At 45.7% G+C, this 71,932-nt stretch overlaps 3 protein-coding genes and 1 long non-coding RNA gene across 5 annotated transcripts; 2 read left to right on the forward strand and 2 right to left on the reverse strand.

The window, feature by feature from the left end:
- Positions 1–1,109: 1,109 nt before the first annotated feature.
- Positions 1,110–2,651, reverse strand: LOC124664908 (ectonucleotide pyrophosphatase/phosphodiesterase family member 1-like). Its single transcript, XM_047202326.1, has one exon. It carries the CDS (start codon positions 2,649–2,651, stop codon positions 1,245–1,247), a length of 1,407 nt encoding a protein of 468 aa, XP_047058282.1. The 3' UTR covers positions 1,110–1,244.
- An 11,851-nt stretch (positions 2,652–14,502) lies between these two features.
- Positions 14,503–17,525, forward strand: LOC124665787 (PRA1 family protein F3-like). The gene is made up of 2 exons (XM_047203165.1): positions 14,503–15,204; positions 16,977–17,525. The coding sequence occupies exon 1, from the start codon at positions 14,616–14,618 to the stop codon at positions 15,201–15,203; it is 588 nt and encodes a 195-aa protein (XP_047059121.1). The 5' UTR covers positions 14,503–14,615; the 3' UTR covers position 15,204; positions 16,977–17,525.
- A 22,700-nt stretch (positions 17,526–40,225) lies between these two features.
- Positions 40,226–41,477, forward strand: LOC124659335. 2 transcript variants are annotated; one of them, XR_006989545.1, is made up of 3 exons: positions 40,226–40,249; positions 40,347–40,403; positions 41,154–41,477. It is a non-coding gene; the product is annotated as an uncharacterized LOC124659335 (long non-coding RNA). The 2 variants fall into 2 exon arrangements; XR_006989544.1 differs by lacking the exons at positions 40,226–40,249; positions 40,347–40,403 and adding an exon at positions 40,714–40,805.
- A 1,997-nt stretch (positions 41,478–43,474) lies between these two features.
- On the reverse strand, positions 43,475–45,424 carry LOC124664909 (putative transcription factor bHLH041). Its single transcript, XM_047202327.1, has 4 exons — positions 45,333–45,424; positions 45,132–45,213; positions 44,038–45,030; positions 43,475–43,756 (listed from the first exon to the last, which is right to left on the reverse strand). Exons 1-4 carry the CDS (start codon positions 45,422–45,424, stop codon positions 43,664–43,666), a joined length of 1,260 nt encoding a protein of 419 aa, XP_047058283.1. The 3' UTR covers positions 43,475–43,663.
- Between the last annotated feature and the right edge of the window lie 26,508 nt (positions 45,425–71,932).

Below are 71,932 nucleotides of genomic sequence, written 5' to 3' on the forward strand. Positions count from 1 at the left end.
GGAATACAGTTGATTTGATGTTCAGATTTCACAGATATATAAAATGTCACCAAAACCTATTTGAGATTTTTTTCAACTTACTACGTTGTTTCCATGGAGTTTTCACGAAGAGGGTGGTTTCCACCTGATAATTAACCACTAAAGGTGGCACAAATGAAAGAACAATATTGCTTAAATATTCACAGTAGGTAGTAAACAACAGAAACAGAGCTTACATTATGCACCCACACTCGCTCATGTCCACACAAAAACAGTAGGTACGTAAAAAAATGCTTTCCAGAACAAGAACAAGACAAATTATCAATGGTATTTCTTCGGTTTCTCAGCTATTAATAGAAAGCGGGAGCCAAAGTGAAGCAATCATGGTGTCAGAATGCATTTAAGACAGCTAGTAAAATCTAACTATATGTTCTAGTTTCTTACACAGTTTTATCAACTTGTAAAACCTATCTCAAGAACTTGGAACGACAGTATTTTTCTTCTTGTCATGGAACAGTACATTCATACACATGATAAGCAGGAGAAATAAGGAGGCACAAACAGTCTTAGAGACCCAAGAAGATAAATGTTATCCACTGCTCAGTTAAAAATTATGCAAAGTGCAAACTATATGATTTGCTATTGAATTTTGTATGTCAGCGCAAACAGATTACAAGAAAACAAACTCGATGCTTTGGTGCATGCGCAGATACAAGATATAAGTTTTCCTTCCAAAATATAGTTACATGAAACTAGGAGCAGTACATTTCTTTTCAATATGATGAACGAGCAGCTGATCCAAGTTTATACTCTCAGGGGTAATGTATAACTTAAGTTTCTGCAATGTAATTTCTTCAAAAACCTTTATGAGTTACATGGGTCTATAAATAGTTATACAAAGAACAAATACTCTTCTTCTGCAAAAAGAACATTTGGGTTCAAAAGACCACAAATGTTACACACACACCCCACCAACCACTAGAATGGATAACATCATCACAAGCAGAAAACATGGACCTTAAAAAGGAACTAGCATGATAGATTTGGCATAATAAACGATCAAAATGCTTGGCGTGATTCACATTACCAACTGACATCCTTTAAACATAAGGCTGAAAAGATATCCAGCATGGTAAATTGCTGCACATGGCAGAAGTCTTTATTAAGAGGTGTACAGAACTATAGATACAAATACAACAAAAGGATACTACCATAGACGTGGCTTTCCTCCTCCAAACAACAGCCCTCACATGCATCCATGATCACTAACTCGGCAACAGAACCGTTCCAGGGAAAGAGGCTGAGCCGTTGTTTGAAGCTGGGTTCAAACTGAGAATGGAAGCAATCACATTGTAAATCTCCACATTCTCAAAGGAAGGGACCGTTTTACCCCGCTCAAAACGAGGTCCGTGTGCGACAAACATGGTCCTCATTGAGAAGAAGGCATTGTCATACCCGTGCGCCCCTCCACACTCCTTTGCGTTGGATCGTTTCTTCTCCAACTTATAACCTTCATCTACGAGCCCAATGATTGGCGGTATCCTATAACTTTCCGAGTAGTGCAGGCGAGAAGGCAAGTCCTCCTTCAAGTAAACCTTGAGATATTCCCCATTCTCCACCTTCCCTGACGCTAGCCCTTCATTCATCTTGGCCACAACCTCAGCCGGCGACACGCCTTCTGGTGGCTTGATTGCCAGCAATGGCGTCGTGGATAGAACCCAATCGCTCTCCACCTGAACCCACGGAGCTAAATCCTCGAGAATCACCAGCTTCTGGTCGCAGGTCCCAACCATCCCGTGATCCCCAACCCATATAAGGTTCACATCCTCAAACACACCCCTGGCTTCCAAGCCAGCGATGAGTCTCCCCATCATCTCATCCATGTGCTCCACCGCATCGGTGAGGACTGGGTCGTCAGGGCCAACCTGGTGCCCCTGGTGATCTGGATCCTCAAAGTAGAGCGTGAGGAACTGCGGCATTTCATCAGCCGGGAGATCGAAGTAAGCAAGGACGGCGTCAACCCTGTCCTCGAACGGCACAGATTCGTTGTAGTGGCGGCAGTACTTGTCGGGGCAGTCCCAGGCGCCCTTGTGGACCTCGGAGCCCGGCCAGAAGAATGTGGAGGCGAGGACCCCCTGGTCGGCGGCGGTGACCCAGAGCGGCTCCCCGAGCCACCAGTGGGGCTCGTGGGAGCCCATGTTGAACTCGGCCCCCGAGACGGGGTCGGGGAAGAAGTTGTTGATGATGCCGTGGGAGGAGGGGTAGAGGCCGGTGACGATGGAGTAGTGGTTGGGGAAGGTGAGCGTGGGGAAGACGGGGATGAGGCCCTCGGCGGCGGAGGTGCCGTTGGCGATGAGGCGGCGGAGGTGCGGGTTGGGGGCCTTGTGCTGGTACCCGAAGCGGAAGCCGTCGGTGGATACCAGGAGGACCACCGGCTTCGGGAGCTTGGAGAGCGGCCGCGCGACGGAGAGGGGGGGATGGGGGGACGCGGTTGAGTGGGGCGGGCGGAGGAGGAGGAGGTAGGAGGTGGAGACGGCGAGGGCGGCTGTGAGGAAGATGAGAAGGCGGGAGGAGGCGGCGGCGGGCTGGGGCGCGGGGGCGGAGGGGGAGTGGGAGCGGGCGAGGAGGGCGGCGGTGGGGAGCGGCATGTCGCCGGAGGGCGGAGCTGCCATTGCAAGTTGCTTGGGCTGGCGGTGACTTTGGGGCTTGGTGGTTTTAGGGGATGGGGGGCTTTGGGGTAGGTGGCCGGTGGGGGGAAACCGTCGGGATCTGATTCTGCTGTCGCCACGACGTGCGTTCCCTAGATGCAGATCTGTTCATTTAATGCCCTATCTTGTCTATATGGGCTGTGGTTTTGGGCGGACAACAGCCCATTCAGGCCCGTTTTCTTCTTTGACAATCTTAGACTAGTCAGGAAATATCATACACTATTATCATCCACATACACTATTATCATCCACATGATACTACCCCACAATGCATAGTATCATAAGATAGTATCACAGTATCATCGTATTTAATATTTTGTAGAATCTCAATGCAAATGTGTGTACATGATGTGTTAACTATTAAGTTTTCTAGTTTTCTGTACTATGATACGGTATCATATTATGATACCACTCTCATCTCTCACCTCATTAATTGGTGCGCCACATCAGATTTTTGCCAACATGATATGCATGATACTACTTATGATACTCTCATTGTGACTAGTCTTACATCCACTGCACTGGTTCTAAAACGTCCTAAAAAATACTCTCTAAAAAAGAACATGAATTCTTCCGGACGGACGCGTGCCAAACCGAAGATTTGAGCGAGCGCACTACAAAACAACTTTTAAACCGTGGTCTGTTAAAAAATTGGTAGGCTAGCTGATAACACATGTAGTTTTAAAAAAAAACTGTAACTTTTAAACCATGCGACGAAATTACAATTCGTTTTCACTTCTAGAATCACCACGACGAGAGCTTCGAAACTAGACCACATTTTCATATGTTTTGATGGAATTTTTAACAAGCAACTTTGATGCGTGACATAGAAAATTTATTGTGCAGCAAAACAACTTTGGTGTGCAACGAAAACGCAGCAACAACTCCTAATGCAGCAGAAAAAATGATACGAGCAACAACTCCTAATGCGCCCATGATGTAGTTCACAAGGTTTGGCCCTGGTCGGTCGCAACAAAAATGTTGCCGATCAAGCCATCCCAGCCCTAGCCACTAACTAGCAAAGTTGTAAGTATCATCGCCCCACATTTGGTGGCTCTATCATAGCTAGCGTTGCTTTCCGAAACACCCCCACGTCGGTCGAGTCAGTTGTTCCCCCGGTCATGTCGGCCGAGTCATCCTAGCAACTTTGTTGCAGTTGTTCCTTTTCGTCGTTGCTAAGTTGTCTATAATACTTTTCGGTAGTGTAGGCAACTTTGCAGCAACGTGTAGGCAAGTTCGCTGCGTCAAAGGCAACTTCGTTGCAATGGCATGCAACTTCGCTGCGTCAGTAGGCAACTTCGCTGCAATGATAGGCAACTTTGCTGTAACGGTAGGCAACTTGCTAGAAAGATAGAGCAACTTAAGTACCCTGCAGAGCACCTTTTGTGTCCAACGACGCAATTTTCGAACCCTGCAGAGCAACTTTGGCGCCCGACCGAGCAAATTTGATTTGTGACGGTCCAATTTTAACGTCTAGCGAAGCAACTTTGGTGCCCACCGAATAAATTTTTATGCATAGCTGAGCAACTTTGGCATCCAGCGATGCAATTTTTGTTATGAATGTAGATTTACGTTTCGCCCCACACTAAAGTTGCATTGTTCCGTATTATAATTGCTTTGTCGTATGTAGAAGTTGTTTTAGAAAAAATCATCAAAATACATAGAAATGAGATCTAGTTTTGAAGTGCTCACCGTAAAAGTGAAAGCGGATCATAATTTCAACATCTAGTGCAAAAGTTATATGATTTTGAATATTTGAAAAGGAAAATTAATGTGCATAACATCATCGTTATGCATGTGCTACAATTACTAAATTTCTAACCATAAATGACAGGCGTTCACACTGATAAAACTAGCATGCTTCCTTTTTTAGTCGTTCGCTCAGAGCATCTCCACCGGCGGCCCCGATAGCGGCCCCGATAGCAATTTGGGGCGGAAGCGAAAATGGGCTTGCACCGGCGCCCCAAACGGCACCGGCCAATTTTGGAATCCAATAGAATCGTTGGCAACCCCATGCCGGCCCCTTGACCAAGGGCGCGAATCGGGCGCGCCGGCACCTCGCGGAACCACGGTTTTCGCGGGTGAGGGCGCCTTGTCAGGGACAGGATGCGGCGGTTTGCATCGGCCGCGACGCGGGAAGGTTGGTCGTCGGCGTTTAATGGTCTGTCGCGCGTAAACCGAAGTGGCCACGAGGGCAGCGACTGGCCATGTGGCGTCCAGTCGCGTACGTCGCCGTTAATGCGGGCAGTTGTGGCCGCTATATAGTACGGACGCCATCCACCACCGCGGTGCTATCCTCTCATCTCCACCACCGCCGCCGCGCCATTCTCTCCTCTCCACCTCAAAATGTCGCGCCGTCTGAACATGACGTACTCAATGCTGGGTCTCAACGGCCGTGCGCTGCCACCACCACCACCGCAGCCGGAGCCGGAGCAGGAGCTCGACGCGGACAACAGCACCGACGACGACGTAGACCCAAGGTTCGCGGTGTGGCGTGAGGCCTACTTCGCCGATGCGGAAGCTGAGGCGACGGAGGAGGTGGCACAGTGGGGTGAGCAGCCGCAGGCACCCCCCGACCCGGAGCAGGCGGCGATCCTGACGTCGTTGAACGCGCAGCGGTTCCGGATGTTGAATGAGGAGCAGCAGGAGTTCATCAACGACGCTAATATCGAGCGCGCCCTCGAGATCTCGCGCCAGCGAGCGGCCGCGGAGGAGGCGGGACACCTACTGATGGAGGCGGAGCGACAGAAGCTCGCCTCCCTCAACGCTCATCGCTACTACGACGCGTTCGCCCGCGAGCAAGCGAGGCGCGCCGACAACGAGCAAAGGCGGGAAACACGGGGACGGCACCGCTGGCAAACTCCTGCGCCGCCAGCCGCCATGCTCCACCGCCAGATGCGCAAAGCAAGGGCCGAGAGGCGGGCACGAATGCAGGCGGCAAAGGCGAAGAACGACGACGAGGCAGGCCCGTCGCTCGCCCCAACCGACGGCCAGTAGATTGATTAAGTTTAAGTTTTTAAATTCGGTTTTTAAATGTCGTTTGAATTTCGTTTTGTACCAATTCGACGTACTTTTGTATAAATTTCGTATGAATTTCGTTTAAATTCGATGTTTAAATGTCAATTTAAATTTAAATTTCTATTGGAGCTACACTACGGGGGCGCCGGTGTGGGAGCAGCCTCTCCAAATAGAGGATGTTGTGCCGGCGACCTCTATACGGCAGTGTCGACGCTCCTGCCGACGTCTATTTGGAAGCTGCCGATGGAGATGCTCTCAGATGCACCAACAGGCACGTGACCGCCTGGTAAACGTGTCCAAAAAAGAAACCCAACGGCGTCCACGTGGATCATCATCGCGCTCTTTACCTTGCTCGGGATTCGTGGCCTCGTGGGTGTGTGTGCATCATGGATATTTTTAGGTATCAACGATCTCTCGTGCAGTTTGGCTGACTTCTTTGCTCAAGTCACATGCATTTGCCTACCTGTCTGGCCGTAGTGGTACTATCTCTATTTTAAAGTGTAATCTTTTTTCGAAAACAAGCATTAATATTACTAGAATACTACTGTACCAGATGTTTATTACTAATTATTATGATAAGGTAATTGAGTACTAACATTTGCACAGATAAGGTAGACCTCCTGCCCACGTGTGATGGCTAGGCGGTGGCGGTCGGAGGAAGGAGGGGCGACGGTGGCCATTGATCTGTGCCGCGGCCTCCCCTGCCTCCCGTCGGTGGCACACCGGTGGTGGCTGGTGGGGGGACGGGTTGTGCCATCCCCTCTCTTTCTCGCCGGTGCGGGGTGGTGACCTTGGGATTCTCCCGCGGCACGAGGACACCCGGGGCAGCAGCCTCGGGTTCGACGGAGGAGGCGGCTTTCTTCTTCGTCGGAGGTGGTCGGTGATACGTCTCAAACGTATCTATAATTTCTTATGTTCCATGCTACTTTTATGATGATACTCACATGTTTTATACACACTTTATGTCATTATTATGCATTTTCCGGCACTAACCTGTTGACGAGATGCCGAAGAGCCGATTCTGTCGTTTTCTCGCTGTTTTTGGTTTCAAAAATCCTACAAAGGAAATATTGTCGGAATTGGACGAAATCAACGCCCAGGGTCTTATTTTTCCACGGAGCTTCCAGAAGACCGAAGGGGATACGAAGTGGGGCGACGAGGCGCCGCCACCATAGGGCCACGCGGCCAGAGGGGGGCCCGCGCCGCCCTATGGTGTGGGCCCCTCGTCAGCCCTCCGACTCTGCCCTTCCGCCTACTTATAGCCTTCGTCGCGAAAACCCCTGTACCGAGAGCCACGATACGGAAAACCTTCCAGAGACGCCGCCGCCGCCAATCCCATCTCGGGGGATTCAGGAGATCGCCTCCGGCACCTCGCCGGAGAGGGGAATCATCTCCCGGAGGACTCTTCATCACCATGATCGCCTCCGGATTGATGTGTGAGTAGTTCACCCCTGGACTATGGGTCCATAGCAGTAGCTAGATGGTTGTCTTCTCCTCATTGTGTTATCATGTTAGATCTTGTGAGCTGCCTATCATGATCAAGATCATCTATTTGTAATGCTACATGTTGTGTTTATTGGGATCCGATGAATATGGAATACTATGTCAAGTTGATTATCAATCTATCATATATGTGTTGTTTATGTTCTTGCATGCTCTCCGTTGCTAGTAGAGGCTCGGCCAAGTTGATACTTGACTCCAAGAGGGAGTATTTATGCTCGATAGTGGGTTCATGCCTTCATTGAATGCGGGACGAGTGACGTAAAGTTCTAAGGTTGTGGATGTGTTGTTGCCACTAGGGATAAAACATGAATGCTTTGTCTAAGGATATTTGTGTTGATTACATTACGCACCATACTTAATGCAATTGTCTGTTGTTTGCAACTTAATATCTGGAAGGGGTGCGGATGCTAACCCGAAGGTGGACTTTTTAGGCATAGATGCATGCTTTGGATAGCGGTCTATGTACTTTGTCGTAATGCCACTGATTAAATCTCATAGTAGTCATCGTGATATGTATGTGCATTGTTATGCCCTCTCTATTTGTCAATTGCCCAACTGTAATTTGTTCACCCAACATGCTATTTCTTATCGGAGAGACACCACTAGTGAACTGTGGACCCCGGTCCATTTTTTACATCTGAAATACAATCTACTGCAATACTTGTTCTTTACTGTTCTTCGCAAACAAACATCATCTTCCACACTATACATTTTATCCTTTGTTTACAGCAAGCTGGTGAGATTGACAACCTCACTGTTACGTTGGGGCAAAGTACTTTGATTGTGTTGTGCAGGTTCCACGTTGGCGCCGGAATCCCTGGTGTTGCGCTGCACTACACTCCGTCACCAACGACCTTCACGTGATCCTTGACTCCTACTGGTTCGATAAACCTATGTTTCTTACTGAGGGAAACTTGCTGCTGTACGCATCACACCTTCCACTTGGGGTTCCCAACAGGCGTGTGCTTTACGCGTATCAAGCTTAAATTTCTGGCGCCGTTGCCGGGGAGATCAAGACACGCTGCAAGGGAGTCTCCCACATCCAATCTCTTTACTTTGTTTTTGTCTTGCTTTACTTTACTTTATTTACTGCTTTGTTTGTTTTCTATATCAAAAATACAAAAAAATAGTTGCTAGATTTACTTTATTTACTGTCTTGTTTGCGTTCTCCATATTAAAAACACAAAAAATTAGTTACTTGCGTTTACTTTATTTACCTTTTGTTTATTTCATCATGTTTCCTCCTAAATACACTCTGAAAGACATACCGGTAGGACGAGGGTCTATCATTGGAAGAGATAATATAGAAGCATTTTTCACCCATGTTAGTATGGATGAAGATTTTGAAGATACACCCTTGGTAAAAGTTGCTCCTACTTACGAGAGTGCTACTGCCTGTTTAATACACATGTTGAAAACTAGATTTGTTAATCTCAATCCTATAATTCAACATATGTTTCTTACACTCTCTGATATGGAAATGGGAGAAAATAGAAATTTTGTTCTAGATGTCCTTCTTAGAGAATTTGGTGATATAGCTAAAGAAGCTAGAAAAGTTTTTATTAAGCATAAGAGGCTTGGTCTTTTCACCGATTTTGCAAGAACACTTGAAAAGATGGACATGGATAGAATAAAGTACACTAATAATGTTAATGATGGTGGGGAGATTAAAGTACCGATACCTAGTAAGCTCCTAGGAATGCATGAAGCTCTAGAAAATAACTATGGTTGGCTTGTTCCTGAAAATTTGTTTGATGAGAATAGCAAGCCTAAGAGTAATGGAAAAGGGGCCTCTGAAACTTACATAGATAAGATACAATGCATAGTTGAGAAAACTCCAAACCCCTCTGTTAATGCCTCATCTCTCGATAATACTTGATTCACACTTTCTGCGCCTAGCTGAAAGGCGTTAAAGAAAAGCTCTTATGGGAGACAACCCATTATTTTACTTCTGCACTTTGTTTTATATTTGAGTTTTGGAAGTTGTTACTACTGTAGCAACCTCTTCTTATCTTTATTTTATTGCAATGTTGTGCCAAGTAAAGTCTTTGATAGTAAAGATGATACTAGATTTGGATTACTGCGCAGAAACAGATTTCTTACTGTCACAAAATTGAGCAGCCCCGTCTGTAGGTAACCCAGAAACATCTGCCAATTTACGTGCGTGATCCTCGGATATGTACGCAACTTTCATTCAATTTGAGAATTTTCATCTGAGCAAGTTATGTGCCCCAGAAAAATTCGTCTTTACGGACTGTTCTGTTTTGACAGATTCTGCCTTTTATTTCGCATTGCCTGTTTTGCTATGTTTGATGGATTTCTTTGTTCCATTAACTTTCAGTAGCTTTGTGCAATGTCCAGAAGTGTTAAGAATGATTATGTCACCTCTGAATATGTGAATTTTTGATTATGCACTAACTCTCTAATGAGTTTGTTTTGAGTTTGGTGTGGAGGAAGTTTTCAAGGGTCAAGGGAGGAGGATGATACAATATGATCAAGAAGAATGAAAAGTATAAGCTTGGGGATGCCCCCGTGGTTCATCCCTGCATATTTTAAGAAGACTCGAGCATCTAAGCTTGGGGATGCCCAAGGCATCCCTTTTTCATCGACAACTTATCAGGTCACCTTTAGTGAAACTATATTTTTATTCCGTCACATCTTATGTGCTTTACTTGAGCGTCTGTATGTTTTTGTTTTTGTTTTTGTTTGAATAAAATCGGATCCTAGCATTCTTTGTCTGGGAGAGAGACACGCTCCGCTGTTTCATATGAACACTGGTGTTCTTAGCTTTACTTTTAATGTTCATGGCGAAGGTTGAAAGCTGTTTCATTCATCATTATTATGGTTGGAAACGAGAAAATGCTTCATGTGGTAATTGGTATAATGTCTTGAATAATTTGATACTTGGCAATTGTTGTGCTCATATAGATCATGTTTAAGCTCTTGCATCATGTACTTTGCACCTATTAATGAAGAACTACATAGAGCTTGTTAAAATTTGGTTTGTATGATTGGTCTCTCTAGAGTCTAGATATTTTCTGGTTAAGGTGTTTGAACAACAAGGAAGACAGTGTAGAGTCTTATAATGCTTGCAATATGTTCTTATGTAAGTTTTGTTGTACCGGTTTATACTTGAGTTTGCTTCAAACAACCTTGCTAACCAAAGCCTTGTATTGAGAGGGATTTATTCTCGTGCATCCAAATCCTTGAACCAAAAACTATGCCATTTGTGTCCACCATACCTACCTACTACATGGTATTTCTCTGCCATTCCAAAGTAAATTACTTGAGTACTACCTTTAAAATTCTATTCTTTGTCTTTGCAATATATAGCTCATGGGAAAATAGCCTTAAAAACTATTGTGGTATTGAATATGTAGTTTATGTATCTTATTTCTTATAAGTTGCTTGTTGAGCGGTAACCATGTTTCTGGGGACGCCATCAACTATTACACCTTTGTTGAATATCATGTGAGTTTCTATGCATGTTCGTCTTGTCTGAAGTAAGGGTGATTTATCATGATCAAACGGTTTGAGTATGCATATTGTTAGAGAAGAACATTGGACCGCTAACTAAAGCCAGGAATCATGGTGGAAGTTCAGTTTGGACATCAATCCTCAATCTCTTATGAGAATATTATCTGTTGTTGAATGCTTATGCATTAAAGAGGAGTCCATTATCTGTTATCTATGTTGTCCCGGTATGGATGTCCTAAGTTGAGATCTATCAAAAACGAGAAATCAAATGCGATCTATCTCCTTGGACCTTTGTACAGGCGACATAGAGGTACCCCTTTGTGACACTTGGTTAAAACATATGTTATGCAATGATAATCCATGTAAATCCAAGCTAATTAGGACAAGGTGCGAGCACTATTGGTAATCTATGCATAAGGCTTGCAACTTATAAGATATCTTATGCATAACACATATGATTTATTACTACCGTTGACAAAATTGTTTCTATGTTTTCAAAATGAAAAGCTTTAGCACAAAAATAGTAATCCATGCTTCCCTCTGCGAAGGGCCTATCTTTTACTTTATTGTTGAGTCAGTTTACCTACTTCTTTCTATCTTAGAAGCAAACACTTGTGTGAACTGTGTGCATTGATTCTTACATGTTTACCTATTGCACTTGTTATATTACTTTGTGTTGACAATTATCCATGAGATAAACACGTTGAAGTTGAAAGCAACTACTAAAACTTATATCTTCCTTTGTGTTGCTTCAAAGCTTTCTACTAAGAATCTATTGCTTTATGAGTTAACTCTTATGCAAGTCTTATTGATGCTTGTCTTGAAAGTGCTATTCATGAAAAGTCTTTGCTATATGATTCAGTTGTTTAATCATTGTCTTTACCATTGCTTCGAATCACTGCATTCATCTCATATGCTTTACAATAGTATTGATCAAGATTATGATAGCATGTCACTTCGAAATTATCCTTGTTATCGTTTACCTACTCGAGGGCGAGTAGGAACTAAGCTTGGGGATGCTTGATACGTCTCAAACGTATCTATAATTTCTTATGTTCCATGCTACTTTTATGATGATACTCACATGTTTTATACACACTTTATGTCATTATTATGCATTTTCCGGCACTAACCTATTGACGAGATGCCGAAGAGCCGATTGTTGTTTTCTCGCTGTTTTTGGTTTCAGAAATCCTACAAAGGAAATATTCTCGGAATTGGACGAAATCAACGCCCAGGGTCTTATTTTTCCACGGAGCTTCCAGAAGACCGAAGGGGATACGAAGTGGGGCGACGAGGCGCCGCCACCATAGGGTCGTGCGGCCAGAGGGGGGCTCGCGCCGCCCTATGGTGTGGGCCCCTCGTCAGCCCTCCGACTCTGCCCTTCCGCCTACTTATAGCCTTCGTCGCGAAAACCCCTGTACCGAGAGCCACGATACGGAAAACCTTCCCGGAGACGCCGCCGCCGCCAATCCCATCTCGGGGGATTCGGGAGATCGCCTCCGGCACCCTGCCGGAGAGGGGAATCATCTCCCCGGAGGACTCTTCATCACCATGATCGCCTCCGGATTGATGTGTGAGTAGTTCACCCCTGGACTATGGGTCCATAGCACTAGCTAGATGGTTGTCTTCTCCTCATTGTGCTATCATATTAGATCTTGTGAGCTGCCTATCATGATCAAGATCATCTATTTGTAATGCTACATGTTGTGTTTGTTGGGATCCGATGAATATGTAATACTATGTCAAGTTGATTATCAATCTATCATATATGTGTTATTTATGTTCTTGCATGCTCTTCGTTGCTAGTAAAGGCTCTGGCCAAGTTGATACTTGTGACTCCAAGAGGGAGTATTTATGCTCGATAGTGGGTTCATGCCTCCATTGAATCTGGAACAGTGACAGAAAGTTCTAAGGTTGTGGATGTGATGTTGCCACTAGGGATAAAACATCAATGCTTTGTCTAAGGATATTTGTGTTGATTACATTACGCACCATACTTAATGCAATTGTCTGTTGTTTGCAACTTAATACTAGAAGGGGTGCGGATGCTAACTCTGAAGGTGGACTTTTTAGGCATAGATGCATGTCTGGATAGCGGTCTATGTACTTTGTCGTAATGCCCTGATTAAATCTCATAGTAGTCATCGTGATATGTATGTGCATTGTTATGCCCTCTCTATTTGTCAATTGCCCAAGCTGTAATTTGTTCACCCAACATGCTATTTCTTATCGGAGAGACACCACTAGTGAGCTGTGGACCCCGGTCCATTCTTTACATCCGAAATACAATCTATCGCAATACTTGTTCGTTACTGTTCTTCGCAAACAAACATCATCTTCCACACTATACATTTAATCCTTTGTTTACAGCAAGCCGGTGAGATTGACAACCTCACTGTTACGTTGGGGCAAAGTACTTTGATTGTGTTGTGCATGTTCCACGTTGGCGCCGGAATCCCTGGTGTTGCGCCGCACTACACTCCGTCACCAACGACCTTCACGTGATCCTTGACTCCTACTGGTTCGATAAACCTTGGTTTCTTACTGAGAGAAACTTGCTGCTGTACGCATCACACCTTCCACTTGGGGTTCCCAACGGGCGTGTGCTTTACGCGTATCAGTCGGCCAGGCTGGTAGTCCTGTGTGGGGGATCATGGGATCTCACACAGGTTTCCGGCAATGGTGATCTAGTCCGGGGTGTCATGGCGGCCGGTGAAAACTGAGCCTCGACCTCGGTCTTGGCGGATGATGGCGGCATCGGTCGACGTCGTTACCTTGTCGAAGGCGTCATCTTTGACCGTCTTGGCACTACACTCGGCGAGTTGGGGATGTGCGGCCGAGCGGCCCAAATCGCCATCTGTGACGCGAAAACGCCCTATCGTCATAGAAAAATACAATCGCTGACGGATTTCCAAACCGTTAGTATCATACCGTCATTGAAGACCCATATGTTACTAGTGATTATTCCTCTCATCACACTTTGCTAGATCTTTAGGGTTTATGATCATTACCCAATTTGTAATCATCAAGGTGTTGGCCTCATAATGATTCCTTAGCACGGATGGTTTGGATCGATTACCCTTCGTGGAGCCAACCTTTCTTATTTCCCCTTCGCAGCCCTCCTTGAGAATCGAAGCTAGCCCGATGTCAATGCATTTGGCCGATTATTGGGTAGATCTTAGCATGGCTTACTATTGCGGCGAAGTCTTCCTCAATAGTCATATGTGGTGAAGTTAGAGTATCTTGCCTGGGGAGAAATGAAGGCAATGAGTGTGTAGTGTTTTTTTCTCGACAATGTGTGGCATCTCTATTTTGTGCCAAATTGTCTAGGTGCCCTATGAGTTGTCATGTTTCATGACAACCGACGTGGACATTGTGATGGTTTTTGTTTAACTTTTTGTAAATCAACCGGATAATCCTTACTCTCTTCTTAGTTTATGAAAACGACAATCGTTTTGGCCAAAAAAATAGACCAAGATCAATTTGCAATTTTGGTCCGGTCTTTTTACACCTTTTTTTTTTGCGGGGAACGGTTTTTTTTACACCTTGATTGCTTGGAACACAAAAAATCAATGCAAGAAAAGACACTTGCATCAAGAATTGAACATACGTGCCAGGTTTCTCTGAATTATGAAACTTTCGAACTGTTCTCTGCATTGCCACAACCATAAAATTCAATACATCGTTGGCAAAATTTGCGAAAAAAGGTGACGGCGGCTGCCATCCAGAATGCCCTCGAAGTTCACGTTGCCGTGTCGTGTACCGGGAAGCCTCCCTGTACGGGTACGGCAGCCGTTCCGTTCCCCACCCTCCCGATTTCGTTAATCCCATCGCCATCGCCATCGCCTGATCCCTCTCGAGTCTCCTCCCCTCCCCTCTCCGCTCCCGGATCCAACCACCGCAGCCCGCCCCTCGCCGCCGGCGACCATGTCAAAGTACGGCACCATCCCCACCTCCTCCTCCTCGGGGGCCGCCGCGGGGGCGCCCCACCTCGGGGGCGCCTCCCCGCTCGACTTCATCTCCCGCGCCAAGGCCCGCGGCGCGACGGCGCTGGCCACGCGCCGCCCGTGGCGCGAGCTCGCGAACCCGCACGCGCTCGGGCTGCCCCCGACCCTCGCCGACGCCTACCTCCGCGTGCGCGCCAACCTCGCGCACTTCGCCATGAACTACGCCATCGTCGTCCTCGTCGTCGTCTTCCTCTCCCTCATCTACCACCCCGTCTCCCTCATCGTCTTCCTCGTCTGCATGGTCGGATGGCTCGGCCTCTACTTCCTCCGCGACGACCCCATCGTCCTCTTCGGCCGCGTCGTCGGCGACGGCGCCGTCCTCGCCGTGCTCGCCGCCGTCACGCTCGGCCTCCTCCTGCTCACCGGCGCCACCACCAACATCCTCACCTCGCTGCTCATCGGATTCGTGCTCGTCGTTGTGCACGCCGCGCTGCACAGGCCGGAGGACAATGTCGACGAGGAAGTCGGACGCTGGTACGCCCCAATGCCGCAGCAGCCATCGCACTAGTGTAAGACTCTCAGACTCTTGGTTTGTTGTCCGCCCATAGTATTGTTCATTGCTGTCTACGCATTTCTGTTCTTCCTACCACATTACAAGATTGGTGTATAATTTGGTATTGTGTTTTTTCTTGTGCTATTCTTGCTTCCTAAATCCATGATGCTTTGTCTATTTTACCTGTATAGTTGATAACATAGAGCAGCTAATCGTGCAATTGGATCTCAGATTGTCACAGTCATGCTAATTGTTTTGTTTGTTAGAAGTTGCATGGCCAACTGATCCCTTTTCCTTCCACGGGTAATGGAAATATTGCCTTCCTAAAAGTGAGATTGAGACATCTTGTGTTTTCACAGGTTTCTTCAGCTGAACTTTATCTGATTTGTCTAACTTGTAAATATAGCGTGGCTGGTCTAGAAAGCGTCTCTGTGTCTGCAGAACTTTCTCAACAGCAAAATGTTCAGTAAATGAAAATTGATTGACATCACACGGGTTTCAGAAGTCCCTTAAACTGCAGCGTGTGAGGTTTGTCACTAACGTGTAACAAAGAGGAAAACAGACCTCTAAGCACGGTTGGTCTAAAAAACCTCTAAGCATATGAACTTAGAGAATTGCAGAAAATATTGGTAAAGAATTTTGATTGGCAACACATGGATTTTGTGGTACCTGAAAGCAGTTGTTGCTATCAGGTGTCCACAATGATATGACATGATGTGCATTCAGAATAGTTGTAACAATCATGTCATCTCTTTACAGCCTGTGACCATAGGGTACCTCCCTGTTAATAGTTGCCAATTGGGTATCTATGTGCTTGTTCTTACACGGAGAGCAGAATTATTGTAAGTGCCAGCCACAAGGAGATGGTTGTTATGCGACAAGTTAGGAAACAGTCTGAGAGACAGATGTGGTCCAATAGGCCCTTCGCTAAGAGTCAGCTTTGGAAGTTGTGGGAGGCAATACCTCCTCACTTCTGTTGGCATGAGAGAGGTACAGCTAAACCAACAATTGAATAAGCTTAGCAGTTACAGTGCAACTGTTTTAAGTTGTGCAACGTGCTTTAAATTTTAAGGCACAATCATCACACTTTCAGAAGCATGTGTATTTTCCAATTTCACTTTCCAGTTGATGGATGTTTCTCATGGACTCAGTAACCATTCCTTAGCATTTTTTAGAGGATCCATTCTTTGTACTTTGTAGTCACAGTTTTATGCTTTTCCTTATTTGTACATTCTTGTGTCAGGCTCCACGCTAGCGTTTCGTCTAGTACTACTCCTACGTTTGTTTCTCCAATTGATGATTGTTAATGGGATTTACATGAGAGTAATGCCTTCCTTCTGTTAGAGATAATGATCAACTTGTACAACAAGGATACCTAAACCGACTATACAGTACACATCGGTATATACACAACATACAATACAGAACCGACTATCTCTAACACCTTCGACATCAATCTCATTGCCTACGGGCTACCGGTCTGGCTGACCACTAGCATTTATTTCTTCACCTTTCTTGTCCTTCTATCGAACTTGAGGCCAAGAGTAGTAGTTTACCAAGAGTTTGAACTTCTATATATTTGCCATGTGTAATTCTTCTTTTGCTGAATGCTAAAAGTTCATGAATATTAGATCAACAATCTCATCTGACATGGTTATCTTGTGCTGAATAAATAAGAGTAATGTTGAATGTATACATTATGGCCTGCAAGTTCTGCTTAATCTGCTAATTTGCTTGGGTGCAGTCCATGTGAGAACTGACTTATAGATACCTACCTTCTGTTTGCAGGACATGAGTACATTGATTCTCCTGGCCTATCTTCTTTTCCAAGTCCAGGAGTGTAAGTTCAGCATTGTTGGCTCAGTCGTCATGAAGAACTTGTAGCTGGTGCTCGTTCGTAATCTTCATGATGCTGGGTTTCAGAAGTTCTGGATCCAGTGATGATGGAATGTGGTAAACTGTAAACATTGTGGGCACTTGAAAGCTTTTCCCTTGTTCACATGTACAAGTTTGGAGGAGAGGGGAAAAAACTGCTCTTCGGGGTTTGAGAATTCAGTTGGCTCAGAAACCTGTATCGGTCATGGCATTTCTGATCTCTCACCTGGTTTATCTTCTACACGCCTTCTTGTTTGTAAGAGATTGTCCCCGTTTCGTGCTATCCTTGTGATTACTATGTCTACAGACAAGTTGGACATATTGGAAACCATTTCAATGTAGGAACTGCACTCTGTTTTACGGCCTATAGTTTTGGAATCCTGTTCCGTAACATGAGAGATATTATGGCTTTTGTGGTCTTGTTCCGAAATGTGAGACTTGTACGTGCAACTGGTGCACTTATGTCTTGTTTGTTCTAGGTTATCATGACACATTGAATAAAAATATGGACTCGAAATATTTGCAAAAGAGATAAAGGATGTAGATTTTACCCGATTCTACGATTCGAATAAAATCTCGTGTACCCTTAATTTATGCTTTCAGGTATATAACGAGTTGAAGCCCACGGACCCGATGTTTGGAGTCCCATGAAGCTGAAAGACATGTGGTTCGAGGGAATAGAGTCAATATAGGAAAACTTGTAGTGATATATGGAAAGATCCAACGTGGTCTGATGTTTGCATACTTGTATATCACGAAAAGCCTCGGCTTCGCCTCCTATGTAAGGGCGAAGCTGAGGTATAAGAAATGATCGATCATTGTTAAACCCTAGCCACGGTTTGTTTCTAGTTGGGCGATTTTGTTCGTCTGACCAACTTCGAGTTCTACTTGCCTTTAATTCCACGAAACCCTAAGTCTACAATTTGTAGGTATTGATGAGTTGATACCTCGTCACATACTCTGAAAATCTGAAAACCTGATGGGCTAGGGCTTAAATAACAACCGAAGGAGGAAGAAAAACAAGCTCAGACAATGTCGGCAAGCAAAGACAAGACAATAGGGTTCAGAAAATGGGATTGATGCTTTGAAGGCACCATCGAGAAAAAGCAGCCTGCCAGGAAGGCCAACTAGTAGCAGGGATATGGGACAAGCAAGCGTATAAGGTTCTCTACGATTTGCCGAATACCAGGTCACAAGAGCACTACATGCCCTGATAGAGGTGACCTCCCAAAGAAGCCTCGGAGGGCAGGCAAGTGCACAATTTGCGGAGTCGTAGGGCACAGGAAAAACACTTGCTTAAAGCCTAGAGGGCTGGAGCGGTGTTGATGTTCAGTAACAACTACTGTAGTTCCCTGCTTGTTGCTGCAGAAATGATTGATGACTTCCATATACTCCCTCCATTCTGATTTAGTCTACATTCTAGAAAAAATGAGACAAACTAGTATTGCATTTATTAGTACTACTTAGATATGCGAACAACCAATCCAAGCTACATTGAAAATAACAACAACCAATAAAGAGAGCAAAATCATTTCGTTTTCAGTGTTGTTGTTGACTAAAAGCTAGAATGTAGAGTATTTCAGAACAAATTTTGAGGCTACAATGTAGACTATTTCAGAACGGAGGGAGTATATTAAAAAGGCAATAGAATGGAAAGGAAGCTCAATATATTTGAATTGCTTTTTGATTGGTATTTGCAAGAAGATAACAATTCCTTGGCAGGAATTAATCAATTAACATTAGGAAATAAAAACGTTTTACATGAATGGTAGCAGAATAGTAGTATTGTAGCAAAATATATCCAATATGCCACCAAAAAGTAATTATTATGGTTTCCGAAGATCCGAAAGTGTTTGGCAACAAAGATTGAATATGTCAAACAACTAAGAAAGATATTTCGTGACGCTGTAGTAAATTATATCCAATGTGTCATGATGAAGTGATATTTATGGATTCCTTCATTCATTAACAAAGACGTAATATATGAAGAACTGCAGAACTGGCAATGATTGCCGCCATAGTGACCTTTATTCATTTCAGGGATCAGCAATATGAGCAACTCCACTATCCATGCTGACAAAATATAAGCCACAAATATTTGTAGCTAGCACATAAGAAAATGGTCCATATGAAATAAATTCATGACGATCATTCAAAAATAAATCATCAGTCTCGAGAAACAATAACAACACATCTGATGTGACTAAGTGCTAGTACAATATAAGCAGTTGTGAGTTGAAATATTAGCAGCTAAAGTAAAGAGGGCATTTGACTGAATTAAAAGTGTGCACTCTACATACATCCATCCAAATAAATGGAAAAGTCAACCGATTATTTGAATTAATATTTAGATTGAAGAAACATATGAAAATGCAATAAATTTCCGCGAGGTAAGAGCATCTCCACCGGCATCCCCAAATAGGCGCGGGCAGATGCACTGCCACGAGTGTATGGGGGACACCGGCATGTTGTCCCGAACTATAGGGTCGATCGTCCCACACCAGCGTCTCCCAATTTTTTTTCCTATTTAGACCATCTATAAAATATTTTCAAATAATAGTTCAAACAGTTTTCAAACACATACATTTATTCATACAATAATTTAACATATTTTAACACAACTACAAATGGAATTATTCAAACAATAATTTAAATTTTAAATCATGCATTGGTGGCTCCTCTTGTTGCCCACAAATGCACATCCAAATCCCCATGAAGTTGAGCACATACATCTGTATCTTGGATTTCTTCATGCATGTGAAGGAAAGTCGCGAACTCTTGGGGAACATGCTCAACTTCAGCAAAAGGTCCTTGATAATCAAATGGTTGATCATCATCAATAGGTGTGTCACGCTCGCTCTCAATGATCATGTTAGAAGCGTTCGTCACCTCTCACATCTGAGACTCTGACCAAGTGAGAGCAGGTACCTCGCTCAACATCCTTGCGAGCTTATGTGAATCAATAAGGGTTTGTGCCTAAGTTGTTGTAACATCAGTAGAGATGTAGGGTTTTAGAATTTTCCGCAGCTGTTGTTTTCAGCTATCCTTTGTAATTTGCAGGAGCAATTAGAAGAGGTGTGGTCTTTAAATTTCTTCTTAACATGGTCCATTCCGTTCAAAGTTGTTGTACCGGTTACAGATGTCGGGGGATGTTGGCTTCAATGCGTGCGCAGACTTGGGCCACGCCACAACAGATGTTTCCATAAAAAATTGGTATATGACACATAATACATACATATACCACCAATCTCAGTGTGAAGGATTAATTGTATTCTCTCTTCCGGCACTTCTGCGGTTCTTCTCAATGGCGTTCCAAGGAAAACTTTCCATTGTAGACGAGGGCTAAGACAAGGCGACCCTCTATCTTTCCTTCTATATGTATCTACTGTTGATCTTCTTCAAACTGTCATCAACAAAGCTTGCCAAATTAACCTCCTTCAACACCCCATCCCATCGGTGAACGGAGAGTTCCCAATAATCCAGTACTCAGATGACACTTTACTAATTATGCAGGCCTGCCCTCGGCAACTTCTATGTCTTAAAAGCATCCTGGAAACCTTTGCCCAATCTACGGGTTTAAGGGTTAATTTCGCCAAATCTTACTTACTCCCGATTAATGTTTCTAATGACAAAGCGACCCTCTTGGCTGGCCTCTTTGGATGCAAGCTAGAAACTTTCTCCTTGACGTATCGCTGCCACCGGCTTGACCTAAGCAGACCTCGCATTCGCGACCTTGGGCCGCTGTATTCGAGGATTAATCATCGCCTTGCTGCCACTGCCTCCTTCCTTTCTTTTGATGGTAGAATAATGGTGACTAAGGCCATCCTCGGCTCTCTACCCACTTTCTACCTCTCCACTCTCAAACTTATAGATGGAGCCATTAAAATTTGGATAAAAGTAGAAGAATTGAAATGTGGGGGTAAAATGGATAACTCCAACAAACCCAAATCTTTGGCAGCATGGAACCTCGTATGTAGACCAAAATCGAAAGGTGGTCTGGGTATCAGTAACCTTGCATCCCACAAGGCTCTTCTTATCAAATTTTTACACAAATTTTTCAATAACGAGAACATTCCCTGGGCGAAAACTTGTTTTTATAGGCGCCGGTACCTACCGGAGTAACGTCAGCCATGTGCTGACCAATTTTTTCACAAAATTGTGAAACAAATTTGAAACATAACTGAAACACTAATATTTTGGTGAAACAAATCGTAGTGATGTCAGCAATGATGTCAACAGTTTCACTTTTTGTCAGATTTTTCACAAAAAAATTTCACTTGTGTTTCAATTATTAGTTTTATATTATACAAATGTCAAAAGCCTCACCAATCTCAAAGCAGAGAATGGACGGTAGATATGACACCTACACCTACCGGCGCCTTTAAAATCGCCGCTCTCTCCATATAATTTGGAAGAGCTATAATAATTCCACTCCACAAGCCACTAGCATTTCAAGCTCTTTTTGGTGGAGGGACATTATCAAGCTTTGTTCGAAGTTCAAGAGGATTGCCTCATGCGTGATTGCTACTGGTGACACTGCACTCTTTTGGAGCGACAATTGGGCTTCGGATGTCCTCATGGCAAGGTTCCCTAGGCTACACTCCTTCGCTATTAATAAGCTAGCTTCAATGAACAATATTCTTTAATTGGACGACCCTATTGATACTTTCCATCTCCCGTTGTCCGCCCAAGCCTTCGAGAAGTTTCATGAGTTCAATCACCTTATACACCAGACCAGATCCACTCGGAACGCTGATGGAAAAGACCTATGGTTTTATAGTTGGGGCACTCATTTCTCCGCCAACAAGGTATGTAAGCTAACCTTCGAACACATTCAGGCCCCAACCTTCTCTGCATGGATCTGGAAATCAAAGTGCACCCCAAGATTAAATCTTTCTTCTGGCTTCTCGCTAACGACCGCCTAAACACCAAGGATATGCTTATAAGGAATTTTTTCACTCAATGACAACAGAATATGCCGTCTCTGCGATGATGAGTTGTTAGAAACCAGGGACCATATCTTTTGGAGCTGTAACTTCAGTAAAAGCTGTTGGCAATCCTTTGGCATCACTCTTGAAGACAATCTGAAACTCTCTGAGATGATTGCTACTGCACGATGAATTTTTAGGAAGCCTTTCTTCTTTGAAGTGTTTGCCACTGCCACCTGGAATTTATGGAAGCAACAAAATGCTTTTAATTTTGACAATGTAACACCTTTTATTAGAGCTTGGTCCTTTTCTTTTAAGAGGGACCTCTTCCTTCTCTCTTACAAAATGAAGGATGACCAAAAAACCTCTCTCTTAGCTTGGCTAGACGTTTTGTAGCTCTCTTTGGGTTATGCCAAGGACTAGGCCCTTTTGTATATATTTTATCTCTTTTAATAAAGTTTTACTGTCGGGGCCTCCCCTACAGTTTTCACCTAAAAAAAATCTCAGTGCGAAGGGCCTCTATAAAACATGTGCATCTGTGTTCGGGTTAAGATAGGTATTTTCGAAATGGTAAAAACAATTTTTTTTTGAGAAAAGGTAAAAACAAATTAGAGGAAGAAGCTTGTTCCTCGCCTCATTCTTTAGGCCACGGCCCATCCTAAAGCACAGTACTGGACTAGGTTATTTCATGATCCATTTTGGTTTTGGCCCATCCTATGGACGGCCCTGGACAAATTGGTAGAATCCGTCCTTCCAATCCACGTAGCCCACAGCTCACGGCGCCACACGCGCGCCCGCTCTCGGATGCTCCCCCGGCGGCGACGGGGACGGCTGTGGAGGTTGTGGCGCTCGCCGGAGTTTTCCAGCGCGGCCGCACTCTGCGATGCGGCGATCCCGTCCTGCCTCCTCGTTTCAGCCGAAGGCCTCCGTCGCGCTTCGCCACCATCAGGCTGTGGCTGCGCTAAGGTACCTTCGCGACCTCGCTTTCGCTTGGGTTCTGCTTGCACGGGTGTGAATAGGGAAAACGTCTGACCTGTTTTAGGCCCCAAGCCGTCGGCGATTTTTGCGATGGTACGGCAATCAGGCGGTCAGAATACTGGAATATTGCATACATAGTCATATCGGCAGAAACCATCGCTATCTCTATCATTTCTATCCGGTTATTATTTTTTAAAAATATCTCGACATATACCTACTCCTTTAAATATACTTACTGAAATCAAGCCGGATCAATTCTGGTGACAACAAGGTCATGTTTGCCATGTGCTATTGTGCTGATAATTAAATCTTCATGCTGTTTCAAACCTCCCCCTGTCATCTTCCTTGCATAGTAAGTATGCAACGCACCATTGGTCAATGCAGAGGCTGTACAGATGTTATAATCTGTTCGACGTGTGCAATTCCTTATGAAATATTAACATCAGAGTCTATCTGTAGAACTGTTAAACACTTAGACTTGTAGCAGCCGACTCGCTTTGCATCTGCACATGGATGTTTTGCATTTAATAGTAGCAGGGCGCTTGAATTTCTTGGTCAAGCCAGCCGACATTGACAGATCAATATTGATATCCTGCATAAGTAGCATGGAAGTATTGTGATGGAATAGTCTTGGTCAAGCCTACCTGTACCCCCCCCCCCTGTCATCTTCTTTGCATAGTAAGTATGCAACGCACCATTGGTCAATGCAGAGGATGTACAGATATTATAATCTGTTCGACGTGTGCAATTCCTAATGAAATATTAACTTCAGAGTCTATCTGTAGAACTGTTAAACACTTAGACTTGTAGCAGCCGACTCGCTTGCATCTGCACATGGATGTTTTGCATTTAATAGTACCAGGGCGCTTGAATTTCTCCCCCAGTGGTGGTTGCGTCACCAACAGCGTAATCGAGCAAAATTTGTTCCATGTGGCAAATCTATGTGTGATACGCTTACAACATGTCTAACAGACCCCTTATTTTTCTACCCCTTAAAACACGAGTAGAGGACCCTGTATTCACTTTTCGCTGGCCGAAAACTCGTCCGAGCTAGCAGACCCCGTATCCCCACCCCGTAAAACAGAATCCTACGGAATATTCTGTTTTCAGCGGCGGCGGCGCGGTGGCTATGGCGGCGGCGCGGGGAAAACGGTTGGGAATTCTGAAATGTCCGCGCACCCTAGTGAAATGGGATGAGGGGTTGGCCCTGTATTCAGCCCCCCGCCCCGTACAAGTAAGGGGCGAAGAGCCGCCCTGTAGCCAAAACTGTAAAAAATTGACGCGGGGGCCTGTTTTACGGGTCTGCTAGACGGCCGGGTAGCGCCCAACCCCTTATTTTGGCGGTTATTATACGGGGTTTGACCCTTTTAAGGGGTCTGTTAGACATGCTCTTAGATCCTCAATGAGTGTGAAGAAGAAAATGTCCATACCTTTGTACTAGCCTTTGTAGTGGAACTGACAAAGTCTCACCTAAGTTGTCTAATCAGCAAGTGAAAAATGAAGCAAGACGAAGACATATAAGAGTCACTGGCTAAGACGGAATTGTTGAACTTGAAAGCTTCAATATACACCTTAAAAAAGAGCTTCGCTGCTTAGGAGGCATATGAGGTCTGGTGTTATTTTGAAAACAACGGGGAAATCTATTTGAGAAGCTACCCAGTACCCGGGTTTGCATCCAGAGACCGCTGATTACTATTTCTTGCAAACCATTGAGACTAGTTAGGAACCTGTTACCAATTTTCAACCCATACTGGAGGACATTTTCCCTTCATATTTTTGTCTCAGAGGCACATGATTACCAATATGTACCTAGAAATCAAAGTTGAAAAACAAGGAAGCAGTGAACTATTTTATGTCGGTATGTCATATAATGACTGGAATATACTTCTTAGGTTGTTCTTGGAGATTTATCAAGCCTATCAAGTTTATTTTTGGCTTTACTGTCGCCGTACTTAAATAGTGCAATGGAACTCATTTGATCAACTGAGTTCAAAAGCCTCACGTTTCCTTCTATTTCTTACGGTGGGAGAGGGGAAGGCATGTGCTTTCCTTTTCACTCTTAAAGCTCTGCTGCCATGGATGTTTTTTTTCTATCATTTCCACATCTTTTTGGTAACTGCTTCTTTTCGCTTGTCTACTCAATCCATTGACAATTAGTCTATGGAAAACTGCAAAGATATCTTGCGGTCACGAGATGGCTTTTCTAGCTTCCTCAACTCCCAGGAGCCAACATAGGTCATTTTAGAATGATGGTTCTAAAACTTAGTACTTATTTGTGAACCGGAGGGAGTAGGGCAGATGCTGCTTCTTTTTGTTGTAGACTTGATTATTTGTGGAAAGCTGTGCACTTCTGTACTCTTATTACAGAAATGCACACTTATGATGAACGAGTACAGCCGCTGATTTAGTATTACAATGTTAAAAATTTGATTCAGACAGGTCACATTGAGTTGTCTCAGAACCATATGCCTACCAATATTTACCTAGAAATCAAAGTCGAATAACAAGGATCTAATGAATCATGTTGTGTCGACTTTGACATGTCCTATCATGACTGGAATATACTTGACGACTGGAGAGTTATCAAGATCATCACACCTAGTCGGTTTATTCATTTCTTTTGTCCTATATTCTTTTCCTTGACTAAGGTAATATAACTCATTTGATCCACTGAATCTAGATGATTTTTCTCTTTGGATGGCTTTTAAGACACCAGTAGTTCAAAGAGGTAGTAGTTCGTTTGTATTCTGACTTTTATACGTGGTTTTGTCAATCTTAACAAAGGTTGCGTGTTCTTGAATTTTTTTTTACTGACTGCGAAGAGCTTCCACGTATCCTTCTCTTAACTTAGGGTGGGAGAGGGGAAGGCATGTGCACTCCTTTTCGCTTTTAAAGATGTATATTGTCCTAGATGAGTTTTTTCTTTTCCAAGTCTTTTGGATAGCTGCTTCTCTTCCCTTTGTCTGTTCAAATCTAATGGCAACTAGTCGTCTATAGAGAACTGTAAGTCTATATATGGTGGTCAAGAGATGACTTGTCTCCCTTCCTCCTCAACACTCAGGAGCCAACATACTTAAACCATTGCAGAATTAATGCTGCTTCTAAAGCTTTATACGTACTCATTTGTGAACCCGGGGAAGTTAGGTCAGACACGCCGCTGCTTCTTTATATTTATCCAAATATTTGGACTTGTGTAGTTCTATAATTCTAATGTTATTGAGCACACACTTACCGTGAACGAGTCACCCCCTGACTCAGTATTATGATGTTAAAAAAATGTTTCAGACAAGTGAGATTGAATTGTCCCACTACTTGCGGAGAGCAAATACGCCCGCTGATTCATTACTACGATGTTATTTTTTTTTGCTGCTGTATACAAGTCACATTGAATTTTCACCTTATGTCCATATATGTTGATCTACAATCGCATGTTGACTGACAAAAGGGGTAGCTGTGACGAAATCATAAGGCAGAGAATGAGTTGTAAACTGTGAGGACTCTGTCTGCCTAGCCTACTATTCTCGGTAAGCAGCAACCATGCATATATAAATTTCTTTGCCTATGTTGCCATGTTGGACTCCAGTTGCGTGGAAATGTGGGAGCCAACCGTGAATCTTCCCGGCTGCTGCCATGAGTCCATCAAAGTAAACTAGCTAGATGCAGTACTACGATGGAGTTGATATTTCTACATCCATTCTCTGCATTGTAATATTGTTAGTTCTCTAATAATAGCCCAAACTTGTTTGTAGCCATGTAACAAAACTGGCACTGATGCGTTGTTTTCTCTTAGCACAGCGCTCATTTTGTATTAGAAGGAGAACGCCAAAAAGGCTTGCAAGGTTAAGTAGCCAAACCCAAAGGAAACAGAGATCTAAGCATTGATGCGATGTTATTATTGTTACTTTCCTTTCATGAAAGGTGATTAGCTTCTACTACCTGCAGCTAATCATTCTCTAGTATCTAGGCAAGTCAAGCCAGCCGACAATGGCAGGTCAATGATCCTATCCTGCATACGTAGCATGGAAGTATTGTGATGGAATAGTCTTGGTCAAGCCTACCTGTACCTCTGCACTTCCTAGAGAAGGTTAATTTTAGTGAGTATTTTCCGCATAGATGAGGCGTGCACTTCCTTTCCTCTCAAAGAACAGACAAAATGAAGGTACATAGTCATGCACTTACTCTGATGGTTCCGCTGTCTTTGTCAAAGTTGGCGCTTGCGGTCAGTTGTTGCTAAGACACTCTCACTGGTCAGTGTGAGGGAGGGGGGATAGATCAGTTGCTGTGAAGACGCTGGACTAGGTTATTTTATGATCCATTTTGGTTTTGGCCCATCCTATGGAAGGCCCGGGAAAAATTGGTTGAGGCTGTCCAATCGACATCGCTCACAGCTACCAACGGCGCCACTAGGGCACCCGCTCTTGGATGCTACCCCGGTGGTGACGGGGACGGCTGTGGAAGTTGTGGTGTTCGCTATAGTTTTCCAAGATCTAGCGCAGCCGCACTTTGCAATGCGGTGATCCCATTCTCACTCCTCCTTTCAGCCGGTCTAGAGGCCTACGTCGCACTCCATGCCCCGGCGAGCTTCGCCGCCATCAGGCTGTGTGGCTGTGCTCAAGGTACCTTCGCGAATCGCGACCTCGCTTTCGCTATGGTTCTGCTTGCGCGGGTGTGGATAGGGGCAACGTCTGACCCGTTTCAGGCCCCAACCATCCTTACTAAAGAAAATTTCCAAGTGGTCGGTGATTTTTGCGGTGGTATGGAAATCAGGCATCAGAATGACAGAATCTAGATATGCATACATGCATATTGGCAGAACCATCACGATCTTTATCAATTCTATCCGTTTATTATCAGAAAAATGTTGACATCAACCTACTCTTTTAACTATACTTATTGAAATCAAACTGGATCAATTCTGGTGACAAGAAGGTCATGTTTGGCATGTGCTATTGTGCTGATAGTTAAATCTTCATGCTGTTTCAAACCTCCCCCTTGTCATGTTCCTTGCATAGTAGTAGCTACTCAACGCACCATTGGTCAATGTAGCGGCTATACGGATGTTATAATCTGTTCGACGTGTACAATTCTTAATGAAATATTAATTAGAAAGTCCATCTGTAGTACTGTTAAACACTTAGACTTGTAGCAGCCCACCTGCTTGCATGTGCAGATGGATGTGTTGCATTTAATAATACCAGGGCGCTTGAATTTCTCCCGTGATGGTGGTTGCATCACCAACAGCGTAATCGAGCAAATTTTGTTCCGCGTGGCAAAGCTATGTGTGATACGCTAAAATCCTCAATGAGTGGGAAGAAGAAAATGTCCCGACCTTTGTACTAGTCTTCATAGTGGAACTTAATAGTCTCACCTAATTTGTCTAATCGGTGAGTAAAAATGAAGCAAGATGAAGAGATTTAAGAGTCACTGGCTAAGACGAAATTGTTGAACTTCAAAGCTTCAATATACACCTTAAAAAAGAGCTTCAGTGCAAAGAAGTCATCGGAGGTCTGGTATTATTTTGAAAACTACGGGGAAATCTATTTGAGAAGCTACCCAGTGCCTGGGGTTTGCATCACGAGACCATTGATACTATTTTTGGCAAACCACTGAGACTAACCTGTTACTATTTTTCAACCCATATTGGAGGACATTTATTCATTTTTTTTTTGTCTAAGAGGCACATGATTACCAATATGTACCTAGAAATCATAGTTGAAAAACAAGGAAGCAGTGAACTATGTTATGTTGGTATGTCATATAATGACTGGAATATACTTCTTAGGTTGATCTGGGAAACTTATCACCTAGTTGGTTTATTCATTGCTTTACTTTTGCCTTACTTAACTAGTGCAATAGAACTCATTTGATCAACTGAGTTTCAAAAGCCTCATGTTTCCTTCTATTTCTTACGATGGGAGAGAGGAAGGCATGTGCTTTCCTTTTCACTCTTAAAACTGTGCTGCCCTGGATGTTTTTTTCTATTATTTCAACGTCTTTTTGGTAACTGCTTCTTTTCGCTTGTTTATTCAATCTATTGACAACTAGTCTATGGAAAACTCCAAAGATATCTTGCAGTCATGAGATGACTTTTCTAGCTTCCTCCTTAACTCCCAGGAGCCAACATAGGTCATATTGGAATGATGGTTCTAAAGCTTTGTACTTATTTGTGAACCGGAGGGAGTAGGCCTGCTGCTTCTTTTTATTGTAGACTTGATTATTTTTCGAAAGCTGTGCACTTGTGTACTCTTATTACATGAAAGCACACTTATGAAGGACGAGTTCAGCCAATGATTTAGTATTACGATGTTAAAAAATTGTTTCAAACAGGTCACATTGAGTTGTCTCAGACCCATATGCCTACCAATATTTACCTAGAAATCGAAGTCGAATAACAATGAACTAATGAATCATGTTGTGTCAACATAGATGTCGTATCATGACTGGAATATACTTAGGCTGACCTGGAGAGTTAGATCATCACACCTAGTCGGGTTATTCATTTCTTTTCTTCTATATTCTTCTTCCTTGACTAAGGCAATATAACTCGTTTGATCCACTGAATCTAGGTGATTTCGCTCTTTGGATGGCGGCTAAGACACCATTAGTTCAAAGAGAGTAGTACTTGGTTTGTATTCTGACTTGTATACGTCGTTTTCTCAATCTTAACGAAATGACAAGCAACCGTTGGTTTCTTGTTATTGAAAAAAAATCTAATGACTGTGTAGAGCTTCCATGTATCCTTCTCTTAACTTAGGGTCGGAGAGGGAAAGGCATGTGCACTCCTTTTCGCTTTTAAAGATGTATATTGTCCTAGATGAGTTGTTTCTTTTCCAAGTCTTTTTGTTGTCTATTCAAATCTAATGGCACCTAGTCGTCTATAGAGAACCGTAAGTCTGTATGGTGGTCAAGATATGACTTGTCTCCCTTCCTCCTTAACAGTCAGGAGGCAACATACTTAGACGATTGCAGAATTAATGTTGACGCTTGTCTCCGGATGAACGTCGACTCAGGGCCCACCTCAAACACACTTACCTGGGTCTGGCCTCCCTCGAGCGCACTATGGCCCGGCAACGGGCCAAGATTGCCTGGCTCAAGGAGGGGGACGCCAACACGGCCTTCTTCCACCAGCACGCGGCATACAGGCGTCAGAAGAATGTGATCCATAGCCTACAGGTTGAAGGCGCGGTCATCTCTGACCATGCGGCCATGGCTGGAGCGGCTTTCTCGCACTTTGAGAGCCTACTGGGCACATCGATCGATAGGCTGCACTCGCTGGACTTGGATTTCCTGGGCACTCACCCGGAGGATCTATCCGAGCTAGAGAGAGCATTCACTGAGGACGAGGTCTGGGAGGTGGTGCGGCGACTGCCAGCTGGCAAGGCGCCAGGACCGGACGGCTTCACGGCTGAGTTCCTGCAGAAATGCTGGAGCGTAGTCAAGGGGGATTTCATGGCTGCCTTCGATAAGTTGTACACGATGTGTGGGCGCGGGTTCCAAGGTCTTAACCAGGCCCTCCTAACCCTGCTGCCTAAGCGCCCTGATGCGGCAGCTTTGGGTGATTACCGGCCGATCAGCCTTATCCACATCTTCGCCAAGTTGGTGGCGAAAACGTTGGCTACCCGCCTTGCCCCCCGGATGGAATCTCTTGTGGATCGCAACCAGTGCGCGTTCATTCGCAGACGTTGCATTCATGGCAACTTTATGTTGGTGCAGCAGACCGCTAGATTCCTCCATCGGGAAAAGCAACCGAGAGTGATGCTCAAGCTGGATATAGCTCGCGCCTTCGACTCTGTCTCGTGGGGTTTCCTTCTGGAGATCCTGCGCAAACTCGGGTTCGGCCCTAGGTTTCGCGAAATCGTGTCCATCCTGCTCTCCACGGCGAGTACTAGGGTGTTGCTCAATGGCGAGCCAGGTCCCCCTATCTGGCATCGGAGGGGCCTGAGACAGGGAGATCCCCTGTCGCCATCGCTGTTTGTTCTGGTGATGAACTCGCTCAACAGGCTTTTGGCGAAGGCTATTGAGCTGGGGGTCCTGAGGCGTCTGGCAAGACGAGACTTGATGACTTCGGTCTCCTTCTACGCGGACGATGTGGTGATCTTCTGCCACCCAGATGAGACGGAGCTACGAGCTGTTCGTGGTATCCTAGAGCTCTTTGGGACGGCCTCTGGGTTGCATACCAACTTCGCCAAATGTTCGGTATCCCCGATCGGGTGCTCGGATGAGGAGGCTGCTGGCGCTGCTGAGCGCATGGGTTGCCAACTAGCGCCGTTTCCGGTGAAGTACCTCGGCATACCACTGTCTATCAGGAGGTTGACGGCTGCCTCTTTCCAACCTCTGGTAGACCGGCTTGCTGACAAACTCCCCACTTGGAGGGCGGCTATGATGCCGAGGGCGGGGCGCCTGACGCTTGTTCATGCGGTCCTCGCTGCGATCCCGCTGCACCAGCTCATGGTGCTGGGGGTCAACAAAACCGCCCTGAAGCAGGTCAACAAAACCTTGAGGGGCTTCCTCTGGGCCGGCAGAGCTGATGCCAATGGCGGGCATTGCCATGTCAATTGGGCACGGGTCTGTCGACCTCTGAGGCTTGGGGGCCTCGGGATTCCGGACCTGGCTCGCACTGCTACCAGCCTTAGGGTTAGGTGGATCTGGAGGATGCATACTGATCCCCTGCGACCCTGGCGCGGGCTGGACATGAACTTCTCGAAGGCGGAGCTGGATGCCTTCGCGGTCTCCACCACCATGGTGACCGGGAACGGGGAATCCGCCCTCTTCTGGGAGGACAGATGGTTGGACGGCAAAGCCATGAAGGAGTTGGCGCCTGAGGTATATGCGCTGGTACCAAAGCGCCGGAGAAAGGCGCGTACGGTCCGCCAAGCCCTGATGGACCGCGCCTGGATCGCCGACATTGTGGGGGCACCAAGCGCCCTGGCACTATAGCAGTATGTGCAGCTGTGGTGCCGACTCAGGGATACCCAGCTCTCGGCGGATCCGGATAGGATGGTTTGGCGATGGACGCCGGATGGCCAGTACTCCTCCAGTTCTTGCTATGACGCCCTCTTCCAAGGGGCGATAACTGCAGGCTTCTGGAAGCTGAACTGGAAATCCTGGGCGCCGCCAAGGGTGAAATTCTTCTTGTGGTTGGCTTGCCTTGACAGATGTTGGACGGGGGAGAGGCTGGCTAGGCGGGGGTTACCGCATACCCCCAACTGCCCGCTCTGCGACCAGTCCACGGAGACCATGCGCCATCTTCTCACAGGCTGCTCGTTCTCCAGGATGGTTTGGTTCGAGGTGTTGTCGTGGATCCGATCCACTTCAAGCCCTCCCTTGGCTGAGGGCGACTTCGCGGAGTGGTGGTCCCTGGCAGTGCGGACCGCCCCTCGCCAGCTTCGCAAAGGCACGTCGTCGGTTATCATGCTTACGGCATGGTGGATATGGAAGCATCGAAACGCGGTGGTCTTCGACAACGCGCGGCCTTCGGTGACGTCCCTATTCAACGGCATCGTGGCGGAGGCGCGGCTATGGGCGGACGCGGGAGCCCGGGGTGTGCGCCTTCTGCTCCCCTAGACTAGGTTTATCTTTCCTTTTCTTGGGTCGAGTTGTACGGCGTGGTGTTCGTCCGGCTTCGGGCTTGTACATATGACTTTCTTTTCTATCAATGCATCGAAACGCAAGTCTTTTGCGTTTTCGCGAAAAAGAATTAATGCTGCTCTAAAGCATTATACTCATTTGTGAACCAGTGGAAGTTAGGTCAGACAACCTGCTTCTTTATATTTATCCAAATATTTGGACTTGTGTATTTTTATAATTTTATTGTGATTGAACACACACTTACGGTGAACGAGTCACCCGCTGATTCAGTATTACGATGATATTAAAAGAAAATGTTTCAGACAAGTGAGATTAAATTGTCCCACTTCTTGCGGAGAGCAAATACACCAGCTGATCCATTATTAAAATGTTATTTTTTCTGCTGCTGTAGACAATTCACATTGAATTTTCTCCTTATGTCCATATATGTTGATCTATAGCATGTTGACTGACAAAAGAGGTAGCTGTGAAGAAATCATAAGGCAGAGGGTGAGTTGTAAAACGTGAGGACCCTAGCTGTCCAGCCTACTATTCTCGGTAAGCAGCAACCATGCATATACATATAAATTTGTTTGTCTATGTTGCCATGTTGGACTCCAGTTTAGTGGAAATGTGGGAGCCAAAAGAGAATCTTCCCAGCTGCTGCCATACATCGATGAATGAAAGTAAACTAGCTAGGGATGATACTACGATCTGACTTTATATTTTTTTTTTACATCCACTCTCTGCAATGTACTATAGTTAGTTCACCCTGGCCCATGGGCGGTGGCGGGTGATTTTAATCTCATCGTGGATGCTCAGGATAAGAGCAATGCCAACCTCAACCGTCGCATGATGGGCAAGTTCCGTCTAGTGCTAGGGGACCTGGAGCTCAAGGAGCTCTACCTCGATGGGAGGCGCTACACGTGGTCTAACGAGAGGGAGCGTGCGACCCTGGAAAGGTTGGACCGGGTCTTTTCCACCGTGGATTGGGAGACTTCTTTCCCGTCTTCTACCCTCTCGGCGTTGAGCTCCTCCACATCGGATCACTGCCCGCTCTTGTTGAACCTGGCGGCGGACTTGCCGACGGGCAAGCGTTTTCGCTTTGAAGCCTTCTGGCCTAAGGCGGAGTGCTTCCTGGAGACTGTGGAGGCGGCGTGGGCGTCGACGGCCGCGGAGGCTAACCCCTTCAAGCGCCTGGCCGCCAAGCTTGCGGCCACCGCCAAGGCGTTGACGAGTTGGAATTGGTAATGTCAAGCTGCAGATTTTGGTGGCGAATGAGCTCATCCTGCGCCTCGATGTGGCCATGGAGTCGAGGGCTCTATCCCGTGGGGAGCGGGGGCTGCGGAAGCTCCTCAAGGGGAAGCTATTGGGCCTTGCCTCGCTTGAGAGGACGATCGCTCGCCAGCGCTCTCGGATAACGTGGCTGAGTGAGGGGGACGCATGCACCCGCTTCTTCCACCTCCACGCCAACCATCGCCGGAGGAAAAACTACATCGCTCACTTCAAAGTGGATGGTACGCTTGTGGCAGATCAGGAGGGCAAGGCCAAGGCGGCGGACGCCTTCTATGAGCGCTTGCTTGGCTCCTCCCCCGATCGTGGCTTCTCTCTCGACCTCGACTACTTGGGTATGCAGTCGCACGATCTTGTGGAGTTGGAGGTACCCTTCTCTGAAGAAGAGGTGTGGAGCGTCATCAAGTTTCAAGAGCCTGACAAGGCGCCAGGGCCGGATGGCTTCACCGGCAGGTTCTACACGTCCTGTTGGGGGATAATCAAGCAGGACGTCATGGACGCCTTTCGGGCCATGTGGCTCGGGGACTACCGTGGGCTACATGTGGCGAATCAGGCGTTGATTACCCTGCTTCCCAAGCATGCCGAGGCGGTGGAGGTGAAGGACTTCAGGCCGATCAGCCTCATCCACGGTGTGGCTAAGCTGGTGGCGAAGGTCCTCTCGGCGCGCCTGGCGCCACGTATGACACAGATCATTGCGCCACACCAAAGCGCGTTCATTCGTGGGGATGCCTGCACGACAACTTCCAGTTGGTCCAGTGCACGGCAAGGCGGCTGAACGCCCTCAAGTCGCCAGCTCTTATGCTCAAGCTGGACATCACCAAGGCCTTTGATACGGTGGACTGAGCCTTCCTCCTTCAGATCATGACTAAGCTGGGGTTTGGACCTCGGTGGACTACTATGGTGGTGGGGCTGCTTAGCACGACCTCTACCAGGGTCTTGGTGAACGGTGCGGCGGGCGACCTGATCTACAACAGGTGTGGGCTGCGGCAAGGGGATCCTCTTTCCCCCCTGCTCTTCGACTCACTAATGGAGGTGCTCCATCTCCTCCTGCTGAAGGCCGCCTATGAGGGACTCCTCTCTCGGCTTGCCCCGCGTGGTCTCCTCCACCGTACATCGTTGTACGCGGATGATGTGGTGACTTCAGTCGATTCTGCAATGCTCAGTGGAGGGGTGGCCTTGCAAGTATTTGGGCCTCCCCTTGGGGCTGCGCAAGGTTTCTGTGGCCCAGCTTCAGCCAATGGTGGAGAGTGCGGCTAGCAGGCTGCCTTTGTGGAGTGCCCGGTTGCTTAACCGCGGGGGGGGGGGGCACTGCTTGGTGGCATGGGAGGGCAGACGTCAGTGGCGGCCACTGCTTGGTGGCATGGGACAAGGTGACCTCCCCTAAATCTTGTGGCGGGCTGGGTCTCCCAAACCTCCAGCTGCTCAACCTTGCTCTACGCTGCCGTTGGGCATGGTTGCAGCGAGTTGACATGTCCAAGGCACAGGCGGAGTTCGACCTCCGGATCCCCGCCCTGTCCCGAGCCCTTTTGAGTCTGCGACGGCGGTCGTTGTGGGTAACGGCGAGAGAGCCTTGTTCCGGAAGGATCGCCGGCTACGGGGCGCCGGGGTGGTGGACCACGCGCCCAACTTGGTGGCCATGATCCCGGCCCGGAAGGCCAAGGTCCGCTCGGTCAAGGATGGCACTGGCCGGTGAGTGGCGGCGGGATTGCGGACCAGACCTAAGTCCCGCTGCGGTGGCGAGTTCTTTCACTTGTGAGGCATCCTCGCTGGTTACACACTCTGGTACACTGAGTAAGAGGACGCCTTTGTGTGGCGCTGGTCGGCGGATCGGTTATTCTCCGCGAAGTCGGCATACTCTGCTTTCTTTGCTGGGACCGTGGTGGCGCCGATTTCTTCGGAGATTTGGCGCTCAAGGGCGCCGTATAGCTGCAAGTTCTTCGTTTGGTTGGTGTCTCGCAACAGATGTTGGACGGCAGACAGGCTCCAGCGGCGCGGCTTGCCAAGGCCGGCCGCTTGGCCCCTTTGCGACCAGGACCAGGAGACGCTCCAGCACCTCCTGCTTGGCTGCGTGGTCTCTCGTGAGGTATGGGCTTGGGTGCTAGCACGGTGGGGCAAGCTGGAGTGGATGCCCGGCGTGGACGTGGAGGTTGTGCCCTGGTGGTCCTCGCTCAGTTGCACCAGATCTGTGAGGAGGGATATATGGACAGCTATCATTTTGGTTTTCTGGTGTATCTGGAGGCATCGGAACGAGGTGGCGTTCAATGACGCCACCCCCGCAGCGGCGGCCATTAGGCATAGGATTAGGGAGGAGTACCAGAGGTGGCGTGTAGCTAGGCTTTTCCGGTCGGAGTCCTTTGGATTTCCCAAGTCTTTTCCTTTTTCGTGGAGAGATGGAGATTAGGTTTTCCTTCAGTAGGGGAGCTGCCACCCCTTGTTGGTAGTGATACATGTGGTTCGGGCTTTCTTGCCCTTTCTTCTATATAATTAGTACACCTTCCAGGGTGTATTCTCGAAAAAAAGCTCTCTAATGGGGTCTTGTTTGTACCCACGTAACAAAACTGGCGCTGATGCGTTGTTCTCTCTTAACACAGTGCTCAATTTGTGTTAGAAGGAGAACACAAAGAAGCCTTGCAAGGTAAAGTAGCCAAACCGAAAGGAAAGAGAAATCTAAGCGCTGATGCGCTGTTGTTACTTTCCTTCCATGAAAGGTGATAAGCTTCCACTGCTTGCAGTTCATTAGTCTAGTCTCTGCACTCTCTGGCAAGTCAAGTCAGCCGACATTGACAGGTCAATATTGCTATCCCGCGTGCGTAGCATGGAAGTATTATGACGAATATTCCTAGAGAACATTAATTTGAGTGAATGGAAGAGTATTTTCCGCATAGATGAGGCGTGCACTTCCTTTCGTCTCAAATAACAGACAAAATGAATGTACGTAATTATGCACTTACGCTGATGGTTCCACTGTCCTTGTCAACATTGATGCTTGCGGTCAGTTGTTTCGAATACGCTCTCACTGGTCAGTCTGAGGGAGGGGGGATAGACCAGTTGCTGCGAACGACTAGGTTATTTTATGATCCATTTTGGTTTTGGCCCATCCATGGACGGCCCGGGACAAATTGGTTGAGGCCCTCCAATTGACGTCGCCCACAGTTACCAACGGCACCACTAGGGCACCCGCTCTCGGATGCTACCCCGGTGGTGACAGGGACGGCTGTGGAAGTTGTGGCGCACTTTGCAATGCGGTGATCCCATTCTCCCTCCTCGTTTCTGCCGGCCTAGAGGCCTCCGTCGTGCTCCGCGCCCCGGTGGGCTTCCCATCAGGTTGTGGCTGCGCTCAAGGTACTTTCGCGACCTCACTTTTACTAGGGTTCTGTTTGTGCGGGTATGGATAGGGATACCTTCTGACCCGTTTCAGATCCAAACCGTCCTTACTAATTTTTTATTTCGAAGCCATCGGCAATTCTTGCGATGGTACTGCAATCAGGCAGTCAGAATGCCGGAATCTAGATATGCATACATGCGTATCGACAGAAACCATCACGATGTCTAACAAATCTATCTGTTTATTGTCAGAAAAAAAGTGTTGACATATACCTACTCTTTTAATCGAGCCGAATCAATTCTGGTGATAACAAGGTCATGTTTGCCATGTGCTATTGTGCTGATAATTAAATCTTTATGCTGTAATAAACTTCCCCCTTGATGTTCCTTGCATAGTAGGTACGCAACGCACAATTATTCAATGCAGAGGCTGTACAGATGTGCAATTTCTAATGTAATATTAATTAAAAAGTCCATCTGTAGAACTGTTAAACACTTGGACTTGCAGCAGCCCGCTTGCTTGCATGTGCAGATGGATGTATTGCATTTAATAGTACCAGGGCGCTTGAATTTCTCCCTGATGGCGGTTGTGTCACCAACAGCGTAATTGAGCAAATTTTATTCCACGTGGTAAAGGTATGTGTGATACGCTAAGATCCTCAATGAGTGTGAAGAAGAAAATGCACATACCTTTATAATAGTCTTTTTAGTGGAACTGACAAAGTCTCAACTAAGTTGTCTAATCGGCAAGTAAAAAATGAAGCAAGATGAATAGATTTAAGAGGTCACTGGCTAAGACGAAATTGTTGAACTTCAAAGCTTCAATATACACCTTAAAAAAGAGCTTGCAAAGAAGGCATAGGAGGTCTGGTGTTATTTTGAAAACGACAGGGAAATCTGTTTGAGAAGCGACCCCATAGCCAGGGTTTGGATCCGTAGACCGTTGATACTATTTTTGGCAAATCATTGAGACTTGTTAGGAACCTGTTACCATTTTTTCAACCCATATTGGAGGACATTTATTCCTTTCTTATTTTTTTTTTTTGTCTCAGAGGCACATGATTACCAATACGTACCTAGAAATCAATGTTGAAAAACAAGGAAGCAGTGAACTATGTTATGTCGGTATGTCATATAATGACTGGAATATACTTGTTATGTTGATCTTGGAGATCTATCAAGCTTATCACCTAGTTGGTTTATTCATTGCTTTGCTGTCGGGATACTTAACTAGTGCAATAGAACTCATTTGATCAACTGAGTTTCAAAAGCCTCACGTTTCCTTCTATTTCTTATGGTGGGAGGGGAAGGCATGTGCTTTCCTTTTGACTCTTAAAGTTCTGCTGCCCTGGATGGTTTTTTTCTATCATTTCCACGTCTTTTTGGTAACTGCTTATTTTCGCTTGTCTATTCAATCTATTGACAACTAGTCTATGGAAAACTGCAAAGATATCTTGCAGTCATCAGATGACTTTTCTTCCCGCAAAAAAAAAAAGATGACTTTTCTAGCTCCTCCTTAACTCCCAGGAGCCAACACAGGTCATTTTAGATGGTTGTAAAACTTTGTACTTATTTGTGAACCGGAGGGAGTAGGCCAGATGCTGCATCAGACTTGATTATTTGTGGAAAGCTGTGCCCTTGTGTACTCTCATTACATGAACACAAACTTATGAAGAACGAGTACAGCCACTGATTTAGTATTACGATGTTAAAAAATTGTTCCAGACAGTTCATATTGAGTTGTCTCAGAGCCATAGCCCATATGCCTACCAATATTTACCTAGAAATCAAAGTTGAATAATAAGGAACTAATGAATCGTGTTGTGTCGACATAGATACTTCTTAGGCTGACCTGGAGAGTTATCAAGATCTTCACACCTAGTCGGTTTATTCATTTCTTTTCTCCTATATTCTTCTTCGTTGACTAAGGCAATATAACTCGTTTGATCCACTGAATCTAGGTGATTTCGCCTTTGGATGGCGGCTAAGACACCAGTAGTTCAAACTTCAAAGAGAGTAGTAGTTCGTTTGTATTCTGGCTTGTATATGTTGTTTTCTCAATCTTAACAAAATGACAAGCAACCATTTGTTGCGTGTTATTGAAAAAAAAACTACTGACTGGGAGGAGCGTCCACGTATCCTTCTCTTAACTTAGGGTGGGAGAGGGGAAGGCATGTGCACTCCTTTTCATTTTTAAAGATCTACCGTCTTTGATGAGAGATACCTTTTCCAAGTCTTTTGATAGCTGCTTCTTTTCCCTTGTCTATTCAAATCTAACAGCAACTAGTCGCCTATGGAGAACTGTGTAAGTCTATATGGTGGTCAAGAGATGGCTTGTCTCCCTTCCTCCTTAACTCTCAGGAGGCTACGTACTTAGACCATTGCAGAATTAAGGCTGCTTCTAAAGCTTTATACTCATTTGTGAACCCGGGGATGTTAGGTCAGACACGCTGCTTCTTTATATTTATCCAAAGCTTTGGACTTGTGTAATTCTATAATTCTATTGCGATTGAACACACATTTACGGTGAACGAGTCACCCGTTGATTCAGTATTAGGATGTTAATAATTGTCCCACTACTTACGGAGAGTGCATATGCCCGCTGATCCATTATTATTATATATGTTATTTTGTTGTTGTTGTTGTAGACAAGTCACATTCAAATTTCTCCTTATGTTCATATCTGTTGATCTACAGTCGCATGTTGACTGACAAAAGAGGTAGCTGTGACGAAATCATAAGGTAGAGAATGAATTGTAAAACGTGAGGACCCTGTCTGTCCAGCCTACTATTCTCGCTAAGCAGCAACCATGCATATACACATAAATTTGTTTGTCTATGTTGCCATGTTGGACTCCAGTTGCGTGGAAATGTGTGAGGCAAAAGAGAATCTTCCCGGCTGCTGCCATGCATCCATCAGAGTAAACTAGCTAGGGTTAGTACTAAGATCGACTTGATATTTCTACGTCCACTCTCTGCATTGTACTATCGTTATGGTTCTCTAATGGAGTTTTGTTTGTACCCAGGTAACAAAACTGGCATTGATGCGTTGCTCTCTCTTAACACAGCGGTGAGAACGCTTAGAAGGCTTCCAAGGTAAAGTAGCCAAACCGAAAGGAAAGAGAAATTTAAGCACTGGTGCGATGTCGTTACTTTCCTTTCACGAAAGGTGATTAGCTTCCACTACTTGCAGTTAATTACTCTCCAGTCTCTGCACTCTCTGGCAAGTCAAGCCAGCCGATATGGACAGGTCAATGTTCCTATCCTGCATACGTATATACTAGCATGGAAGTATTGTGATGACTAGTCTTGGTCCAGCCTACATGTCCCCCTCCCTCTGCACGTGCTCTTCCTAGAGAGTGTTAATTTGAGTGGATAGAAGCGTATTTTTCCGCATAGATGAGGCGTGCACTTCCTTTCCTCTCAAAGAATAGACAAAACCATGCACTTTCTCTGATGGTTCTGCTGTCATTGTCAACGTTGGCGCTTGCGGTCGGTTGTTTCTTCAGGCTGGCTGAGCGAAGACGTTCTCACTGTTCAGTGAGAGGGAGGGGAGACGGATCAGTCTTAAGAATGATTACTGATTCCCGTCTCAAAAAAGAAAAGAATAGAATGATTTCTGATTCAGCTTCCACGGGAAAGAGGGTTCAAGGTAGGTTCCTTTTCTTTTTATTGTTTTGAGGGAGTTAAGGTTCATTTTCTCCGGTTTGCTCAGTCGTAGTTGGGACTTGAGGGAAGTTAATAATATTGGGGAAGTTGATTATTGGGGAAGTTGAAGTAAAGCAAGTCAAGTGCACGCCCCTGTGTATATACGTTAAGATAAAGGTCTATCATCCTAGATTTCAATCTTAACTACAAAGGCAAGTAACTTTGTCCTCTGGTTTTCCAGGTAAGAAGATTGAGCAAATATTAGAAAACCGCAGCAACTGGTTCAGTAGTTTTAAAGAACCGTAACTTTTGAAAAAAATATTGTTTTATTAAACAACAGCTTTCCTTTCAGGAAAAAAACAACAACTTAACCACAACAAGCGGATGATGTGTGGGCTTGAGTGTTCCGGTACCAGGGACCAGCGAAGTGATCAAGCTCAAATGATGGATCCGGCTATCCATTGTTTACTACTTTCTGAAGTTTCTGAAAATTAAAATTACCCACCGGTATATGCAAGATAATTCTACATATGTATTCTGAAGTTTCTGAAGTGTGCATATGCAAGATAATTCTACATATGTATTCAATCAAATGATGGATCCGGCATATGCAAGATAATTCTACATATGTATTCTGAAGTCTCTGAAGTGTGCATATGCAAGATAATTCTACATATGTATTTAATCAAAAAATGATGGTTTTGCTTGGAAATCTTAATATGGTTGGATGGAAAAACTAGTGAGAACTGAACACGGAAAATGTTGAATAACAACTCGGACTACGCAACAAAATTCTATTCCTTTCTCTTGTTTTTCTAAAGATGGAGCATCCATCCATGCTTGAATTTTCTCCTAGTGCTTCTTGTTCCTGCACAAGTACACATGTGCTTACGTCACCCTGAATATATATAATACCATTTTGCAGAATGATGTGTCTTGCTCATGTTCTTGCACACTAATTCCATTTTATTTGTTGTACGCACGACGCTTGCAGTAACGTGCGCTAAGGCAACATTTGACACTCCCATTTAGCAGGTTTGTTATGATTTTTCTTCAGATTTGGCCTAGTCATCACATTTTTTCTGTCAACTCCTCCCCCGATACAAAATGATAATAATTCTCAAACAACGAAAAACTTGGGGACCTGGCATAGAGTTGGTATCATCGCTGATTCAAGCAGAGCAGCTTATTATATTACAGTGGTTTTTTACAATCTGGATTTGTTCCTCTATGGTAAATATGCGGTTGCTCTCAAACAAGAAAAAAGAGAAAGATGACCACAATTGGTAAATAGTCAACATGAACACGTGTTACGCTCCCCCCTAACCAAATTAAAACGCCTATATAAAGCTGAGTTTGAATGTCTGATCAAGTTGACCGCTATGTTTCAATGAATCTGACCATTCCTCATCCTGTCAGATTCTCACATCCATTGAATACACGTGGCATGGTAATGCAGTAGAAGGCGCCCCATCCTTTGACATACTCCAGATCGATATGCATGATGCAAAATTATCTTTCAAATGCACACTTTATTGTAAAGTAAAATGCACTAGAGGTCCTTTTTTGTGCTTCCATGTGTTAGTGCTGATTCTATAGAAATGCATACTCTTAGTCTCATGTCTCACTTAAGTGGTTAACTGGTGGTCCTTTTAAGTCGAGCTCGTTACATCGGCTCACATGGTCCCATGCCCGCTGCCACGTCGACAATAATATTTGCAGAAATCTCACTAGCTCTAATTGTATTCTCACGTGATCCATGGCGCCAGCGACGGAGCACGCAGACGCGATGAAGATGGTTGGGGACAGACGGTCGCTCGGGGATGGCTTTGTATGTCTCGGGAGCACCTTGGGGTGGCCAGGAAGTAGAGGAAGGCGAATTTGGTCGAAGCTACGGAGGAGATCAAGGGCAACGGTGGCTCAGTGTCGGAGGCTGAGAAGATGGCAGCATCAATGGCGATGAAGGACCCCGATCCCTCGAATCCTTTGGCAAGAGAGGTCAACACAACGAGGAAGGGTTATCGAGCCGATGCTGCTGGGCAAAGCAGCTGGGAGTTCCCAAAACGAAGTACAGGTTGGAGTGCCGCAAAAGACAGATTTAGATCAAATGAGGTTACAGATTGAAGCAGATTTTAAAAAGAGCTAGTGCAATCAGTTGTTCCGCAACCCGCCCAGCTTGCAACCCTAGTTGAAGGTAATTAGAGTGATACCTGATCGTGCAGAAAACCCATATCACCTCAAATATTCAGTTTAAATATCATGTGTACTCGCTCAGTTTCATAATTCTTATAGTGGTTTTAGTTAAAACCACAATAAGAATTATGGAACGGAGGTACCAGTTTATAACAAAGTAAGACGCATGCAAAAAAAATCACGTAGAGTGACGTGACTTAGCAAAAGCTAGGTAGAGGGAACAAAGCAATTACAATTGTCAATGGAATTGCGACACCACACTAGGTTTATAGATCTACTTATAGACATAACAAGCTAAGCTTCGACGAATTGCTATTGTCAATTGTCAATGGAATGCATTCTTCGACGTTCGGGTAGCATGGTCAATGTGACGTCGACGATCTTTCAGAGAGTGTTCGTGGACCATTCCTCCTCGTCCTCGTGCATGTCTATCAGGTTGTCTTCTCTAATAAATTCCTTTGACCGATCACGATCATGCTGTCTGCGGCTGAATTCTCCAGCATGGAGTATTACTGTGATTGATATCTCCTCTTCCTCTTGTTGTTCTGACCACATCGCGTCGACCAGTGGGTGGATGTGGGATTCCCAGCTAGCGACGGTCTCGTGAGTCCTGAGGCGTAGACGAGCGAGCTATCACGAGCTGATCGCGGTCATGCTCCACCGGCTCCATCACTCCGCTCCGCCGAGACCGGCCGGCACCGGAGTCGTTACGGCCTTCGTCACGGCTTCTCTGACGGCCTCCTCTTCCCACTTCGCTCCCGACTGCAACGAAATCAAACCAGGGGTTAATAACTAATTAATTTGTCCAGACCGCAGTAATAATTCAGTAGAGCTCCCTCAAAAAAAAATCAGTAGAGCGTGGTGTCACGGGATCTTAATTTTCCATGGAAAAACCTGGCTAGTCAACGTTCGTGACGGAGCTGCGAATGCGATGTTTCTCAGTTATATGTTGGTTTGTTGTTATTATATTCACTAAACTAAGGTTTCTCAGGTGTATGTTGATTATTATATTTATTTACTGCTAAGCAAAAAAACTTTACTACCTTGAGGTGCAATGTCAGGCTTGCTCCATGAGGCCCGTCGCCGGCTTGGTCGGTGCTCATCGAGAGCAGGCTGACGTCTTCCCCGATCTGATTTTTCAGGCACTGCAGCGTCCTGAGCACCACGTCCGTCGTGTTCCCGCGCGCCGGCCTCGCCGCTATCTTTACCGTGCAAACCTCCCCGCTCTGGTCGCCCCCCGCGGCAGTTATCTGGATCTCGACCTTCTTGTCTTCCTCGGCGCCGACGCCGCTGGTGGGGCCCCGTGCCAGCAGCGCCTGGAGCGCCTGGTTCTTCTCCTCGAGCTCACAGACCTTGGACTTGAGCGAGGTCACGTACTCCCTCGCGATGATCAGTATCGATGTCTTGTCTTTCTTGGATCCCGGAGGGAGGACGGTTCTGAGGGCGTGGAAGCTGTCGTTAAGCTTCTCACGGCGCTTGCGTTCGGAGATCATGTGCTGCAGCTGGTTTCCCGACGCCTCGGCCGCCGACGCCTGCTGTTGCTGTTGCTGCTGCTGGTAGTAGTACTGCTCCTGCTGTTGTTGCTGCCTGTACCTCATGGCCGTGTGCATCTTGCGAACGACCGACATGGCCGTCTTGAACATCCTCTGCCCGCATGCCGGCTTCGTCAGCCTTCGCCGGGGGCCAAGGTGACGCTCGTAGCGCCTGAACGCACTCGCACTCGTCGACATCCCACCAGGCGCCATTATTGACTTTGGCGTGTCGGGGAAGTCGTCGCAGAGGAAGGAGGAGACCTCGGGGAACAGGAGGGCGGTTGACGGCGCCGCGAGGACGTGTGCCGCAGTGGAGCTGATCTCCGGGCTGCAGGAGAGCGAAGAGGAGGTGGATGACGAAGAGGGAAAGCTGCAGCCACCGGCGTCGTGGAGCGAGTTTGGGAGGATGTCGAATTCGTCCACCACGGAGCTGATATCGCCGGAATGGATGGCGCCGCCGTACGCTGCTGGCTCGACGTCGTCCGCGCTCATGTGCATGCTGATCTGCAGGTTGGCACACCAAAATTAGAGACTCCGATTGCTGGCTGCATATGCATGATCTGGTATTTGAAAGAATCAGCAATTCAGCATGGACTCATTCTTGCCTTGTTGAGAATCTGCGCGCTGAGGAGCAGTTCATGCTGCTGCCCGTCGTCCTCCCTGCACCGAGACGCCGAAGGGAAGCGGCTGCACGTTCAAATTAAGAGCACATTATCGCCATGAGATGAGCCAGAGTTGCTCATACACTACGTTGGTCCTACTACAGAGCTCCCGAGGAATTTGCGGTAGATGTACGTAGGATGCACCTGGCAGCGTAGCCGCACATGTAGCCGATGTTGCCGCCGCCGCCGCCGGTGCTGTTGGCGGTGTAGCCATGGATCCAAGCGCTGCTATCCATGCGTAGTCGGATGATCGATCCAATTATCGGGTCTTAATCAACGGGATTTGGGGGACACCATACACTCAAGTGTCAAACCGGTGTGGGTTTAGAAGATGAGAAGATGAGATACTCCTAGTAGAAGTGGAATTACGATGCGCGCGCGTGGATATTTATAGCTAGACCGATAGTGTGCGAGCTACGTCCAGTGGCTGCTATCGAGCCGCCGTACAGGAAGCAACCGCACTAGCAGGAAATAGCTTACACCGTTTTCATTGACCACCGTTTTCATTGAAGGCGTCTCCCGTAAGGACATCTCCAGCCCGGGGCGACGGACGTTATTTTAATTTAAGACCGCGCGGACTGAAAATGCGTCTGTACCGTTCCGACGGCTCGACGCATAGTATACGATCCGTCCGCCGAGACATAAACACGATCCAAATATGCGGCATATTTGCATCTGCGCGAACGCATCGGTCGTCCGCACGCTTTTCGCACGGGACCGCTGGCAGCCGGTGCTGTTGGCGGTGTAGCCAAGGATCCAAGCGCTGTTATCCATGCGTAGTCGGATGATCGATCCAATCGGATCTTAATCAACGGGATTTGGGGGACACCATACACTCAAGTGTCAAACGGGATTTGGACGACGGAGACCCATGTTGCTTAGGAAATAGCAAAAAGCTCCTGCGACCCTGGCGTTTCTCAGGCGATCCCGCGCCGCCGTCGCCTCCTCCCCCGCCCTGATCTCGCGTCGCCGCTGGTACTCGCCGGTGCGGCCCGCGGAGCATCATGTCGACTCCGAGGTGGATGGCGGGCTTCCCGTCGTTCGCAGAGGAAAGGAGGATGACGGAGGAGAGGGTGAGAAGGGAGAAGGAGGTGGCGATGGCGGCGGAGAGGAAACATGCGTTGTTGCGGCGGAAGCTACCGATTCTCCAAATCAGTTTGGCGTCGCCGTGGGCAGTTGCGCAGATGGAGAAGGGGTGGCGGCCTCAGCTATCGGGGCAGGGTCTCGAGGAGCAGGTCGCGGCGGCGCTAGCGATGATCAAGTTGAAGGATCCCGACGACCCGAGGAGGCTAATGGCGGAACAAGGGATCGAGGATCTGGAGAATTGGACGCCGTGATGCTCTCTCTCCGTGGCTCGCCGCTGAGGCCTTCTCCGTTTCGATTTGGCGGTGAAGGTGGTGGAGTTGTGGGATCTAATGGTCTCCGAGGCTCTGGTATTCAGCGGCGAAGGCTTGATCGGATTCGGAAGGGAGACCCGTCGCCGACGAGGTGCTCCTCGCCGGAGAGATTTGGGGGATCTGGCACTAGCCTTCAGAGACGGGGACCGCTGCGCAGCCGCTCTCTGCTGGCAGTCGTTTTGGAAAAGCCGTTTTCAGGTATGGATAAAAGGGTGGCTCCGTCGGCGGCCTCAGACCACAAACACCTGAGCAAATCTAGGGTTCCTCCTGGCTCCCAGACCCTTGTCTGGGTCAGGAAGGATCTAGTCCAGAAAAAATCCTTCACTCCTGCTGATTGTCACCCTGCTGGATCTAGTTTTCTCCCCAAACCAACTGTGATCAAGTTTGCTGATCTGTGGGGAGCGGTAGAAGGGAGGAGATCTTTCGTCGAGATTGTCAAGATGGCGGGTGGTGGTCGAGGTGTGGGGAGAGCTGGGGGTGCTGGTGGTGGGCGTGGAGCTGGTGGTGGTCGTGTCCCTCCAATGACAGCGGCAACATCGAGCGCGGCTGCGATCTCCCTCGAAACTGCTCCTGATCTGGTCCCAGTCAAGACGGAGTTTCCGCAACCTATGATGCAGCAGATGGGGGGAATGGTCAAGGTATGTATCCGATGATGAATCCCAACATGTGGAACATGCAACTGGCGCACTGGCCGCAGTTCTTTGGTAACCAGCAACTTCCCTCGTCTGGTTTCAATCCTGTGATGATGATGCCTCAAGGTGTTGCTCCCACTCTTCCACAACCAAATAGTCAGAGCAGCAGCGCTAGCCAGATACCTTCACAGCAGCAACCATCTGGTAGCAATAAAAACAACAAGAAAAATATGAAAGGAGCTGCTTCTGATGGCTCTAAGAATAGTGGAGATAGGAATGGAAGAAATATGCAAATGAATTTTGCTTCTGGGCCTGGACCTGCGTTGGAACCTAAGTTCAAGAATGTGACCTGCTAAAAGTGTGGTGAACTGGGTCACTATGTTGGGCTTTGCACCAGGATCAAGAGATGTTTTATCTGTAGCAAGACTGGGCATCATATGGACAACTGTCTGATGTGGTACTCTCTGCTTCCCACTGCTCAATACTGGGGGAGTGCCAATCCTGGTTTGGTTTTTTCCATGTGGAGGTAAAGGGGACTGAAGCTGTCCAATGGCTGAACATGGATAATGTTGGTGTGGTGGTCGTGAAAGATGGGGAGATTTCTGCTGAACAGCTGGAGAAATGCTTTAATGACATGTGGAAGGTCAACTGTGTAAGGGTATTTTACCCTTATCCATTATTTTGGTAACAATGACACCGTGCTAGAGTATTTGGCCTAATACATGTTTGGAAGGATAATCCCAGGTATTAGCCAAAGAGGCATAAATGGTGTATAAAAGGAACAAGAAGGCTAAAGGAGACCCCCCACTTCGACAACAATCAAAAAGGGGTCTACAGCAAGCAGCCGGTCAGAGACCCGGTTGGACTGGACTGTGCGTCGGCAGGCTCCGGTCTGCCGCCCGGTCGACCGGGCGCACGGCTGGGCGCTCCGGCGCCAACCGGCCCCTGCGCTGATGCCTTCCGGGCGACGTACTGGAAGACATGGAGCTTCCCCCGGTCGGGGTCCGGTCCCTGGCCCGGTCCGACCGGGTGCATGACCGGCGCTCCGGCGCCGACCGAGCTCTGCGTTGACTGCAACCGGAGGGTGTACTGCGCGACATTTCGAGGCTCCGGTCGGGATCCGGTCTGCCGCCCGGTTTGGACCGGCGGGTCCGGTCCCTGGTCCGGTCCGACCGGCCCCAGCGCCAGACGATACGGTCTGTCGTCCGGTTGATCGGGAATCTCGGGAGAAAGCTGAGTTGGCAAGTGAGCAACGGCCAGATTTCAAGAAACACTATGAATACCCCTTCTCCTACCTCTGAAGGGGTAGGCACTGCACTACAAGCTGTTCTTGAGCTCTCTCTCATACTCCATTGCTAGAAACACCAAAAGCCTCAGATCTCCCTCCTCCTCCACCCAAACTCAAATCCCTCCGGGGAAACTGAAAGGATCGTATGCCGCACCTAGAGGGGGGGGGGGGGTTAATAGGAGCTAACCAATTTTTAGTTCTTTTTCAATTTAGGCTTGACACAAAGGTAAATTCTCTAGATATGCAACTAAGTGAATTTACCTATATGACAAGGTTACCAACTAAGCAAGATATAGCTACGCAATATAAAGGAGATAGAATAGGATAGAGGTAACCGAGAGTGGAGCACGCGATGACACGGAGATGATTCCCGTAGTTCCCTTCCTTTGCAAGAAGGGACGTCTACGTTTGGAGGAGTGTGGTTGCTATGAAAGCCAAACCAACAGCCACGAAGGCTTCACTCAGATCTCCTGTGAGCAATGCCACGAAGGCCTAGCCCACTTCCACTAAGGGATTTCCTCGAGGCGGAAACCGGGCCTTTACAAGGTTCTTGGGGCACACATCCACAACCGAATTGGAGGCTCCCAAATCTGTAACAATACAACAATCAACAACAACACATCAACACAAATCAACTAGGGAACCAAATAGGAACACTAGCATGAGATTCCTCAAACAAATGAGGGGGAAATGAAAAACGGTTCGGTGAGGATGTAGATCGGTGTCTTCTCCTTCGAATCTCCAAAGATCAAGAGCTTTGGTTGGGTGAGGGAGGAGATCTTGCAAATCTTGTGTTCTTGAGGTGGCTCTAATGGTGGTGAAGCTTGGAAGATTCTTGTGCAATGATTGAGCAACTTGTCCCATTGGAGAAGAGAGCTATTTATATGAGTGGAGCTCTCAGATCTGACCGTTATGGACGATTTTCAGTAACACCGGAAGTTCCGGCCAGGAGGGCCGGGAGTTCCGGCTGGCACCGGAAGTTCCGGCCAAGAGGACCGGAAGTTCCGGCAGGATGTTTTCGTTTCAGACGACCTGGCAGACTGAGTTTGGGGCGGAACTAGGGCGGAACTTCCGGTGACCGGAAGTTCCGGCCAAGTTCCGGAATTGCGAAAAATCCTTACTGGACATACTGAGCCACAAATGTAATGTTTCCGGAACTTGCCCGGAAGTTGGGCGGAAGTTCCGCTGACCGGAACTTCCGTCCGACTGCACCGGAACTTCCGGCCAGCGAACGATGAGCTTCGACGTGGAGAGCGCTGAGGATCTGCTGAGAGGAGTATCTGGGCGGAAGTTCCGCCAGCAGGGGCCGGAACTTCCGCCAGGAGAGAAAAAACACCAGATGCTCCAGTTCTGACAATCCAATTCACCAGCCATGTATATATAATGAAATCTTGTACTTGTCTACATCAACACACATAAATATATACCTAGTGTTGACATCAAACACACAAAACCCAAAAGGGCGGGAAATGTTCTTTCAATCTCCCCTTTTTGGTGTTTGATGACAACACAAGTATTTGCAAGGAATGATCAAAATAAACAACAAGTATGTGAGAGATATAGAGGAGCTCCCCCCTATTTATGAGCATTAACACATAAGAAGCTCCCCCTATATCTTGCATCCATCTTCCATGGTTTAGCAATACAACATAGTGATAAGCATATAGAAAGATAGATCATGCACACATAGATATCCATAGAAGACTCACATAGGAGTTACACATAGATAAGGTTCACAAAACACATAAAAGCTAGGAACATAGTTCGACACCACATAGATAAATGGAATCACAAGCGATAAAAATCAAAGCCAACACGAGCTTGTGACTCCCCCATGCAAATACCCAACGGAGAGCAACCTAATAAGGTCTCACTCTCCCCCTTTGGCACCAAGGCACCAAAAAGGGACAGGAGAAACTACATGTCCCAAGGGTCGGCGTTAGCCCAGCCGGGAGGAAGATCCGATGGAGCGCCGGGGTAGGGTGGAGTGTGAGGGGGAGACTCGATCTCGAGACCATCTGGAGGGAGAGGAACACCATGCTGAGAAACCCACTCAGCCTCCGGAGTGATATTCTCCTCGGATCCGGGAGGAGACACGTCCACATCGAGAGCCCTCATAATGCTCTTCTGACGAACCCGAGACTTCTTGGCCTCAGCATGCTGCTGATACTGACGGTGATTGACAGCGGAGGTGAGACAAAAGATCTATCGCATGCGGCGAGCAAGCTTAGAAGCCCAGCTAGGTGGCTTCTCATCCATGGGGGTAACATCTTCTATGGGCGAGTTGTCGCGCTTGACCCTAAGAACCTTCACTTCATGAGATGTGATGTTGAGAGGAATAGAGTGAAGAAGAGGAGCCTGACAAGTAGCAACCCAAGTGTCTACAATGAGCTTCATAATGAAAGGAGCAAATGAAGGAAGCTTTTTCTCCATCACACATGACCACATCTCATTGTAGATGTAGTCCATCACATCAAGCCTCTCACCGGTGCCCTTCTTAGCATAGGAGTTTGCCATAGGATCCACTTCATATAAATGCAATTCACCAAGGTTGCCACCCTTGGGTCCAATGGTTTCCCGGAATACCCCAACCTTTGATATAGAGGTGTTCCAAGATTTCCTTGGTTTGAGCAAATGAACTATCATGAGACCTCCAACCATTTGCATTCACGCCCGGAGAGCGAGGGTATCCAAGAGCATCTCCAAAGCTTGCCAAGTTAGCCTCAAGGAGGGTTTCATGAGTCATCCACCGGAAAGTTCTAGCTTCATCTTGTTCAAAGTGAACGGTGGCATAGAATTGTTGAATCAACCCGATGTCGAAGTCCTTGTTGAGCTCCATAATGGGATAGAGCCCAAACTCACCACACATAGAATAGGCTTCTTCAAAGTATCTTGTGGCGGCCATCTTGGCGGTGTCAATGGCGCGTTGAGGGGCTACCCCCTTCTTGAAGGGCACATAGACCTCATAAAAGATCTCCTCTTGAGTCTTATTGTAGAAGCGCTTATCCCCAACCCTATTGTTCTGAGGGATGAGGTAAGGGTTCACATTCCGGAGCTCCTTGTACTCAAGATATTGCATGTTCTTCACCGACACATCAATTTGCTTGCCACGAACTGCGGGTGACTTGGAATGCCTTTGAGATGCGAGTTGACGAGCCGTGAGCTTGGATGGTCGAGCGTGTTCAACTTCTTCTTCTATCTCGTCCACATGACCCTTGCCTGTCTTCTTGGAGCCACCTGGGATACAACCATGAGAATAGGAATGATAAATGGGTGCACACAAACAAGGAGGTCAAAACCAGATCCTGCTCAGAATATCGAGGTCATAGCAGTAAACAAGCCAGGCCGGAAGTTCCGGTGGGAACCGGCGGAAGTTCCGCCCCGGCGGAAGTTCCGGCGCGAGCGGCCGGAACTTCCGGCTGTTCGAGGACAGCTAGATTTCCCACCAGATTCGCGACAATGGCGTTGTGAACTGCAGTACTTCAACATCCTAGGCAAGATCTAGCAGAGAATCGGCATCTAGAGAGAGTCTACCAAAGCTTAACCTAGAGTATGCCCTATATTTCATCTAGTGAGGTCTACCCACACATAGAGAGGGAAAAGGCACAAACAGGGAGGAGCCATGGTGGAGGAGAGGGAGAGGATGCCAATCCACGGAGCCGATCCGGCGGAGGTCGCCGGAGGAAGGAGATCTGGCCGGGGGAGCCGCCGGCGCCACGAGGGGAAGAAGAGCACGAACAGATCTGATGTGGGGAAAAAGTGGGGAGCAGGAACTTCCTCCCCGTCCTCGACCGGTTAAGTGGAAAAATCGTAAGGGCGGAAGTTCCGCTCGTTGGAGCCGGAACTTCCGGTCCCACAAAATTCCCACCGACAGATCAGCGACACAGCGGGCAGATGCTGGCCAGAGGAATCTAGCCGGAACTTCCGGTGAAGCTGAAAACAGGGCCAAAACTTGATTTTGACAGGGAATAGGTGCACTCGGAGAAGGAAGAGGATATGGCTTAGATGTGATAGGCTTAGGATAGATGATCCAAACTGTAAGATGGTACATGATCACTCATTTTTGCAAATAACGCAAATGAAGGCCAAAAATGAGCGATTTCCCATAAAAACAAGGAGATGTCAAATAAAATCCAATTAAGATCCATATTACCCCAACTCTTCACAAAGAAGAGTGTGGTGGCCTAGGCCACCATATATGAGTGTTATGGCATGGCACCACGAAGATATATCTTGGGTCCAAACCACTACTCATCACTGAAGCTCACATATCAACATATGATATAACGAGAATGATTTCTTAATGTTGGCATTATGGGGGGAGGGATAGCTCAACAATTTAAACCGCACTCCCCCTATTTCCATGCCCACATCTAAACCAAATAAAGTTTTGAGACAAAGGTGTGTTTGCAAGATGGTCAAGCTATACTCCTTGAATCAATGATATTTAGCTCATTCCTCAAATAGCAAAACATTGCTTCATCAAGAGGCTTCGTGAATATATCAGCAAGTTGATCTTTGGTAGGAACATAGATAAGCTCAATATCACCACGGGCAACATGATCCCTAATGAAATGATTCCGGATCTCAATATGCTTCGTTCTTGAATGTTGCACCGGATTATAGGCAATCTTGATGGCACTTTCATTGTCACATAATAGAGGCACTTTGTCACAAATGACACCGTATTACTTTAAAGTTTGCCTCATCCATAACAATTGAGTGCATCCACTTGCGGCGGCAACATATTCGGCTTCGACGGTGGAGAGAGATATACAATTTTGCTTCTTAGAAGACCAACACACCAAGGACCTACCAAGGAATTGGCAAGCCCCGGAAGTTGATTTCCTATCATCCTTGTCTCCCGCCCAATCCGCATCGGTGTATCCATTGAGAATAAAACTTGAGCCTTTAGGGTACCAAATACCATATCTTGGGGTATCAACCAAATATCGAAAGATTCTTTTGAGAGCCATCATGTGGCTCTCCTTAGGAGAAGCTTGATACCTTGCACACACACCAACACTCAACACTATGTCCAGTCTAGATGCACAAAGGTAAAGCAAGGATCCAATCATGAAGCGATATACCTTTTGATCCACCTCTTTACCATTGGGATCTAGTGCAAGATGACATTTGGTAACCATAGGAGTGGCCACACCCTTCATCTCGGTCATCTTGAACCTCTTGAGCATGTCTTGGAGATATTTTGCTTGATTGATGAAGGTCCCTTCTCTCAATTGCTTGATCTCAAAACCAAGAAAGAACTTCATCTCTCCCATCATAGACATCTCAAACCTATCGGTCATAAGGTTTCAAAATTCATCATTGAAAGCTTTGTTAGTAGAGCCAAAGATAATATCATCAACATATAATTGGCAAACGAAAAGCTCCCCATTGACCCTCTTAGTAAAAAGAGTGGGATCGATTAACCCAACATCAAATCCACGGTCTATCAACAATTCCTTAAGGTGCTCGTACCAAGCTCTAGGAGCTTGTTTGAGACCATAAAGTGCTTTATCAAGCTTATAGACATGGTTAGGAAAGTTGAGATCCTCAAACCCCGGGGTTGCTTAACATAAACCTCTTCATGCAAAGGACCATTAAGAAATGCACTTTTCACATCCATTTGTTGTAACTTAAAGTTATGATGCGATGCATAAGCAAGAAAGATACGGATGGACTCAAGGCGAGCCACGGGAGCATAAGTTTCTCCTAAGTCAATTCCTTCAACTTGAGAGAAACCTTGAGCCACCAATCTTTCCTTGTTCCTCACAACGTTTCCAAACTCATCTTGCTTGTTCTTGAAAATCCATTTAGTGCCTATAGCATTGCGGCACCCCTTTGGCTTCTGTACTAAGGTCCAAACTTTGTTGCGCTTGAAGTTGTTGAGTTCTTCGTGCATAGCTTCCAACCAATCCGAATCTTCAAGGGCTTCAAATACTTTCTTGGGTTACACTAAGGAGATATAAGCATGATGATTGCTAAAGTTAGCCAATTGCCTTCTTGTGGTAACACTTGCCCTTAAATCACCAAGGAACTTGTCATGTATGTGTTCACGAATTTCAAGGTTCCTTTCTCTTGTTGCTAGACGACGGGCCTCGATCTCCTCCTTGGTTCTTCTTGGCCTTGGAGGTATCACTTGATCAACTTGATCATTTGGGTCCCCGTCTTGACCTTCAACTTGAGCTTCCTCAATTTCTTGAGAGTGCTCAACATCATGTGCTTGATCTTGGACATTATGTGGTGAATGACACAAATTGAATGGATCCTCATTGGAGCCATCATGAATGCTTGGTTGATCTTGTCCTTGATCTTGCACACAAGAGGGAGGGTCTTGTTCTTGTTCTTGGGTTGGTGCATCATTTTCTTCACTAGATGGGGTTTGTTGATGTTGAGAAGATGAGGGCTCCACCGTGGTAGAGCATAGTCCTTCCCGAGACGCCACACCGTGTCCCTCAACGGGGCGGAAAAAGTTATAGCGGGATTTGTATTCCGCCATCATAGACCTTGCCATATCCAAGAGAGTCCGGTTCTTCCTCTCCGCAACACCATTTTGTTGAGGGGTGTATGCAGCGGAATATTGATGTCTTATCCCCTCATCACTAAGAAAATCTTTGAGTGTGTAGTTCTTGAACTCGGAGTCGTTGTCACTTCTTATTGCCATAATGAGGAGATTGTGTTGGCGTTACACCTCGGTAGCTAAGTCAATGAAGATTTGTTGAGTCTCATCTTTCTTCTTGAGAAAGTAGACCCAAGTGTATCTTGAATAGTCATCAACAATTACCAAGCAATACTTCTTCGCACCAGGACTTGCATAAGAGGTAGGACCAAAGAGATCCACATGAAGGAGCTCCAAGATCCTCTTGGAAGAGATGATAGTCTTGCTTGGGTGCGGAGAGTCATGCATTTTGCCTTCAACACAAGCCCTACAAACACGATCTTTGGCAAAAGACACATTTTCCATTAGTCCCACAATATGGTTCCCCTTGTGAAGACTTTGCAAAGTTCTCATGTTGACATGGGCCAAGCAGCGATGCCACAACCAACCCACATCCGCCTTTCCAAATAGGCACATCGCACTTGTCGTGGTGGTCCCCGAAAAGTCCACCACATACAAGTTGTGTTCGCGGTACCCAACGAAAGCGACTTTTAGAGTCTTGCTCCACAAGAGGACCACAATATCATTATCAATAAAGACGGCGAAACCCATCTTGCCAAGGGCGGAAACGGAAAGTAAATTGTAACCAATGGTTTTGACAAGCATGACATCCACAAGAGTAATGTTGTGTGCAAGCACAATGTAACATCCCAAGTTTCAATAATAATAAATCAAGAGAGAGATTTTCAATTACTCAAATTTCTCAACAAACAAAAACTTTTCTCATGCATATAGTGTAACATATAGTTTTATGCATAGTGTGCTTTTCTATTGTGCAATTGCCATGATGAGTGTCTATTGTTGATCAAGTGTGCTCAAACCCTAACACAAGATCACTAAACCCTAATTTGAGAAGAAGAAAAGATTTAGGAAATAATTCAATTCTCACTCACATACAACTTTGGCCAATTTTGCAAAACTCCAATCAAGGCCACCATTGCTTGATATATTGGTTGTAAAACACTTTGATATCAATTACAAACCCAAATGCATCAAAGAAACCAGAATCAAATCAAAGAAATTTGCAAAACCAACATACATATGATAATGGTCATATGCCCACTTTTTATTTTCTTCACCACTTTGCACCCCTGGTTTTATCTTTTCTTAAACCAAACTTGGTCAATCCTTGCCACATCATCCAAGACCATGTCATAGTGAACAACTTTGCTGTTGACCACCCATGCTAACTTTGACCAGGTTGACCAGAAATGAATTGACAAGTGGTGACTTTGAAACAAAGTGAAGATGACCACATTTTTGAAACTTTGCAAAACAACTCCAAAATGAATACCACCACCACCATTCTATCACTTTATTTATATGTTTGAGACTCACCAAAAAGATTTCCAAAATTCCACAAAAAAGTTCATGCGGCCATTTCGTCGAGCAGTTGGCAGGCAGCTTTCCAAAATTGAGTTACACTCAATTACACACTGGATTCTTGCCTAAACCCTCTTTATCTTGTGATCATGAGGTTCTCCTGCATCCCCTGCATCAAGCCTTGTCCTTGCCATGGTCGATTAAAGTGGAGAAAAGGGGAGAAAAGCTCCATGCCGTGTACCATGCCGACCTCAATGCACTTGATCTCTCTGGCCTCCCTCTCTCAGCAAGACCTTGTCCTGGAGCATCTACACAGCACCAGGATGATTACCATGCACGGCCCTAGCTCGCCAAGGCACGACATTGGCCAGGCGACGCGCGCCCAGCACCATGCCAGGGCATGCCAGGCACGCGGTGAGCACGCTCTGGGACGCGCCAGAGCATCTTGCGCCTGATCGCCTCCGTCCTCCCCTGCAATCCTATAACTGCAACGAGCACCGCCACCCTCACCTCTACCGTGTAGACACGCTCGAATGCCTGCGGCCGCCTTGTCACCGTCATCCTCGCCGGAAACGTACCGCGGGTACTGCCGCACTCGATACACGCTCCCGATCGATCCCTTCACCTTTTCTCTGCGCCCGCTACACCTTGAGCATCGCTAGGATGATGCCTACACATAGCCGTCCTAGCCTTGCCCTTTCGCACGCCGGAGACGCCGCGCCATCGACGCTCTCTCACAGCACCCGCCGGTCACCTTCCCCTCTATAAATAGAGCGATCCCGAGCACGAAGTCTTCACACTCAATGCTTCTCCTCCCATCCTTGCTTCTTCTCGACCAACTAATTCGACACCACCTCGCCGGAGTAGCTCCAATTTGAAGCCGAAGGCCGCCGGTACCCGGAGATCAGCGCCGCCGATTGACGCTTCCCCACGCCTCGCCGACGGTACAAGGGACTTCCTCATCCACGTCAACGTCGCCGCGCACCTCGCCCTCGCCCGCCGGAACGCCGGTAGGCCCTCCGACCCCCTAGGCTCGCCGCCACTCCGTCAGGATCTCATCGGAGACGACGACGATCCACGACCGCCCGATCTAGTTCTAATCCGACGGATCCTATCACTCGTACCGTTTCGCTCGTTTATGAGCCACTGACGGGTGGCCCCTACCTAGTCAGGCGGCCCACTCGCACCAGATGCTTGTTGGGCTGCGCTGTACTGTTATTTTTCGTTTCGGCCCATCTTATTTTCCCGCGCGGCCCACAAATTCAAACTTCGTTTAATTAGTTCAGCTGAATTCAAATACTGGTGTCCACTTCCAATTTGAATAACTTTCAAACTACTGCACCAAATTTAGCAAACTTCATATCTCTGGAAAGCCCATGAAATTATCTACACTTTGCCACTGGTCCCACCTCCAATTTCGTGGTAAAATTAAAAAGCTAAAAATGACAAGGCAGGGACTTTTGCAAATGGAAACTTTATTTAAAATTCAACCATAATTGATTTTGAGTTGATTCCAACTCTCATAAATCACAAATGTTGTCTTCTAATTGATTACGCAATAATCTAGCCGGGTTGTTTGTATGATCATGGACTAGATCAAAATAGTGGCTATGGAGCCATTTCTAGTGCATTTAAATCTTGGAATTCAAATTCTTTAAATAGTATGAGAGCTACTCTCTCATTTAAATCTTGATCCTAAGTAATTCAATAAGAGGTAAGGACCTTAAGTTAATGAACCTCTTATTCCATTACTTAGTGATTTTAAATCATTATTATGTTAGTCTTAAATGGCATGAGGTGTAGCACCTCATTTAAATTATACTCCCTCATAATAGATATGAAATGTTGACCTTGGTCAACTTATATTTCATACCTTATTATTATTTGTGGAGATTGAATCTTAATAGGATTTAATGAGAGGAAATTATTTTCTCTAAAGATCTAAATAGCAAACCAAAGTGATAAGTATAATGAGAGGAAATTATTTTTCTCTTGGATAAGAACAAATCAAGTAATTCATCATGCAATGTTGGTTGTGATGCTAGAATAAGTTGTGTGAACCCTTTTGTGTGTTTTAGTCTAGCATGTAAATTTTGTTTGGTGATTGTGTACCTCGTATTCGTATATAGACGCTAGTAACGAGGAGTACCAAGAGGAGGGAGCCTACTCTCAAGAGGAGGAGGAAAACTTTGACAACTACTCTGCTCAAGGCAAGCTAATACTCTTGCTAACCACCATGATGCAAAGCTCTACAAGAGCAAGGCACCATCACACTTTATTTTTTTCATGTATTACATGTCCTATGTTTTTACCTTGCAATTATTTTTGCTTATTGTATTTCAAAGTTTATTTGTGATTCATGATTCACTTGGTCTAGATTAGCACAAGAGTATCAAATTTAGCCTAGAGCAAATAAAGCTAGATAGCACCCCCTCATGACTAGTTGCTATTGCTAAATAACTAAAAGTGACTACTCTAGATGGGAACATGTGAAATGACTTTGAAAGGTTTTGAAGGTGAATATGACATGAATGACTTGGTGAATTTTGATGAAAACTGATGATTGGGTTTGAATGCGATACCTTTCCAATTATACAAGTACCCCCACAATACCTGATTATGGGTAGGGCTTAACTGGAAGTTTGTGTGTCTTAGTATGGGTTCCCTCTAACAAGCATCATAGGGGTTATGCCGAGGCTGCCTCCGTTAAGAGTGAAATGATGTGAATATGTGGTGAATGTACGACCCAAGCCCTGTGCTGTTCCCGGGTTGACAGTTGGTTTTCACCGGGAGGCCAAGCTCATGGGGAGAGGTGCCTATACTAGGGGATATAAGTGAAAGGTTAAGGTTGATGATCCGCGTACTGAGTTACGATGATTCGAGGTTATCCTAGACGGATGTAATCAAAAGTTGTGGCACAAGAGTACAACCTCTGCAGAGTGTTAAACCTATTCGAATAGCCGTCTCCACGGTTACGGACTATTGGAAAGGCCATACTGTTCCGTTGTCAGAACTTTTGTCTTAAAAAGGAATGGTGAATTGAAAGGTGATTTGACTTGAATCACATGTGAATTGTGGGAATGACACTAATGTTCCCACTTGAGTTAGTTAGTTAAAATGAGGAGTCTTTACTAAATGTTTATGAACTAAACATGGCTTTACGCAAATAAACCTAGAGCTTAGCACCCTTTATTAAAGTTGTTAAGCATTTACATTAGTATTAGTTTGCGAGTAGTACTTTAAAGTACTCATGGCTGTGTCCCTGGCTATTCAAATGCCAGACTATGAAGAGGAGCCGCAGTATCAGGATGACGGACAGCAGGACGTCTACGATAACTAGATCATCTTCTAACGTCAAGCGTTGCCTGTGGAATAGATGGTCCACTACTACTACGCTTCCGCTACTTATTTGTGATGTTGAACAATCTATTTGTGTAATATTGGATCATGTGATCCATTGTTGTAAGACAAGTATGTGTTGTAATAAATGATGACTCTGTACTACTTACTATTATGTCTCGCAAAAACAATCTTCATGGGATTGCGATGTATGATATAATAGGCATCTGGACTTAAAAATCCGGGTGTTGACACACAACCTTGCCAAAACCCAATACCTCGGATGTAGATTTATCGCCAAAGGAGACGGTGATATTATTTATATTGGGCCTCAACTCCTTGACGAGGTTCTTGCCGCCAGGTCATATGACTTGTACATCCACTATCAAGTACCCATTTTGAACCTTCGGCGGCATAGTCCTACATGAGATCAATTCTTGGATTTAGGTACCCATTTCTCAATGGGTCCTCTTTTGCTAGCAACAAGGGTCTTTGGGACCCAAATAGACCAAGCAACATAACCATCATATGGGCCAACATATTTAGCATAAACATCACCATAATAATCTTTAAATAGAACATAGTGAGGGTTAGCAATTCCCGCATCATCATTATTAATGGTTTTGCCCTTGGGGGCTTCACCATTAGTGATAGCTTTCTTCTTCTCTTGTGCGGGCTTGGCCTTTTGCTTGTTTACCTTCTTTGCCTTGGCATTAAAACCAAGGCCCTCCTTCCCATTGTTTGACCTTTGCCCGCACAAGCAAGTTCATCCTAGCATTTTCCTCAATAATATTTGCATGATCACATGAAGGAGTACTAGGTATGTCATATGAAGCAATCCTAATTTGAAGTTGCTCATTAGACTTGGAGAGGAGAGAGTATTCACTCTTCAAGGCTTTGTGAGCCTTGTCTAGTTCATCTAGATCCTTCACAAGTTTCTCATGATCAACACCAAATTTGGCCTTTTCCTTTATAAGCACTTTAGTCTTAGCTCTAGCAAGATCTCTAGCTTAAGTGAGCTTGTTAATTTTATCTTGAGGCTCTTCAATATTTTCTAGCCTCTCTTCAAGAGAAGCTATGGTTTCTTGACTTTCCTCAAGAGCATTTTTAAGAGCATGTATTTCAAGAGAGTGATCTCTCTCTATTTGACATTTTTTCTCAAGAGTATCATTGAGTTGTGATAGACGAATCATGAGATTGGAAACATGCTTTCTAGTGTCACCTTGTAAGTTAAGAATGAAATCATCAAACTCTAGCATTTCTTGTTTCACTTTTAGACTAGCAAGATCAACCCCTAGATCATTTGATATGTTTGGCATAGAGGGGTTAGGAGATGATACCTCGGAAGATTTAGCCATGAGGCAACTTTCTTCCTCCACATGAATGACCTCATTGGGGGATTCACTTGGTGATGAAGAGTTATTTTTGCCTTGGTGATGAAGAGTTAGTTAAAATGAGGAGTCTTTACTAAATGTTTATGAACTAAACATGGCTTTACGCAAATAAACCTAGAGCTTAGCACCCTTTATTAAAGTTGTTAAGCATTTACATTAGTATTAGTTTGCGAGTAGTACTTTAAAGTACTCATGGCTGTGTCCCTGGCTATTCAAATGCCAGACTATGAAGAGGAGCCGCAGTATCAGGATGACGGACAGCAGGACGTCTACGATAACTAGATCATCTTCTAACGTCAAGCGTTGCCTGTGGAATAGATGGTCCACTACTACTACGCTTCCGCTACTTATTTGTGATGTTGAACAATCTATTTGTGTAATATTGCATCATGTGATCCATTGTTGTAAGACAAGTATGTGTTGTAATAAATGATGACTCTGTACTACTTACTATTATGTCTCGCAAAAACAATCTTCCTGGGATTGCGATGTATGATATAATAGGCATCTGGACTTAAAAATCCGGGTGTTGACACACAACCTTGCCAAAACCCAATACCTTGGATGTAGATTTATCGCCAAAGGAGACGGTGATATTATTTATATTGGGCCTCAACTCCTTGACGAGGTTCTTGCCGCCGGTCATATGACTTGTACATCCACTATCAAGTACCCATTTTGAACCTTCGGCGGCATAGTCCTACATGAGATCAATTCTTGGATTTAGGTACCCATTTCTCAATGGGTCCTCTTTTGCTAGCAACAAGGGTCTTTGGGACCCAAATAGACCAAGCAACATAACCATCATATGGGCCAACATATTTAGCATAAACATCACCATAATAATCTTTAAATAGAACATAGTGAGGGTTAGCAATTCCCGCATCATCATTATTAATGGTTTTGCCCTTGGGGGCTTCACCATTAGTGATAGCTTTCTTCTTCTCTTGTGCGGGCTTGGCCTTTTGCTTGTTTACCTTCTTTGCCTTGGCATTAAAACCAAGGCCCTCCTTCCCATTGTTTGACCTTTGCCCGCACAAGCAAGTTCATCCTAGCATTTTCCTCAATAATATTTGCATGATCACATGAAGGAGTACTAGGTATGTCATATGAAGCAATCCTAATTTGAAGTTGCTCATTAGACTTGGAGAGGAGAGAGTATTCACTCTTCAAGGCTTTGTGAGCCTTGTCTAGTTCATCTAGATCCTTCACAAGTTTCTCATGATCAACACCAAATTTGGCCTTTTCCTTTATAAGCACTTTAGTCTTAGCTCTAGCAAGATCTCTAGCTTAAGTGAGCTTGTTAATTTTATCTTGAGGCTCTTCAATATTTTCTAGCCTCTCTTCAAGAGAAGCTATGGTTTCTTGACTTTCCTCAAGAGCATTTTTAAGAGCATGTATTTCAAGAGAGTGATCTCTCTCTATTTGACATTTTTTCTCAAGAGTATCATTGAGTTGTGATAGACGAATCATGAGATTGGAAACATGCTTTCTAGTGTCACCTTGTAAGTTAAGAATGAAATCATCAAACTCTAGCATTTCTTGTTTCACTTTTAGACTAGCAAGATCAACCCCTAGATCATTTGATATGTTTGGCATAGAGGGGTTAGGAGATGATACCTCGGAAGATTTAGCCATGAGGCAACTTTCTTCCTCCACATGAATGACCTCATTGGGGGATTCACTTGGTGATGAAGAGTTAGTGGAGAGGGAGGCAAGGGCAACCAATCTATTTGAGGTTGCATCTTCTTCATCATCAACATAATCATCTCCGGAGGTATATTCTTCTTGAGTTGATAGCACAATAGATGTGTCCAAGGTGGACCTTTCCATGAAGCAATGTGCATTCTTGATATGAGGATTCTCATTGGGGGATTCGAAGAGAGATGAAGAGGGGATGTTGGTAGTGACAATGGCGGCCACTTCCTTTGAGCTTTCTTCTTCTTCATCATCACTAGAACTTTCAACTTCATCGGAAGAATATTCTTCCTTAGTCACTAGCACAATCCTTGAGGGCCTCTTGCCCTTCTTGCTCTTGTTATATAATTTCTTGTTGGGGGCCTTTGAATCTTTGCCCTTTGAATCTTTGCTCTTGTCCTTGGTAATGAGCCTTCCACCATTAGTTTCCCTATGCTCATAGGGGCATTGAGCGATGAAATGGCGCTTGTCACCACAATTGTAGCAAGATATTGTTTTTGGGACCGAGCTTGTGAATCCACTTGATTTGTTTCTCTTGATGTTGTCTTCCTTGGCCTTGGACGGGTCAACCCAAAAGGATTTTGCATGGAATGCCATGTGATCATTGTAGTGGAGTTCCAAGTCTTTCGGATAGGACATACTCCAAGATGTCCTATATGGTTCTTGAGGGTTCACTTCTTCTACGGAGTTGACCGTCAATGCAAGATTGTTCCCTCTTGTCATTCCGATGGCACGATTGCGAGAATCATGGGAGTTTTGCTCGAGCACTTTGAGGGCTTGCATCTCGTGCACGGCTTGTTGAGAAGTGAGAGAGGAAAAGCATTCTCTCCCAACAAGAGTCTTGACATCAATGGGTTCAAACGACATCATGCAATCGATGTACTTATCTTTGATCCAAGAGTCATTGATGTGGGTGGCACCCACATTCCGGAAGGCATCGGCAACGGTGAGAAGTCTTCCATACATGACTTCATGATCTTCATCCGGTAGCCTCATGAATCCTTCGGCTTGATTCCGAAGAGAATTGTACTTGTTCCTTCTCATGCTATCACTTCCAATGCAACTAGCGGCCAAACCATCCCAAGCTTCCTTGGCGGTGGTGAAATTCCGAACACGAGACAATTCCTTTGTCCCCACACTAGTTTGAATCATGTGCAAAGCAGTGTCATTGAGTTGGCTATCAACCGCTTCTCTTCTAGTCAACTTGTCGGAGTTGTAGGGCTTGAAGCCTTCCACGATGATTCTCAAAAGTTCATTGGAGGCACTGCGAACATGAGAACGAAACTCAAATTGCCATGTATTGAAATCTTTAACATTAAACTTAGGTGGGTCACCCCGAATGTTTATATGAGGATGGGGAACCGGTATATCGGGAGATAGAAAAGGCGGAGCCACTCGATTGTAGCTCTCACCTCCACGAGTTCCCCTAGGAGATGCAATGGGAGTTTTAGTAGTGGTTAAGCTATCACCATTCAAGGGTTTGGTAGAGGAGGGTAATGCCGAAGCATCTCCCTCTTCTAACTCACCCCTGTCCTTTACCTCTATGGTGGGGATGATGGGGGAGCCGCGGGAAGGCGGTCGTTAAGTATTTTCATCAATGTTTCCATTTGGGTTTCCATGGCGGATCTCAAGGATGTTTCCACCGACTTGAGATCATCCATGGAGACCGGCTTTGCGACCACCTCCGAGTGTTCATCATCCGGCATACTCTTAGGCGGTTAAGCCCGAAATAAGAGCCGAGGCTCTGATACCAATTGAAAGGATCGTATGCCGCACCTAGAGGGGGGTGGGGTGAATAGGTGCTAACCAATTTTTAGTTCTTTTTCAATTTAGGCTTGACACAAAGGTAAATTCTCTAGATATGCAACTAAGTGAATTTACCTATATGACAAGGTTACCAACTAAGCAAGATATAGCTACACAATATAAAGAAGATAGAATAGGATAGAGGTAACCGAGAGTGGAGCACGCGATGACACGGAGATGATTCCCGTAGTTCCCTTCCTTTGCAAGAAGGTACATCTACGTTTGGAGGAGTGTGGTTGCTACGAAAGCCAAACCAACAGCCACGAAGGCTTCACTCAGATCTCCGGTGAGCAACGCCACGAAGGCCTAGCCCACTTCCACTAAGGGATTTCCTCGAGGCGGAAACCGGGCCTTTACAAGGTTCTTGGGGCACACATCCACAACCAAATTGGAGGCTCCCAAATCTGTAACAACACAACAAATCGACAACAATACATCAACAACAAACAACTAGGGATCCAAAGAGGAACACTAGTAAGAGGGCCCTCAAGCGTATGAGGGGGAAATGTAAATCGCTTCGGTGAGGATGTAGATCGATGTCTTCTCCTTCGAATCTCCAAAGATCAAGAGCTTTGGTTGGGTGAGGGAGGAGATCCTGAAAATCTTGTGTTCTTGAGGTGGCTCTAATGGTGGTGAAGCTTGGCAGATTTTTGTGCAATGATTGAGCAACTTGTCCCATTGGAGAAGAGAGCTATTTATATGAGCGGAGCTCTCAGATCTGACCGTTATGGACGATTTTCAGTAACACCGGAAGTTCCGGCTGGCACCGGAAGTTCCGGCCAAGAGGACCGGAAGTTCCGGCAGGATGTTTTCGTTTCAGACGACCTAGCAGACTGAGTTTGGGGCGGAACTAGGGCGGAACTTCCGGTGACTGGAAGTTCCGGCCAAGTTCCGGAATTGCGAGAAATCCTTACTGGACATACTGAGCCACAAATGTCATGTTTCCGGAACTTGTCCGGAAGTTGGGCGGAAGTTCCGCTGACCGGAACTTCCGGCCAACTGCACCGGAACTTCCGGCCAGCGACGATGAGCTTCGACGTGGAGAGCGCTGAGGATCTGCTGAGAGGAGTATCTGGGCGGAAGTTCCGCCAGCAGGGGCCGGAACTTCCGCCAGGAGAGAAAAAACACCAGATGCTCCAGTTCTGACAATCCAATTCACCAGCCATGTATATATAATGAAATCCTGTACCTGTCTACATCAACACACATAAATATATACCTAGTGTTGACATCAAACACACAAAACCCAAAAGGGCGGGAAATGTTCTTTCAGAAACGATAGAGGAGGACCCGATCTATTGTTCTACCAAGCCAAATCTCATTCCCCCTTGTATTCATCAAGAAGCTTGCTCTCTAGGGTTACATGGAAACCCTAGGTGGGCAAGAGTGGTCCGGAAGCATCCGGGCTGTGGATTTGCTCCTGACAAGATTGTGAAGGTTTGGAGGCTACCTCAAAGTCTACCACAAGTGAGAGAGCTATTCCTTCGTGGGATAGGCTCCGGAGAATAGGGTGAGCCTTCGTGGCATGGGGAGTCCTTCGTGGGACCTCCACCCCTCCAAACGTGATGTACCTTCTTGCAAAGGAAGGGAACACGAGAATACATCCTCGTCTCCGCGTGCTATCGGTTATCTCTAACCGAACTCCTTACTTGTGATATAACTGCCTGTGAGAGCCTTCGTGCTTGAGTTACTTGTATCCTCATATAGGTTGTTTCACCTAGTTTGCATTAGGCTCATCTTTATATTCCGCAAAGCCTAATATTGCAAAGAAAGAATTAAAATCTGTAGAAACCTATTCACCCCCTCTAGGTTTACCATCTCTGAACTTTCAATTGGTATCAGAGCCTGGACTCTTATTAAGGGCTTCACCGCCTTACGAGTGAGATGGATAAACTATTCGAGGGTCTACATGAAGACTCTAACCTTTCGGTTAAAGAGATGAAATCTAGATTCTTGGCATATGATGCCGAGAAGAAGAAAAAGGAGGATGACCTACAAAGCCAAATGGCACAGATGACTGCCGTGCTTAAGAACTTGACTAGTGGGAATCCTAGTGAGGTTTCGGCCTCTCAAGGAAGTTTCCATGAAGTCAACCATGACTATCCCAAAAACACTTCACCCATGCCTCATATAAACCATAGTGGGAATGTTCCCCATTTTGATGGAACTCACTTTCCTTTTTGGAAATCTGCTATGGAATCTCATATTCGCAGCTGCAGTGTGGAGTTATGGAAGATCATTGTTCATGGATACCGGGAGCCACATGAGCCCGCTCGGTTGACCTCCACCGAATTCTACAACCGTCAACTCAATGCCTCCGCACGTGACAAGATTAGGAGTGGCATCAACCGCAAGCTCCTTGATCAAGTCAATGACATTGACTCCGCCAAAGAGTTGTGGGATCGGATCGTAGTACTCCAAGAGGGAACCGATTTGATCCAAGCTGCTCTTTATGAGTCTGCAAAGCAAGAGGCCACCATGTTCATGATAAGAGAAGGAGAATCCGTGGCCGATGCCTATGCAAGGCTTGGTGCTCTTAGAGTGAGGGTCAAGGGACTTGGAGTTGAGAAGTACAATGATCGGCTTCGAGATGAATGAAGCATTCATAAAGTCCAAGGTCATTGCTATGATTGCAGTCAAGCAAGAAGACACCAACCTTGCACTCAAATTGCAAATCATTACCAAGAGTGCTGATCTGAACTCCGATGATCTAGTCTCCTATGTGGCGGCTGATACGTCCAAAACGTATCTACTTTCCCGAACACTTTTGCTATTGTTTGGCCTCTAATTTGTGTATTTTGGATGCAACTAATACGGACTAACGCTGTTTTCAGCAGAACTGCTCTGGTGTCTCGTTTTTGTGCGTAAATCCAACTTTCGGGAAAACCTCGGAATTTATGCGGAAGGTCCTATTTTCCCAGGAAACTAACGGAGCCGAAGGGCAATTGAAGTGGAGGCACGAGGGCCCCACACCATAGGGCGGCGCGGCCCGTGGGGGCCCGCGCGGCCCTGTGGTGTGGCCCCTCGGCCGGCCTCCGACGCCCTCCTTCGGACTACTTATTCGCCTCGACCTAAAAACGCCCGGAGAGAAGTCGAAGTCGCCGTAAACCCTCCGAACGCCGCCACATCGCGAAACTCCGTCGCGGGAGCCGAAGTCTCCGTTCCGGCACTCCGCCGGACGGGGAATTGGAGGAGATCATCACCGCCATCACCGCCAACGCCTCTACATCAACCAGCCATGTTTCCCCCATCCATGTGTGAGTAATTCCCCGCCGTAGGTGAAGGGGATGGTAGGGATTGGATGAGATTGGTCATGTAATAGCATAAGATTGTTAGGGCATAGTGCCTAGTGTCCGTAGATGGTACTTTTATGATATTGTTGCAACTTGTTATGCTTAATGCTTGTCACTAGGGCCCGAGTGCCATGATCTCAGATCTGAACATGTTATTGATTCATGAAGATATTCGTTGTTTATGATCTTACCTGCAAGTTGTATACACATGTCGCCGTCCGGAACCAATGGCCCCGAAGTGACGAAATCGGGACAACCGGAGGGGATGGTAGTGATGTGAGGATCACATGTGTTCACGGAGTGTTAATGCTTTGCTCCGGTACTCTATTAAAAGGAGTACCTTAATATCCAGGAGTTTCCCTTGAGGCCCGGCTGCCACCGGCTGGTAGGACAAAAGATGTTGTGCAAGTTTCTCATTGCGAGCACGTACGACTATAATTGGAACACATGCCTATTGATTGATTAGTACTTGGATACCGTTTTATTATTATCTCGCAAATGCCCCGCTATGATTGTTACATGAGTTTCTCTCATCCATGCAACGCCCGTTATCCGTCCCCGTGCCTACGTATTTTAATCCCGCCGTTTACTAAAATCACTACCGCTGTCTTTGTTACTCGCTATCGTTATTTCACTACCGCTATCGCTATAAAACTCGTTACTACCGATAAACTCTTGCGAGCAAGTCTCGTTTCCAGGTGCAGCTGAATTGACAACTCCGCTGTTAAGGCTTCCAAGTATTCTTTGTCTCCCCTTGTGTCGAATCAATAAATTGGGTAATACTTCCCTCGAAGACTGTTGCGATCCCCTATACTTGTGGGTCATCAAGACTATTTTCTCGGCGCCGTTGCCGGGGAGCATAGCTTTATTTGGAAGTTCACTTGGATTGATATTGTTCGCTGCAAATTCTCCATTATGGGTAAAACTCGCGATACTAAGATCGCCATATTACCATCCACTACAAGAAAAGGTACAATTTCGAGTACCTCCGCTACACTTGATTCACCATCCGTGATTGATAAACTTGTTTCACCGCCACATGCTTCGCATGCGGGTACATCCGCTGAATCTGAACACTCTCATAATACCGATAATATTTCTGCCGTGCTTGATGATAGTGGTTCATTGGGAACTTTTCTAGATGCTTCCATTGCTAGGTCTAGACAAATTGAAAATGCTGAAACTCCCGATGTTACTACACCCGTTAATTCACCCGAACTTGAATACTCTAGTGATGATCTTGATGAAGATTATGTGGAACTTGATGATGATTTTATTGAAAAATGCAATGCTACTACCGATGCAAGAAAAATTAAAAAGTTGCTTGCAGTAACATACCGTTAGATATAAACTGTCTCCCGATCCTAAATTTGCCACATCTCCTATAAACATTAGGGATAAAGATTATGATTTTTCTCTTGATCTATCTCATATAGCTATTGTTGAGAAAACACCTTTTTGTGGTACCGAAAAAGAAAGTGCCGTTGAACACATGACCGAGTTATCTACTTTGAGTAGCTTGTTTTCTCGATGATGTTAAGAAGCGTACTTACTTTGTTGCTAAAATCTTTCCATTCTCATTGAAAGGATGACGCTAAAACTTGGTATAATAGTTTGCCACCTGGTTCTATTAAAAGTCCAAAAGAATTGCTTGCTCGTTTTCTTTCGCAAATACTTTCCCGCTAGTGCTCAACATGCCGCTTTGCAAAGAGTTTATAGTTTTGATCAGTGGAGATGAAGAGAAATTGCCCGAGGCTTGGGCAAGATTTTGCTCTCTTATTAGAGCTTTGCCCGACCATGATTTAGAAAAGCATGAATTACTTGATATATTTTATAGTGGACTAACCATTGATTCTAGGGCATACCTGGATAGTTGTGCTGGTTGTGTTTTCAGAAAAGAACTCCGTACGACGCCGAAGAATTATTGGCTAAAATAGGCCGGAATTATGATGATTGGAATACGCCCGAACCAACTCCAACGCCAATAGTGAAGAAGAGGGGTTTAATTAAATTGAATGATGAAGATATGAGGGAAGCCAAGAAGTCTCTCAAGGAGAAAGGTATTAAATCTGAAGATGTGAAAAATCTACCTCCTATAGAAGATATATGTGAGATAATTCCCCTTCATCCATGATTGAGGTAAACTCCCTTCAACGCTTTACTAGGGAAGATATTCCGTATTCGAAACCTCCCGCACAATGCTTAGATGAGTTTGATAATTATATTGTTAAGCAAGAAAATTTTAATATGAGAGTAGAGAATCATTTAATGGAAAATTCTCAAGCTATTAGTGAATTGCATGGTATTGTGGAGAGAACCTCCAATGATGTTAAGATGCTTGTTAAACATTTTCAAATGATTCAAACTCAAATTGATCAACTCACTAAAGTGCAAAATGACTTGTTAGGGAATAATTCTAAAGAGAAACATGCTTATGAAGTAACAACTAGAGGTGGTGTCTCTACCCAGGATCCTCTATATCCCGAAGGGCATCCCAAAAGAATTGAACAAGATTCTCAACGCATTGAACCTAGTGCTCATTCTAAGAAGAAAAAGAAAAAGAAACATAAAAATGTTGTAGAATCCTCTCGAACCTCGTTAATGATCCTAATAGTATTTCTATTTCTGATGCTGAAACCGAAAGTGGTAATGAACATGATAATGATAAAGATAATGATAAGATTGATACTCCCGATAAAGAAGAGGTTGAAGAAGAACCCGAAAAGCATGCTAAAAATAAAAAGTATACTAAAGAAGATTTTATTACCGAGAAACATGGTAATGAAAGAGAACCTTGGGTGCAAAAGCCAATGCCTTTTCCTGCTAAGAAACTAAAATCAAAGGAAGAGGAACACTATAATAAATTTTGCGATTGGATGAAACCTTTATTCTTGCAAATCCCTTTGACTCGATGCTATTAAATTGCCACCTTATTCAAAGTATATGAAAGATATTGTTACTAACAAAAGGAAAATCCCCAATGAGGAAATTTCCACTATGCTTGCTAATTACTCTTTCAATGGCAAAATTCCAAAGAAGTTGGGCGACCCGTGTATACCTACTATTCCTTGTTCTATTAAGAATAATTATGTCAAAACTCGCTCTATGTGACTTGGGAGCCGGTGTTAGTGTTATGCCTTTTTCTCTTTATAAGAGGCTTTACTTAGATAAGTTGATACCTACCGATATATCTTTGCAAATGGCTGATAAATCTACCGCTATTCCCGTTGGTATATGTGAGAATGTTCCCGTTCAAGTTACTACTAACTCGCTTGATATTAACCGATTTTGTTGTATTGGAAATGCCTCGAAGATGATAATATGTCTATTATTCTTGGGAGACCTTTTCTTAACACCGCAGGGGCTGTTATTGATTGCAATAAAGGAAAGGTCACTTTCAATGTTGATGATAAGGAACACACCGTCTATTTCCCCAAGAGGATTGAAAAAGCGTGCGGAGTTAATACTATCTCTCATGTGAGAACTATCAAAGTGGGAACCATCGATTGTCCTATATATGAGCCTAAAGAAGAATATCAAACTCTCGTTATTGGATCCATATCAATACAATTCAAGGTAACATGATTGATTTGAGGTTTATTTCTTCATATGCTATGTAAAATTTATTTGGTGGCAAGACTTGATCAACCTTGTTAACAAATACCTTTTATATGCATAGAGGAGGTAAACAACATCTCTTTCTTTCTCCACTTGCTCTAGTTGCTGTAGCATTTTTAATTTGTAAAGTTCTTTAGTTATTTGAAGATTTCAAAAATTTTCCTGGCCAGTAATAATAAACTTAATACCCGTAAAATGTGCGTTTTTCAAAGTTTTCAAAAATTCGCGAAAATTATACCGTTGGTCCTATTTTTCGACGAGGCACCTGGGAGCACCGTAGGATGACCCGTGGGGC

The sequence above is a fragment of the Lolium rigidum genome, chromosome 6 (genome assembly GCF_022539505.1).
Source record: "Lolium rigidum isolate FL_2022 chromosome 6, APGP_CSIRO_Lrig_0.1, whole genome shotgun sequence".
Lineage (NCBI taxonomy): Eukaryota > Viridiplantae > Streptophyta > Magnoliopsida > Poales > Poaceae > Lolium > Lolium rigidum.

Excerpts from the sequence above, each read along its gene's own strand:
- LOC124664908 (XM_047202326.1), bottom strand. The coding sequence starts at position 2,651 with ATGGCAGCTCCGCCCTCCGGCGACATGCCGCTCCCCACCGCCGCCCTC.
- LOC124665787 (XM_047203165.1), top strand. The coding sequence starts at position 14,616 with ATGTCAAAGTACGGCACCATCCCCACCTCCTCCTCCTCGGGGGCCGCC.
- LOC124664909 (XM_047202327.1), bottom strand. The coding sequence starts at position 45,424 with ATGGATAGCAGCGCTTGGATCCATGGCTACACCGCCAACAGCACCGGC. Across the intron at positions 45,031-45,131 it reads GCGCGCAGATTCTCAACAAG|ATCAGCATGCACATGAGCGC; the intron begins GCAAGAATGAGT and ends GCCAACCTGCAG. Across the intron at positions 43,757-44,037 it reads GCCTGACATTGCACCTCAAG|TCGGGAGCGAAGTGGGAAGA; the intron begins GTAGTAAAGTTT and ends ATTTCGTTGCAG.